Source organism: Zymoseptoria tritici, chromosome 7 (assembly GCF_000219625.1).
Source record: "Zymoseptoria tritici IPO323 chromosome 7, whole genome shotgun sequence".
NCBI classification, from domain to species: domain Eukaryota; kingdom Fungi; phylum Ascomycota; class Dothideomycetes; order Mycosphaerellales; family Mycosphaerellaceae; genus Zymoseptoria; species Zymoseptoria tritici.
The window spans coordinates 706215-777381 of NC_018212.1; the positions used below are offsets into that span (position 1 = coordinate 706215).

The 71167-nt window shown below is 49.5% G+C and overlaps 7 protein-coding genes across 7 annotated transcripts; 4 read left to right on the plus strand and 3 right to left on the minus strand.

Annotated features, from left to right (window-relative positions):
- Positions 1-7986: 7986 nt before the first annotated feature.
- On the minus strand, positions 7987-10300 carry MYCGRDRAFT_60715 (uncharacterized protein; the record flags this gene model as incomplete). Its single annotated transcript, XM_003851163.1, has 8 exons — positions 7987-8301; positions 8363-8465; positions 8525-8679; positions 8757-8832; positions 8888-9885; positions 9934-10068; positions 10126-10138; positions 10194-10300. 8 exons carry the CDS (start codon positions 10275-10277, stop codon positions 8018-8020), a joined length of 1848 nt encoding a protein of 615 aa, XP_003851211.1.
- Positions 10301-10577: 277 nt separating this feature from the next.
- MYCGRDRAFT_73868 (uncharacterized protein) lies at positions 10578-12927 on the minus strand (the record flags this gene model as incomplete). Its single annotated transcript, XM_003851162.1, has 1 exon — positions 10578-12927. The coding sequence occupies one exon, from the start codon at positions 12878-12880 to the stop codon at positions 10907-10909; it is 1974 nt and encodes a 657-aa protein (XP_003851210.1).
- Positions 12928-14337: 1410 nt separating this feature from the next.
- Positions 14338-16124, plus strand: MYCGRDRAFT_73873 (uncharacterized protein; the record flags this gene model as incomplete). The annotated part of the gene is made up of 3 exons (XM_003850607.1): positions 14338-14614; positions 14670-15197; positions 15249-16124. Coding segments are annotated over 3 exons (1607 nt in total), but the record flags the coding sequence as incomplete, so codon positions are not given.
- A 369-nt stretch (positions 16125-16493) lies between these two features.
- MYCGRDRAFT_110138 (clathrin heavy chain) lies at positions 16494-22474 on the plus strand (the record flags this gene model as incomplete). Its single annotated transcript, XM_003850608.1, has 6 exons — positions 16494-16553; positions 16636-20521; positions 20576-20635; positions 21067-21740; positions 21796-22120; positions 22377-22474. 6 exons carry the CDS (start codon positions 16494-16496, stop codon positions 22472-22474), a joined length of 5103 nt encoding a protein of 1700 aa, XP_003850656.1.
- Positions 22475-23081: 607 nt separating this feature from the next.
- On the plus strand, positions 23082-24543 carry MgBmh2 (Bmh2-like protein; the record flags this gene model as incomplete). The annotated part of the gene is made up of 8 exons (XM_003850609.1): positions 23082-23187; positions 23314-23321; positions 23380-23426; positions 23482-23501; positions 23558-23569; positions 23712-23986; positions 24039-24126; positions 24184-24543. 8 exons carry the CDS (start codon positions 23176-23178, stop codon positions 24541-24543), a joined length of 822 nt encoding a protein of 273 aa, XP_003850657.1.
- A 4021-nt stretch (positions 24544-28564) lies between these two features.
- On the plus strand, positions 28565-28978 carry MYCGRDRAFT_94380 (uncharacterized protein; the record flags this gene model as incomplete). Its single annotated transcript, XM_003850610.1, has 1 exon — positions 28565-28978. The coding sequence occupies one exon, from the start codon at positions 28565-28567 to the stop codon at positions 28976-28978; it is 414 nt and encodes a 137-aa protein (XP_003850658.1).
- Positions 28979-39741: 10763 nt separating this feature from the next.
- Positions 39742-44339, minus strand: MYCGRDRAFT_94382 (uncharacterized protein; the record flags this gene model as incomplete). The annotated part of the gene is made up of 8 exons (XM_003851161.1): positions 39742-39791; positions 40005-40196; positions 40368-41432; positions 41733-41834; positions 42150-42635; positions 43005-43529; positions 43806-43895; positions 44327-44339. 8 exons carry the CDS (start codon positions 44337-44339, stop codon positions 39742-39744), a joined length of 2523 nt encoding a protein of 840 aa, XP_003851209.1.
- Between the last annotated feature and the right edge of the window lie 26828 nt (positions 44340-71167).

A 71167-nucleotide genomic window follows, 5' to 3' on the forward strand; every position in this document is an offset into this window, starting at 1 on the left:
CACTACCGCTACGACAAGCACAATCTCTGCTAGAAATAGTAGAAGACAAGGAACTCCGGAAACACCTTACTACCTTTCTCTCGGATACAAAGATTGCTTCTAGGTCCTGGCACCTAGCAAGAGGCGAAGACGAGACCGTCTAGCCTACACTCCTTTTACTTTTCCTTATTTGTCTTTCTTTAAAGTCCTTCGATACTAGCTGGCTACTATCCTAGGCACGGGTCTTTCCCTAAGGTCAAGAGATACGAGAGAACAACGATTGTACATAGATAGACTGCTGTCGCGAGACAGCCGTCCTACATAGTCATAGACTCCTACAGGACGTAAATGGAACAAACAAACAAAACAAACAAACAAACAATACCTATTTACCTTAGGACGGGTAAATAGCTATATTATTAGGTTTAGTGTTAGCCTAATTAATCTGGCCTCGCTGTAAGGAAATCTCCTTAATAGGGTTTAGTATTAGCCTAAATAATCCGGCCTCGCTATTGCATTTTACGAGTAAATTAGGTGCTACTATCGGATGTTATACTAAACTTCTACTACTAGAGTTATTTACTCGCTTTCGCTCCTTTACCGGAGTTAGATTTACCTTTAACCGCTGTCTAATTAGGACTTAGTCCGCTAGTTTCGCTCCCTTATAGAGTAACTATAGCTGCTTCTATTAGTCTAGCATTTACCTATTGTTCTAGCCTATCTCCGCTTAAAAGACCTTATTCTACTTTACTTCTAGCATAGCCCTAGGGATTACGGCGTTGTCCGCCCTAACTCCTATTAGTTGTAACCTTTGCGATACTCGTAGTACTAGACCCTAGGAAATTGTTAACTAACGCTAGCCGTTAGTAAAAGGGGCATGTACATTACGCGCTAACTGTCCCCGGTTACGAGAAAGTAAACCTTCGGGTTTCTATAACCTGCCTCCGAAGGGCAGGGGAGTCTTTTGCTCTAGCGTAGAGCTAGACTTTATCGTTTTAGACTTTATCGTTTTAGACTTTATCGTTTTAGCGGACTTTATCGTTTTAGCGGACTTTATTATTTTAGACTTTAGATGCTAGACTTTAGATGCTAGACTTTATCCTTTTAGACGTCGTAGACGGTAGACTTCGTATACGGCGGAGGACTTAGTAGACATCGACTTAGTAGACATAGACTTAATAGAGAAGTAATACGACTCTACGAACAACACTATTAGACACTTAACCTACTATATTTAATTTAAACTTCTATCTGCTACACTTATTTATATTTCTTACTACTAATACGACACTTCGAGCACTTCGTAACCGTACGACGACCTCCCTCGAACTACTTACTAGCCTAGTAAGTATATACTATATAAGGACTAGTGCCGGCGCTATTACGTATCTCTCTTAATATATACTTCTTATAGCGCGGGTTGCGAGGCATACTATATTATAGCTACTCTTTAATACGCGCGACGTGCGATATCTTCCGCTGCTCTACTAGCTTTATAGCATCCTAGCTAATTCGATCTACCTACTTTGTCTACTATTTACTAGTCTCTTACGGTTCGTATAGCTCCGCCGTACGGTTACGCTATAAGGTTAGCGTTGCCGCTAGTGCTATCGTACGCTACGCGGCTAGTGTTCTCGGTAGAGCTAGTAGTGCCGAAGCTTTATCGTCTAATAGGAACGCCTAAGGATCGGTCGGAGGAGGTAGTAGTAGTAATAAGCTACGCGGTCGGTTAATGTAGCGTAGGCGCCGAGACGAAGTAGGAGTTTATAGTAGACCTATAGGAGTAGGAGAAGTCGGCGGCGCATTAAAGATCTAGCTAATGTTGTTAGGTAAAGCGGCGCTACTAAGAGCGCGCACTTTATCGGAGTCGGAGCTTTATCGGATTAGCTATGTTTATTAATCGCACATATAAGCTACTTATAGATCTACTACGATCTTATCTAGTAAGGCGTCGAGATCTAGCTCGGACATATTAGCGGCGGCGGTAATAATAAAGTTTTAAGCTATAAAGAGGGCGATTAAGGGCGTAGTGCTACTACTATTAACGAGAAAGAGAAGGTAGAAATTAAAGACATAGACATCTATAACGAGAAGCTTCGTATTGTCGACTATTAACCTTATTATTATACGACCGAGATGCTAGCCTCGTTATTTATACGCTAAATCGCTTAATTACTCTATCGCACCCTTACTTAATACTACCGGCGCATTAATTATCTAATAGATCGAGGGTCTCGAACTTATTAAACTTAGCGCTATTAATGTTTGCGAATCCCTCGTAATCGACATCGATTAAGTGCTACCGACCGTCTACACCGTCTAACGCATCTACGCTATTAACGACCGTGTCCGCGTAATTGCGAGTAATACGATCGTACTTAGCCTTGTTCGTAGCGTTAATTGCCGCGACCGTTAGCGCGATTATCGGACCTCTAATAGCATAGATGTCGTCGCTTAATCCCTTCTTACTACCTCTACCCTTACCGGACTACTTCTTCGTAAGGCTATTCTTCTATAGTATCTAAGCGTATATAAGGATCTCGAATGCTATACTCTTCTTCGTATAATACGTAGTCTGCTCGGTGCCTAGCCTATTCTCTATAATCTTCTAAGTAATACGGCTAGGCACACGGTTCTACGCCTTAATTATTATAGTAGCCTAGGCGTCGTAAGTAGAATTACCCTTACCGGCTATGTCCTCGGAGTATTCCTTATTAAAGAGCTCGATAAGCTCGTCTATTCTAAGACCTTTACTATACTAGCCGGATAGATTTATAACGCTTATAGCGAGCATACTCTCTTATAGCTCCTTATCGGCGATAGCGTCGGTAAGGAGATAGCGCATATAGATTATCTCCCTACTATAGTTAAGCTAGTTAGCACCGAGGAAAGCTAGCATTAATATATTAACTATACGACGAAGGTAGCTAACGTCTATATTACGAGTCGCCTTACGAAGGATTAAGACGTTCTAAATCTGCTGTAGTAGACGGTAGCTATTCGTAAACGCTACATCCTCGACAACGCTACCCTCTTCTTCTTCGTCCTTACTAGCCTACGCCTCTGTTATAAACGCTATCTACTCGATCTTATAGACGATGTCGAGGTACTTAGTAGGCGTAAGCTTTACAACCGTAGCCTAGATTATTTCCGTCTTACTTTTACCTTTATCGCTATCGAACCGGAGACCTTCTTCGTTAAACAATAGCTAGAGGAACATTAAATCGATACGAGCGGCGTACGAGCGCTTAATTAACTATAGGAGTTTCTAGAAGTGCGGCGAGTCCTTCGTAAGGCTAGACATACCTATGTTCCTTATGTTATCCTCTAGAGTGTTACTAGTAAGATGCTCCTTCTTCTTATTAGTACCCTAGTGCGTCTTAACGTAGGTAATCGAGGCGTTAAGACCGGTGTAGAAGACAGTAGTAATAGGTAAGATCTTGTCGTATCGATCCTAAGACCTCTTATACTCGACATTCTCGGCCTACGTACTAGCGAGGCGAATACGTATTATTTAATCGCCGACTATAATTATTAACCGGTCGAAGTCTAAGCGGTTAAACATCTCTTCCGTAAAGCCGGCATTCTTAATAAGGATGTCTCGTACGACTAGTTTTATGCCCTTAATCGACGACTTATCGTTCGGTAATATCGCCCCGGAGAGCACCTTAGTTAGCGGTATTAGATCCATTTTATCGATCGATAGCTATAGGTAGCGCTCCTTTAGTATACCGGCACTAAGGTCGACGCTAGCTTTACTAGCTTTACTAGCTTTACTAGCTTTACTAGTATTAACACCGCTCGGCTTCTACTCCTTCTACGCTTCGAAGTCGTACTCGGCTTTCTTAAAAACCTCTAACAACTCCTCGCTATAAACAAGGCCTAAGGCGTAATCGATAAAGTGCATTACTAGCGCCTTCTTATGCTTGTCTCGCATAATAGTACGAGTTACGAGAGTATAATTAAGTAGTACGCTAAGACGCAACATACTCGTCTTAAGCCCGGTCTCTAGTATACGAGGGCAGTGTACGTAGTAGTTAGAAGTTATAGTGTTCTGCTCGATGTCGGTGCTATACGTCTAAGTAGCTTTCTTATTCTACGGACGTACGAAGTTATTATAGTAGAAGAACGACTACAACGACTAGGCTAGCTTAACGAACTCTTTAGCCTAAACTTTAGCATTCTCCTTAACGACCTTTTATAGGGTGCGATATCCTTTAGACAACCCTATGCCGGCGAGGCTGTCTACGATACGACGCTTTATACCGGAGGTATATAGGAAGACACCGAATGTCTTCGCAAACTAATCTAACTCTATTAACGCCGTAGCGTAGGTAGTAATCGTAGTAATAGCGATTAAACGCTTGCGCTTCCGGCCCTATATATCGTACTTCGTATTGTCGGCTAGCTTGTCGTTAGAAATAAACTAGTTAGTAAACGTTACTCGAATAAACCTCGTCTATATCGGAGCTCGCTTCTCGATCTCCCTTACTATAGAGGCTAGCTCGACCTCCTTTATATAATACTTAGACTTATACTTCCTAAAGAGAGGAGTACTAACTAACCTACGTAGCTCCTTACGCATATTTCGTCTACTAACTAGACGCTCGTCCGGTAACTTGCGCTAAATAAACCGTATACGACAATAGTACGTCTTGTCCTTCTTGCCGGTACTACGAAGCTAGTAAGCAATAAACTGCCTTAGTATAGACTTAAGCTTCTTAATTGCGGCGATAATACGGTCGTACTTATATAGAGCCTCTACTACGTCGTCGTTGTCGCCTTTATTATCGCTGTCTACGCCGGCTTCCTCCTTATCTTCTTCTTCTTACTAACGGTCTATGTTCTCCTAGTCGTCCTCGATGTCGTCCTTATCGGAGTCTTCCTCTTCCTCTTCCTCTTCTTCTTCCTTATCGGTGTTTACTAGCTAGCGATTCTTCGCGCGTTCGGCGATGCGCTTGTCTCTAGTAGATATTGCCGGAGGTGTAGGAAGATCCTATATTAGCGTATCCTCGTTATTATTATTACTCCTTATTAGCTCGAACTATTTCCGGAGCTTCTCTTCTTTAGTCTCTTCTTTAGTCTCTTCTTCTAATTTATCTTCTAATTTATCTTTAACGGTAGGTGTAGGAGGGCCTCTAGTAGGGCCTCTAGTAGGGCCTCTAGTAGGGCCTCTAGTAGGGCCTCTACTTCTAGGCGGGCTTAATAGAGGTAGATCTAACAGATCTAATAGTAGTGTAGATAGCGCGTTTAGTATCTCTTCTTCGGCTATAATGTCTACGTAAGGTCGAAGGATGTCTACGGAAGGTCGAAGGATATCTACGGAAGGTCGGAGGAAGTCCGTAGAGTAGTAGGTAGTATAAGAGTTAGTGTTTAGTAAAGGCTTAGCGTACTTAGTAAAGGATTTAGGTAACTTGTAGGTTGTAAATTAACTATAACAGTTGCGCAGATAAGCCTTATATAAAGTCGACTCGTCTAGTACTTCTAATAGAGCTCGTATATCGAGCTAAAAATAGACCTTACCGTCGTCTAGGCTAGGGTAGTTATTTAAGACTAAAGGAGCGGGAAATCGATAGAAGTCCCTATATAAAGAATTCTTAGCAAGGTCCGGTTACCCCTAGTAACAAACTTGTACGTAAATTGGAGGTGTTGTTATTTGCCTTATTAAGCATACGGTTAGCCGTATATAGGGGGTAAAGCTAGCGTTTAAGGTAGTTAGTTTTAAGAAATTAATATCTTTACAACACAACGTCGCATTAAGAATCTAACTGCGCAGATGTGCTCGGAATTACCTGCGCTTTAGATCTATGTAATAATATCTATATATATACGTAATGTAGTAATGTTGGTTTTAAGGATTGCTAAAAGCGCCCCTTTAGCGAATCTTTTTATCAGACTGGTGGAAGAGCTTGAGGATCAGGCAGAAAATAAGGCATCAATATAACACGTGACGAAGAGCGATAACCACCGGGCTGTAACGGAGACAGGGCGTGTCCGAGATTTGCCATGCGACCCGAGGTGTCTCTGCCGGAGTTCCGTGAAGATTGGACGACAATCGTCCAATCCTCGAGCTCTTTCTGGCGAAATAGCTATCATCTGGAGGCCAGACGTCAAATACACGGTGGTGCTGGCCCGGACAGGAAGAAGCCCTCGTCTCGTACCGAAAATTAACAATACTACTTCTGGCGCCAATGGAAAGAATGCCCGGCGAGGCCGAGGCCGACAGAGTGCGCGGACAGCTCATGTAACCACGGCTATGCAATCACGACTGCGGCTCGATACCAATCGCTACCACTCGCTCGATATCAATGCAGCCGAACTCATTCGCTTCTGCTAGAGGGACGTAGAGACCGCCGATCGGCTACCAAATCGGCTACGAGGTACTGTTGCGTGGAGCATTGAGGCACGCGAACAATCGCCGCGCCGCTTGCTCGATGTCGCTACTGACAGTTTGATGGTCCTGTCAATATCAGGCCACGCTTGATATTTCTCAAGGAAGCCCAATGTGTGGCAGTTGTCCATAGAGGTCGCCCCTGATGCGTAGCTGCAGGGTCTGCCATGATTGCGTCAGAATGATCTACGTTCGAATGCCACGGCTCCGGCATCGCATTTTCGAAGCAGCAACATGGAACAATACCGCGTACTTGCGTTGAGTCAACGGCACCAACACTGAATCGTTCACAGAAGCGCCCAGGAGGAGGACTTCCTTCGAACGCGGCCTGCAGCCGGACTGAAGCACAATGCAACCCAGCAATCCTCTCGGCGCTTTCATCTTCTGGAGCTATATTATCGCCGCATTGGGACTCTCGATCAAGACGATTTACACCATCAGGAAGCTCCCTAACTCAGACTCTCCAAGACGCATCAGACATGAGAGACTGCACATATCGCTGGCTTTGCTGAGCTTCACCGTGTTGTCGTACAACATGCTCCACGTACTGTTCCGGTCATTCAACGAATGGTCGATCCCTGAGCCACCAGTACCGCTAAAGCTGTCCATAGCATTTCTGCAAAGAGTTGGACTTTGGTCGTGGACGAGCTCACTGTTCTTCGACTTCGGAACTGCGATCGTTGCATCGCCCAGTGAATACTTATACACGCAATCGGCTTTGCTGGTCACATTCTGGCTTTCAGTGGACCTGAGTGTTGAAGGTAGGCATTTTCATAGCCATTGGGCTTCTCACGTACTCTCTCCTTTTCTTTTGGCTGATACTCAACATACCAGGCCTGCGCCATCACATTCCAGATCTATGGTCTTTCTTCGCCCTCGCCCAGATACTTCCGATTTCATTCACCCAGAATCTGCTCTACCTTGCTCTGCTGCGTACACCAGCCGATCGAACTCCGCCAGACCAAGTGACTTTTCCCAGGAACAAAATACCAGCAGCATTGCTGGCGTACTTTGTCGCTCTACGGTGGGCACCCAGCAGCGGCAGCCAAATCCTGACGGTGGTAGTCGTGGCCAGAGCTCTGTTATTGGTACCATGGACCCTGGCCAAGACCTCGAGCACATCGGGAACCAATGCCTCGGCCCCGGCTCGTTGGTCAGCAAGAGATGTGGGCTGGCTACTGGGACTCATGGGTGCGGCGGCCACTGCCCTGCAGGTTTTCGAAGTGCGGCGAGCTGGGCTGTCTGTTGAAGGTTTGCTTTTATCGTTGACGAGCCATCCAGCTGTGACGACTCTCGGCGCGGACATGTTCATCAGCGTGGTCAGTTGGCTTTGTTGGCAGTGCGCGTCGGATGGATCTGATGTTCAGGCAGCCAGGACAGGCAAGCTCTGGTGATGGTGTCGAGAAGATACTGTATCCTCAACACCAGGTCGCTAGAGCGACTACACGATCAAGAGTGCCGCTGAGTCACCTGTATCATCAATGTACCGTCCCGCCTCATCACTTGTACGCCCTATGCTGTGTCCTGCTAAGGTACTTGCACTCTACACAAGGTCCCGGCCACGCTTCCTGCACACGATCCTGCTGCCTTACTTCTACCCGTACATCGCCTTGCCTCCTCCCGGTGAGATTCAGTGACATGCTGCCATTACATCTGATCAGCGCTACCCTGCGGTCCAGCTTCCCTCTCACGCCCCTTCGCGACCGAATTCGCCTCATCAACCTGCTTCAGCAACACCTTCTCATCTCCGCCATTCGCCGCCAGCCACTTCGGATCGATGTTGTTGATGTTCAAGTATGGACTGTTGTCGGCTTCGCCCGGGCCCTTGCGGTTCTCCACTGTGTAGCCGATACCCAAACAGGCCCACATGTTCTTGTCGAAGTATTCGATGTTGAAGTCTTCGTAGCGAGGGGTTTTGATGACTTGCTGGTCTGAAGAGAGGTTGGTATATTAGCAGCTGGTGGTGCCAGATGCAGGTTCGGCATGGCTTACAGTGCATAGATGAACCAGGCCAGACGGCATTGACACGTCCGGTCTCATTGTTCTTGTACCACGAGCGGCAGTCTTCCTTCCAGACTGTGTGCTTGATCCATTCCTGTAGGGTAGGTCAGTCTGCGGTACGTTTCCAAAGCTCAAGAGCACTGTTGAACTTACTTGGACATGGTCATTGAACTGATCAGTAACTTCTTGCTTAGGTACCCATGACCGGATGTTCTCGTTCTGCATCTTCTTGATGATATTGACGGCGTAGTCGGACACTGTGTGCAGTGGACCCATAACGCTACCATTCTCGACGGGCCAAGTTGGACCTGTTGGCAGCACGAAGTTGTCAGTGGCATGGTTCTTGATTAGGTTTGGCGAGACTGGATTCATGGTGAGCACTTACCGATGAACGTGATGAAGTTGGGGAAATCTGGGATCGCCAACCCCAAATAACTCTCTGGACAGATCTTCCATTTGTCCTATAGCAAGTTAGCAAATGCATTCGGTCTCGAGGGTATGGAAATAGTCCCGAACCTTGAGATCGATGCCGTTCTTGCCCACGATCGGGAATCGAGGCTTGTAGGAGACATCGAAGCCGGTAGCACATAGGATAGTGTCCACCTTTCGCTCCTCGCCATCTGCGCCTACCACTCCGTCCTCCGTGCAGCTTTCCACGGCCGTGAAGTGCACATCGACGTTCGGCTCTTGAATCGCAAGCATGTATGGATCACCTGGCGTGATGCGACGGCAGCCAATCCCGAACTTCGGTGTGAAGCCTTCAAGCAGCCTCTCATCTTTGATGAACTCGGCCATACGATTGCGGAAGAGCTCCTGTCCTTCCTTCTGTGCGTCTGTGCCGGAGTAGAACGTTCCCCAAAGGCCGTTGACTTGGTCTTCGATGTCCTTGGCATGGGCCACGAGCGCCTTGGGGTTATGGCGGAACTCGTCCCGCTCTTCTTGCGAGTACTCCTTGTTCTGGCCGAAGTTGTTGGCGATTTGCACGAACCAAACACCGGTCCTGACGAAGACGTCCAAGTGCTTCGTGTGCGGCTGCATCGTTGGCACAGTCTGAATTGAACTGGCTCCGGAGCCAATTACGGCCACTCGGTCGTCTTTCCATTGGTCCTTCTGGTATTCATGCTCCCATCTAGCAGTATGCAGGACTTTGCCCTTGAATTTGTCCTTCAGACCTGGAATCTCCGGCCATTTGAAGTTGTTGAGGATGCCCGTGCCGTGGAGAAGCAGGTCACAGTAGTCCTCGAACTCTCTGGGTTCCTGCCCGGGTCGTGTCTCCCGAAGCTTAACTGTCCACTGGCCCTTTTCATCGTTCCAGTAAGTCCCAATGACTTCCGTATTGAAGGTCATGTACTTTCGGAGATCGAACGTGTTGCAAACTCTGTCCAGGTACTTCCAGATGTCCGGCGAGTAAGAGAAGAAACGTGGCCAGTCGGGATTAAGAGCGAATTGGTAGGTGTATGCATGAGAGGGAATGTCACACGCACAACCAGGGTAGCGATTCTCCAGCCATGTGCCTGTATGGAGTCAGTGATTCTCGAGAGCTGATGTTGACCATTACATACCCCCGATGTCAGGGTTCTTCTCATAGATTACGTGTTCGACGTTTGCACATTGCTTCTGAATCTGGTAGGCCATCAAGATACCACTGACTCCACCACCAATCGTCAGGACCCGCAACTTGCGGTTGTTTGGGTCATCTGAGAAGGTGAGGTTAGGGCTGTGAATTGTGCGGTTCTAACAGTGGAGGCGCTGACTCCAGGTGATGTTCTTCACGTCCGTCAGTCATTGGACATGGCAATTTGGATTTTCGCAAGGAACATACTTGTTTGACCTCATACCCTCCGGCTCCAGGTTGGCTATAATCGAACTTCTCGCCTCCGGCGACGGCATTCAGATCAGGTGCCATGGTGATTGAGCGGAACTGGAAAGGGTTGCAGAATAGTAGCGATGAATACTAAGGAAAGGCAAAGACCGAACACAAGAAAGAAAGAGCTCATGTAGGTACCTATCGCTACATGTCCGCTCTTGAGTGGTAGCCTCGGGCTAGACCCACCCTCATGGTTGACAAAGTCGCTGTGCTACAAGTCTCCCGGATTTATGGAGATCTTGCTTCGGTGGAGCCCCTGCATGTGTCCGATAAGCGGTCACAGTTGGAGCATGGGGAGACGATGCGACCATTCGCAGCGGCGGGTGCACTTCTGACCGCATGTTGCATGTCAAGGAAGACGAATCGACCAGTCTGACTATGCTTGAAGCAGGTGGTCCGAAGCAAGGTGGTCGAGTGGAGCCATGTGACGCCCTTGAGGCGGAAGCGGGGTGATGTGGACGTGCACAGAATGATGCGGGGCAACATTGCCAGCAATCGATGCTCGACCTGCACACCAAGACCACTACTGCTAACCCAACACGTGAGAAACCCTGGTAGCAGCTGCTGTCGTACGTTGAATGCCAACGCAGAGTTTGCATCAGTTCGAGCCAGGGATCAGTGTCTTCACCGCATCGACCATCCCGCCAGACCGGTCCGATAGGCGTCCTTCATGTCTGCAGAGACAGCGATAGTTTTCGTCCCTGGAAAGAGTGGAGCAATGCCTGCAAGTGGAACAGCTGTGGATCTCCATCTCCTGCAAATGTTCTTCCGCAACCGACCCATTCAATGGCAGAATTGCGAGGAAGTTGATCAACCCCAATGACGACAAGAGCAGGCAGACTGCGGGTCTGTTCGAGCAAACTGGTGTGTTCCTCTGCGTCCTTCTTTTGCCATGGAGAATTGCCTCCGCCGTGCTTGAGATGCCAAATGTCGAAGTCCTCGCTTTCATCCGCAGACGCTTCTTTTGGCGCCGAAGGACGGTGGAAAGCATCCCACAGTTGTTGGGCTACCCGTGCCTTGCCCGTGGAATTTACCTCAACCAGAGCAGAGGTGGAAACGAAAGCAATGCCGAAAGTCCACTGCTTTACTCCCATCACAATACCGATTCTGTCGAGATGCTGCAGCGCCAGGACCGATTGCTGTACGAATTTCGCCTCATCGGACAGATTTGCCCCAACAGGGAGATCCATAGAAGCAGGAATGAGCGGAATCTGTCCAGCGATGAATACTGAAGCAGAAGGAAAATCATCGTTGGCGCCTATCGAGAATTTGATCGCCTGGGAATACGGGCCGATATTTGCAGGAGCCCAGTATGATCGAGATTGGACATGAAGTCCTTCTCGCGGTCCAGAAGCGCTAGTACTGCTGATGCTGAGTAGCGAAGATGAAGGCAAGACATCTGCGCATGCGATTGTGACTCTCGCGGGAGGGTTCGGGTGCTGGAAGTAGCTGCCGTACACGGTGTTCACGGCCGCAAAGTCAGCCATATCGCGGAGGACGATTATTGTGTAGGCGACTTCTCTCGGCCCATGACCCTGCTTTGTGAGAAGCTCCATCATCTGCTGCATGATGGATCTGGTCTGTTCGGCTGCAGTGTTGCCTATGCCGAGCAGATTAGAGATCACGACCGCGGAGCCATGCCGAGAAACTTGATAGTTGATGCTAGCAGATACGGTGCGGCTTGAAGTTGTAAGTGTGTGAGACACCGCCGGCGTACTGTCTTGCTGTTTCACCGATGTGTACTTCTGGAGTTCCTCAAATCGGGCGTCGAGCAGAGGTGGGATTCGCAGACTCGTCGCACGGACCGTAGCGCAGGAATCATCAAAGACAACAGATGGCTGAGCGATGTGCATAGAGAAGCTTCCTGCATCGCCCGGGACTTTCTCAAAGCCATCATCGGGAACGACAATTCGGCCCTTCCACAGGGACGCAGGGCCATACACAGCGAGAGTCTCATACTCACCTCCTTCGCCCAGAACAGCACCATCACCCGGCGAGCCAAATCTTTGAGCAGCCTTGGACAAGCGAGCAATGGTCTTTCGATCTGCGACGTTGGACCAAAGGAACTGATCGTCCAGGCCTCCAGATGCCACCTTAACAATACGCGAGTCCTGTCCCACGGCCGCCATGTCCTCCAAAAGTGATGTTGGAGAGTGTGGTGGTAGTGAGGGCCAGTGCCACAGATATGACAGCGGAGTCAGACCAATACGCAGCGCCACTGATTCGACTCGAGTACGCTGGTAGTCCGAAAGAATGGCACCAGAGCTCACTGCATTCACTTCCGGATGTGCGGCGATGACTCTCTTCAGTAGTGGAAGAAGCGATTCGGTCTCGTCCTCATCTTGAGCGCCAGATGTCGAGCTTGGTCCGTAGCTTTTCGCCTGATTGACAGCAGTGCCAGCGATCGGCTGACGGTATAGCGGAAGACCGATAGCTTGCTCGTACAGTGGAATCACAGCATGCCCAACAGTCTGATACATGTAGCTCTCCAGATCGTCGACAGGTCCGTCATCTTGTTCCGGCGGGTGAAGGTTAGCAAGGGCAACAATTTTGTGGCCGTTCGCTTGACAATGGAGGATCGAGAAGAACGAGTCTTTGCCGCCAGAAATCAAGGCGACAACATTGAGACCTGCCGTGGTCATCTTTTAGTGATCGGCTTATCAGCCAAGCCAGCGTCCGCGAACGAAAAGAGTGGTGTCATACATTGTAGACTGTTGTTGAGACGAGTAAGACGGAGTGCGAACGACGCGAGATTTGTTCTAGGGCGCGGCACGGGCCTTCCGCAGTCTTTCACATTTTCCATCGACGGCGACATTACACGGCGACATCACACGGCGACATCACACGAACAACACGCGATGCTTTCCGTCTCGCTGATAATAAAGTGCATCTAATGCTGTCGTCTCGAAGGATCTTACTCCTCACATTTGTGGTCCGCATTCAAGGAATGCGGCCAGCTCGACATGTGGGTGTCTGCTAAGCCTCCGCACAATGACCACAGCTTGGTCCTGACGCCATGCTCCACAAGGCGAATATAGACGAGAGCAAGATGGAATCAGACGCACGCTGGACATCCGGAAAAGATCGTGTTTGTACGGCTGTCAACACGCCGTCAGGGCCCATGAAGGGCTTCGAGTCGGAATTGGCTGAACAGCCGAGTATGCAATATGTTTGGTCTGTGGAGGGATAGACGCTGCGTTGCACCACGGGTAAGGTGAACGAGTAACATTGGGAAACGTAAAATCCCACCGCCGCACTGGACGTAAGTCCATACAGAAGAGAAGAAAAATGTCGCCGGCCTTCAGAAATTTGAAGAGGTCGTCAGCGGAACTTCGGTCCGTTCCGCTGATGATGGGCTCAGTATTACTCCTTACAGTATCACAGCTGCAGTCCGCTGCTCCAAGTCTCTTCTCAGTCGAACATGCTTTCTCTCCTCCCCGGCAACACATTGGAGAGGCGGTGAGAACTTGGAAATTCACACGACACTACGAGTACGAGGTGCGACTTTCCGGAGCCTCTCGCTTGCCATTGCAACGACCGTACCGTTGACAGCCCACATCGCCTTACCACAAGCATCACCTCGCCTGAGAAGAGACGCATCGGGTGAACTCGCAGCTCCTCGCGTGGTTGCGTGGATATAACCAAAGCGCGAGTCATTCGATCGATGCTGGCTTGTGCTTTGAGCCTTTGACTTCCCCTCTTCTCTAAACCGGAGTTTTGGCCCGTACATCTGCCGGGCCCATTGGCCTCGTGTCGGTGCAATTGACGATGCATTTCTATCCGGCCTACGTCGTTCACGATCGCAGCAGCGGGCACGGATAACACTTCCCTGTCGCCAAGCGTTCGTCGCTCGCAGCTTTCACTCCGTCTTGAAGTCGGCACATCTTCATCCGAAATGACTGCGAGCCGATTATTCACAGCGTAACGCAAGATGGCGTAGCTTTCGCATGAACGACAAATTGGATCGTGCGGTGATGCTGTGGAGAACTGGAGACGGATGGAGAGTGCGGGGAATACGACTTGGAGATGCATTCGCCTGGTCTATAAAGCACATTCCCAAGGTAAGTCGGCTTGCACGTTTTCATCTTCCATCGTTTCAAGATGGCCTTCTCAAGAGTGACCACGATCGGCGCGCTGTTCGGAACGCTGGCCTTTGCGCTTCCACAAGCCTCAGACCACTATGGATCACCAGATCCGATCTCGGTGCCCGAGTGTCCTCCTCCAAACGCGGGAGTGCCTCTCGAGAGTTTCATGTCGTACTCGATCGAGTTCAGTTCGTTCCCGGACTTTGCGGGTAACCTCACTTCACCGAACACTTTTTCAGATAACTTGCTCAGCAATATTGCGAAGTATGCGGGCTCCAAACCCCATATCAGGTAAGTTAACGGCCGTTGCCCAGCTCGAGATCGTTCGCTGATTCGGACAATACAGAGTCGGGGGCAACACCCAAGACTTTCCCTTCTTCGATGAGTCGCTTGAGGTGGCCTTCGTGGGCGTCTTCAATGAAACTTTATCCGCGGACTACCCTACGACATTGACGATCGGCCCTGCATACTTCGAATCTTATCTCACTTGGCCGCATACCAAGTATGTACACGGTTTCAACCTGGGCAAGAACAGTTCGAGCTTCAGGGCCAGTCTCCTCAAGTCCGTGCCCTATGCTTGCAAGGCCCTCGGTGATGGCAGGTTGCTTAACTGGGAGCTCGGCAACGAGCCCGACCTCTTCCGCGAGCAGTCTGTTCGAGCGAATACATGGGATGAGTCAGAGTACGTGCAAGAGTGGCTGTTTTGGACGAGAGCTATTCGGGCTGAGCTGGAGAAATCCTGCCCCGAGCTTGGCCATCCTGAGTGGTATGCTCCTTCATTCGCCGGAACAGGGAACAACAGCCTGGATCCAAGCACCGCCTGGGCGGCTGGCCTCGATGAGGATAAGAACATTCCCATCATCAGCTCCCACAAGTAAGTCGAATACCACGCTGCTGTATTCAGCCATGGCTGATCAAATCCCAGCTACATCAGTGGAGCAATGACCCCAGGCGTAACACTACAAGGCACACTCATGAACCACACCTCCAGCGTCGAGTCCATCGCCAAGCAACTCAACGCCTCAAGCCTACTGCACAATCTCGCTCCGGGTACTCCGTTCATCCTCGGCGAGCACAACTCGCTCTTCAGACAAGGCCGCCCGGGTCTCTCAAACACTTTCGGCGCAGCTCTTTGGGCCGTCGACTTCAACCTCCTTTGCGCAGCCAACAATATTCGCCGCGTGCACATGCACATGGGCACCAACTACCGCTATCAATCCTGGCAGCCAATTGACACCGACAAGGACTCCATCGGCACAAAAGCTCCTTATTATGGCAACGTTGCAGTCGCCGCATTTCTCGGTGATCTCACTTGCAGTGCCCCAAGCGTTGTCAACATTCCTCTGCCGACAGAGCTCGAGGCGGCGTACGCAGCGTACGAGGAAGGAGAGCTGCAGAGCATGATTGTCATCAATCTCAATGCTTACAACGCCACGGACTACAATGCAGAGTATATCACTGGTTTCCCGCGCCCTGTGCAGACGTACAGTTTCGATTTGGGCGTGTCTTCGGGGGGGAAGGAGATATCTCTGCAGCGCTTGATCGCAAACGGGAGCGATGCTATCTCAGGCATCACGTATGATGGGTACAGCTATAATTATGAGTTGGACGAGGGCAAGCCCGTGTTGCTCCAGAATGTGACGAGAGGAGAGACCGTTGCTGTGGATGGGAATGGGAAGGTGAGCGTCGAGGTGCCGTGGAGTAGTGCGGTGGTGATGAAGTTTTGAGTGAGCCAGCTGTGCAATAGGCCGGCAGATAGAGTATGTGCCCGTGGATATGCACGCCTATTAGGCTATCTCAGCATCGCTCGCAGATTGTGTACCGTGTAAAAGTCAATGCTTGTCGAAGCATGTGAAAATCCAATACGAGCTCCTGCCAAACACGTGATCGTCTCCGCGCCTTCTCCAGCGGCTCAGCCCGCCAATGTGACGAACGGGCCACGAAACAGCGAAAGCTGAACCACGCTCGAACAACTTCTCCTTTCGCGATCATACCCCACAACACCACATCCACGTCCTGACGACTTTCATCCGCTCCTTACTTCCTTGTAATAGGCCATTGAAATTCGACCGCGATATCGACCGGTCGCGCGGACGTCGCCCAGGCTTCCCAGCAGCGTTGCGCCCAAAGAAACAGTGGATGAGGTAGCTCCATCAGCTCAGCTCTCATCATGGCGCCGCTACCGATCAAGTTCACGGAGCTGCTGCAACTCACATCCGTGGGAGTTCTGGTGCGTATTGCGGTTCTGCCTGTCCTGGCACTGGCCCGTAACAGGCTTGCGTTCTTCAGAAGCTAACCACATAAACAAACAGCAACCTTCAATAGGCTTCAACTCGTGTACCCTCGAATCCGATCACTACGTTTGCATACGGCAGAAAGTCGACGACAATGCCCAGCCGGAAGTTCTCATCGTCAACCTCAAGAATGGAAACAGCGTCATGAAGCGGCCGATCAAGGCCGACAGCGCCATCATGCATTGGAGCAAGGAGATTATTGCCCTGAAGGCGGGTGGAAAGACACTGCAGATTTTTGATTTGGCACAAAAGAGCAAGATCAAGAGCACCACAATGTCCGAGGATGTGGTCTTCTGGAAGTGGTTCGACGACAGCTCTCTTGGCCTTGTCACGGAATCCAGTGTCTACCACTGGAACATCTTCGATCCATCCGAAGTCTCGCCTCGGAAGATGTTCGAACGCAATCAGAATCTGTCAGGATGTCAGATCATCAACTATCGCGTTGCGGACGACGAGAAGTGGATGGTCGTGGTTGGCATTTCGCAACAGCAGGGACGTGTCGTTGGTAGCATGCAGCTATACTCGAAAGAGCGTGGTATCAGTCAAGCCATTGAGGGTCATGCGGCTGCATTTGGAACATACAGAATGGAGGATGCGCCAGCGGACACCAAGCTCTTCACCTTCGCCAACCGTTCAGCGACTGGCGCGAAGCTACACATCGTTGAGGTTGATCACCAAGCGCCGAATCCAGTCTTCCAGAAGAAGGCTGTCGACATCTACTTCCCAGCAGAGGCAACGAACGATTTCCCGGTCGCCATGCAAGTCTCGTCGAAGTACAAGGTCATCTACTTGGTGACCAAGTACGGCTTCATCCACCTTTACGATCTCGAGACCGGCACGACCATCTTTATGAACCGCATTTCGAGCGATACGATTTTCACGACGGCCGGTGATGAGGATGGGACAGGAATTGTTGGCGTGAACCGCAAGGGTCAAGTTCTGGCTGTCAGCGTGGATGAGAGCACGATCATTCCATACTTGTTGCAAAACCCAGAGAATGCGGAGCTGGCCTACAAGTTGGCATCAAGAGCGGGACTTCCCGGCGCGGATCAACTATACCAGCAACGATTCGATCAGCTGTTGAACTCCGGCGACTACCAGCAAGCTGCAAAGACTGCTGCCAACTCTCCACAAGGGTTCCTCCGCACACCTGCAACCATTGAGAAGTTCAAGAATGTACCTCAGCAGCAAGGCCAGCTTTCGGTCATCCTGCAATACTTTGGCATGCTCCTCGATAAGGGCAAGCTGAACCAGCACGAGACTCTTGAGCTTGCTCGACCCGTGCTTTCCCAGAACCGCAAGCATCTGCTTGAGAAGTGGATGAAGGAGGGCAAGCTTGGATGCTCGGAGCAGCTTGGTGATCTCGTTCGCCTGCACGATGTCGCGCTCGCGCAACAGATCTATCAGGAGGCTGGCGCATCACAGAAGGTCATTGCTGCCATGGCAGAGTCAGGCAACTTCGAACAGATTTTGCCATACTCTCGCTCTGCTGGCTACACCCCTGACTTCAACGCCCTCCTTCAGCACATTGTGCGGGTCAACCCAGAGAAGGGTGCCGAATTCGCCACAGCTCTTGCTAAAGAGGACGCCAGCCTGATCGATGTTGATCGTACCGTGGACATCTTCCAAGCACAGGGTATGGTTCAGCAAGCAACGGCATTCCTTTTGGACGTCCTTTCGGCCAACAAGCCCGAGCAAGGCCACTTGCAGACACGACTACTAGAGATGAACTTGGTCAATGCGCCTCAAGTCGCGGACGCTATCCTCGGCAATGAGATGTTCTCACACTACGACAAGCCGCGCATTGCCCAGCTTTGTGAGAATGCAGGCCTTCTGACCCGAGCTCTGGAACACTACGAGGATCCCGCCAGCATCAAGAGATGTATTGTCCAATCCGACAAGATTCCGGAAGAGTTCCTCATCAACTACTTTGGTCGCTTGACCGTGGACCTCGCACTAGAGTGCCTCGACGAGATGCTCAAGGTCAATATCCGCCAGAACCTTCAAGCCGTCATTAACATCAGCAAAAAGTTCTCTGACCTCTTCGGACCGACTCGCATCATCGACTTGCTCGAGAAGTACCGCACAGCAGAGGGCTTGTACTTCTACCTGGGCGGCATTGTCAACTTGAGCGAAGACAACGAGGTCACCTTCAAGTACATCGAGGCTGCAACGACAATGGGGCAGCTTCAAGAAGTCGAGCGTATCTGTCGCGAGAGCAACCACTACGATCCTGAAAAGGTGAAGAATTTCTTGAAGGAGGCCAAGCTGACCGAGCAGTTGCCTCTGATCATCGTTTGCGATCGATTCAACTTCGTCCACGATCTTGTGCTATACCTGTACAAGAACCAACAGTTCAAGTCGATTGAGGTCTACGTTCAGCGAGTCAATCCAGCTCGTACACCCGGTGTCATTGGCGGTCTTTTGGACGTTGACTGTGATGAGAGCATCATCAAGAACCTGCTGCAATCCGTCTCGCCAGAATCGATACCCATCGACGAGCTTGTGTCTGAGGTGGAATCCCGCAATCGTTTGAAGCTTCTCCTCCCATTTTTGGAGCAGACTTTGGCGGCTGGCAACCAACAAGTCGCTGTCTACAATGCCCTGGCCAAGATCTACATCGACTCGAACAACGACCCGGAGAAGTTCCTCAAGGAGAACGACATGTATGACACGCTGATCGTTGGAAAGTACTGTGAGAAGCGTGATCCCAACCTCGCCTGCATCGCCTACACCAAAGGCCAGAACGATCTTGAACTCATCAGCATCACAAACGAGAACGCCATGTTCAGAGCGCAAGCACGATACCTCATCACTCGCGCTGACTCTGAGATCTGGTCTTACGTCCTGTCTGAGAACAACATCCACCGCAGATCACTCGTGGATCAGGTCATCTCCACCGCTGTGCCCGAGAGCCAGGATCCTGAGAAGGTGTCCATCGCGGTCAAGGCTTTCATTGATGCCGACATGCCCGTGGAACTGATTGAGCTGCTCGAGAAGATCATTTTGGAGCCATCGACCTTCAGCGACAACGCCAACTTGCAGAACTTGCTGATGCTCACTGCCGCCAAGTCTGATCGCGGTCGTGTTGCCAACTACATCCAGCAGCTTGACCAGTACAGCCCTGATGATATTGCCCAGCAATGTATCGAGGTCGGCATGTACGAGGAGGCATTCCTCATTCACAAGAAGGCCGAGAACCACACCGAGGCGGCCAACGTCTTGGTTGACCATGTAGTGTCTATTGACAGGGCTCAGGAATACGCAGAACAGGTCGACCTTCCGGAAGTCTGGAGTAAGGTGGCTAAGGCTCAGCTTGATGGACTACGAGTCACCGACTCTGTCGAATCGTACATCCGCGCACAAGACCCTGCCAACCATCTCGAGGTCATCGAGACTGCCACCCACGCAGGAAAGGATGACGACCTCATAAAGTACCTCCGCATGGCGCGCAAGACTCTTCGTGAACCAGCCGTCGACACCGCACTTGCTTTCGCCTACGCTCGCACGAACCAGCTTCCCGAGCTGGAGGACTTCCTCCGTGCCTCGAATGTCGCCAACATCGAGGAGTCGGGTGACAAGGCGTACGCTGAGGGTCTGCACGAGGCTGCGAAGATCTTCTTCTCGTCAATCAACAACTGGGCCAAGCTCGCCACGACTCTCGTGCACTTGGAGGACTACCAAGCCGCTGTCGACTGCGCCCGCAAGGCCAACAGCGTCAAGGTTTGGAAGCAGGTCAACCAGGCATGTGTGGACAAGAAGGAGTTCCGACTTGCACAAATTTGTGGTTTGAACCTCATCGTCCACGCCGAAGAATTGGATGATCTGGTCAAGCAGTACGAGCGAAATGGATACTTTGACGAACTCATCAGCCTGCTCGAAGCCGGCCTTGGTCTCGAGAGAGGTAAGTACACACCTTTTCAGTATGATATTACCAGATGCTGACCGACTGTTCTAGCGCACATGGGGGTCTTTACCTCTTTGGCTATCGTGCTCAGCAAGTATCACCCCGAACAAGGTAAGCAATCAAGTATGGAGGGCATGGATCCGTTCTCCTGCTCAAACTGCACATTCCAAGCTACTGAGACGCATTTCGTGACGTGCAGCTTGAGCGGCATCATGGAGATAGACACACCTCTATTCTTCCGCTCGAGCTGCACACACGAAGCTGCTGAGGTACAATGCGTGCTGTCCAATTTGAGTGGAGTCTCGGAGATAGACTGTCTCCGCTCTCCTGCTCGAACTGCACACCGGGGCACTGAGGTGCACTTCCTGCCGTGCAGCTTGAGCAGGACAATGGAGATAGATCTACCTCCTTTCTCCTGCTCGAAGTGCCCACACCAAGCCACTGAGGTGCATGTCATGCAGCGTAGTTTGAGCGGGATCACGGAGATAGAACCCCCTTCCTCATCCCCTACGTGTTTGACACATCTGCTGACATCCATTCAGTGATGGACCATTTACGGATCTTCTGGGGGCGCATCAACATTCCCAAGGTCATCAAGGCCGTCGAAGATGCGCACCTCTGGCGAGAGCTCGTGTTCCTGCATACCCACTACGACGAATTCGACAACGCTGCCCTGGCGATGATGGAGAGAGCTGCAGATGCCTGGGAGCACCAGACCTTCAAGGAGACGATCGTCAAAGTGGCTAACCTCGAAATCTACTATAAATCGTTGAACTTCTACCTCCAGGAACAGCCGTCGCTCATCACCGATCTTCTCCAGGCTCTCACTCCCCGGATCGATGTCAATCGCGTTGTCAAGATGTTCGAGAAATCAGACAATATTCCTCTCATCAAGCCTTTCCTGCTCAACGTCCAAGGCCAGAACAAGCGCGCAGTCAACGACGCTATCAACGACCTGCTCATTGAGGAGGAAGACCACAAGCAGCTCCGCGACAGCGTTCAGAACTTCGACAACTACGAGGCTGTCGCCCTTGCCCAGCGATTAGAGAAGCACGATCTTGTCTTCTTCCGACAGATCGCTGCCAACATCTACCGCAAGAACAAGCGATGGGACAAATCGATCCAGCTCTCGAAGCAGGACAAGCTTTACAAGGATGCCATCGAGACCGCCGCCATGTCGGGCAAGACCGAGGTCGTCGAGGAGCTCCTTCGCTACGTAAGTCCCGTCATATCATTCCGTCCCGTGTATCTTTCACTAACATCATTCACAGTTCGTCGATATCGGCAGCAAAGAATGCTACACATCCATGCTTTACGCCTGCTACGACCTCATCCCACTCCACACCGTCATGGAGATCTCATGGCGGCACAATCTCACCGACTTCACTATGCCGTTCATGATCAACTTCATGTCGCAGCAAGCCGCCACCATCAGCGAGCTCAAGCGCGACAACGACGAGCGCAAAGCTCGCGAGGCGTCGGAGAAGAAGGAAGAGGACACGGGTCCTATTCTCGGACAGTCGAGATTGATGTTGACACAGGGTCCGATTGGACAGCAGCCTAATGGTGTGATGGCGCAGCCGACGGGAATGTATGGTGGGTTCAGATGAGCGGAGATTCGAGAGAGAGAGGATTTCAAGGTGAAGTCTTGGTTGCTCTGAGGAGCAGCTGCGAGGCTGAAAGTTCTAGTGCGATGCCATTATCTCTGCATATGTTCCAGGGTAATGGTAGCATGTGGGAGAGCTTCTGCTTGCGGGATGCGGGCAGTGGCTAGCGCTGTTGTACACTAGAGTGCAGTTCTGAACTTCTGCGAGTCTGGTGTGTGTCTATGTATGTGATGTGCTGAGGGCAGCATGTGTGTTGCAGTATCAAGATTTCGGATCGACTTTGCAAGTACTGGTCCACTCAATGTTCATGTCGCTCGCCGCGGCTGGCGTGAACTCTCCTTGAACTATTCTCATTCGGACCACGACACTTTAGGAATACGCTTGATCGGTCTACGGGATAGTGTACCGCTACATGACCTTTGTGACACAGTATACAGTTGCAGTACGCTGTCCTTGGCCTAGTCCTTGAGAAGACTCTGGCATCTGCCACTGAAAGTCTCTGTTGGTAGTACTGGTACATCGAGTCATTGACCAACTCGTCGTCCTCACACGACAGCTTTCCTCCTGTCCACAGAACGACACTTTCCCTCACGTGCCTGTCAGCATCCCGTCGTGGTCATATGCTGGCCACGTCATGCCTGCCAGGTGGTGTATTGATAGCTGCAAAGACCTGGCCGGAAGTCACATTCGCTGCTGACAACAATGAACGTGATTACCTGCCCGAAAGTCGCGATGCCATTGGAACGGTGCAAGGAACCAAAGTACTCAACAATTGCACGTAATTCACAACACTGTTCGCCATTGCGTGCGCGCGATTCAAGTTGTTGCCCGTGGCTGAACTCATCGCGGAAGTGTGGCGCTGCTCTCTGTTTGTGCCACATGCTCTTGGCGACGACCTCCCGTCTTCCATCATCTCGAAACGCAACACCTCTCTCACCTTACATCAACAACATCCTCCACCACCACCGCGACTATCCACCCCGCTCCCCTATCCGATCCATCAACAACACACGACCAAACGACACACCCTGACCAACCCGCAAAATGGCTACTGAGGTACGTCGCTGCCCCTACCCCTCTCTCAGGTGATTGCGCGTGGCTGCGCATGCCTCATCCTCAACGAAACCACCTCGCGCCATCACCTTCTCACAGCCTCAATTCGCTAACTTCTAATGCCCACAGCGCGAGAGGTACGACCTCCGAGAGCTTCGCGTCCGCACGCGCGCGCCCTCACTGACACCCGAGCAGCAAGACTTTCCTCGCACGACTGTGTGAGCAGGCTGAGCGCTACGATGGTACGTCATGCTCCACTGTTTGAGTCGTGGAGCGATTTGCTGACCTGTTTTGCAGAGATGGTTAGCTACATGAAGGTATGGAGTCGAAGACTGTGAAGGCGAGAGAACGTGCAGCTGACAAGTCGAAATAGGAAGTCGCAAAGGTACGATATGACCACCGATAAGGTCCCTTTCACTCCCACCATTCCAAATGACCTCCAAAACGAACCTACATCCTCCCGCTCCGACTGCCATCGCAATTGCCGTCGACTGTTATCGCGATCCGACCACTGACACACACAACAGATTGGCGGTGAACTCACTGTCGACGAGCGCAACCTCCTCTCCGTGGCCTACAAGAACGTGGTCGGCACACGCCGTGCCTCGTGGCGCATCATTTCCAGCATCGAGCAGAAGGAGGAGGCCAAGGGCTCGGACAAGCACGTCGGCATCATCCGTGACTACCGTCAGAAGATCGAGACCGAGTTGGAGAAGGTCTGCCAAGATGTGCTCGATGTGCTCGACGAGAGCCTCATTCCCAAGGCCGAGACTGGCGAGAGCAAGGTCTTCTACCATAAGATGTGCGTGCATACAATCGGTTGGCGAAAGAATGACACGCTGACAATGTCAAAGGAAGGGTGACTACCACCGCTACCTTGCTGAGTTCGCCTCCGGTGAGAAGCGCAAGACGTCTGCCACTGCTGCTCACGACGCCTACAAGGTATGTACTGATCTGACACAACTGCATACGTCCCACAAATGCTCACCATCACTTCAGAACGCCACCGATGTCGCCCAGACCGAGCTCACCCCAACCCACCCGATCCGCCTCGGTCTCGCCCTCAACTTCTCCGTGTTCTACTACGAGATCCTCAACTCTCCCGACCGCGCATGCCATCTCGCCAAGCAGGCTTTCGACGACGCCATCGCCGAGCTCGACAGCCTCTCGGAAGAGTCCTACCGCGACAGCACCCTCATCATGCAGCTTCTCCGCGACAACCTCACCCTCTGGACCTCTTCTGACGGCGCCGAGCCCGATGCTGCTGCCGGCGAGACCAAGGCCGAGGAGAAGGCTCCCGAGGCCGCTGCCGAGGCGCCCGCTGCGGCTGCCACCGAGGAGTCCAAGCCCGCCGCCTAAACGCGTGCACGTCTTTATGAAGTCATCAGCGAGCGCGCCCTTATCGGGTGCTGGCGTGTGCGTTCAAGTGTGTTTTGTGTGTTTTCAGATGGGAGCGCGGCCTGACGATGAGAATCTTTCTCTCCCTCCTCTCACCAATTTCTGTATTGTCATTGGGAATCGTGGGAGTCGAGGGCAAACAAAGCAAGCAAAAAAAGGGAAAATGAATACCAACACTTTTTCTTGATCCGTACGAACGTTTTTCGAGGAAGGATGTCTCTCATATCAGTCTCGTCGTCTTCTCCATTCCGCATGCAGCGTTGCGACCAAGATCATGGTACCTTGCATTTTCGGCCCCATACCCAAAGATTGCGAGTCTAGCCATATGTGTATGGTATTTCGTGCACCACGACAGTCTTTACAGGAGATGAAATGCAGCGAATGATCCGACTTCTTCCAGCGCCGACTTTGTACCATGTGGCGGCGTTCGCGTACACTGTGCGCACATGTCCGTTTACATGCGTGCCTATATGGCTGTACTAGTACGTCTGAATAAGTTGCCAGGTACGCTGACATGCACGCCTATACAGCGGTACTGGTATGTCCAAATAATCGGACAGAAGCGGTGCCATGCTGGCTTATGTAGGAGTACAGACACGCTGGCATGTCGGGTGGAATAGCTGTACAAGTCTGTTGGCATGCCAGCTTATTTAAGTGTTCAAGTACGCTGCCATACACGCCTCTATGGCTCTACCCGTACGCTCAAACTGCCGCACAACTACGTTGGCTTGCCAGCTTGTTTACCCGTACAACTACGCTGGCATATCGAAGTGAATAGCCTTACAAGGACGCTGGCATACACGCCTCTATGATCGTACCGGTACGTGTGCAGCTATCATGACATGCCAGCTTATCTACGCGTACAGGCCGGTTGTCTGATCAACTCCATAGCCGTATTAGCACGCCTCCGTAACCATACACGTACCATGGCATGTTAGCGTGTTCAGCGAGGAAGATGTTCACGGCCAGTATCACATCGCGACATACATCATCTCGACACTCACATGCAGACTCCAGAACAACCACACTAAGCAGGAAGCGTAAGCTTCACTTCCCGCAACCACGTTGTGAATGTTCACCTTCCCACGTCCCGTCTATCGCTCTCTGTGGAATCGACTGCCGACCGACCTCGCCGAAAACTGAGATCGAATATGGAGGCCATGAGCTCCTAGCCCTACTCGCTGGTCCTTGACGGAGGTGAGGTTGACCGGCGGAAGTGAGACATGCTTACCTACCACGCGGGTTGGAGTTTGTGGTCTGGAACGTGAGGCCGGGGTTTGACTTCTGGTCGAGATGGAGGATGTGGTATGGGTTGGGCTGTATCGAGTGATGAGTCGTATGCCTGAAGGAACTCGTCGGCCAGATCTGGGGGCTGAAGGACTTGGGTCTGGCTAGGTCTCCGCTTGGGCATACCCTTTGAGCATGATGCGGACTGCCTGCTGGCGTTAGCACGATGTATTGTGGATGCGCTCAAGATGCTAGGCTACATGCATACCGTGCGGAGCTGTTTTCAAGCTCGATCAGCCCTCGGAGTGCGCTGGTTCGCTGGACAGAGATCTTGCTTGCTTCTGCCTCCTTTGAGCTTCAGACACCTGCTCCAGGAGATCGAGGTATCTTGTGAAGAGCGGAAGAGGTGACTCAGCAGTGGAGCGGTCACCCTCGCTGATTTGAGCCACAGTGTGACGAGCTGGCTGGGCCAACGGCGGGAACGGTGTACAGTTGAGCGCAACGTTCGTTCATCGGCAGGGCTGATACATTAAACGGTCGATGGTTGCCCTGGACACCGGACGGCCTGGTCTTGTATTTGCATTCCGAGATGCATGAAAGAGGCATATGCAATGCCAGCAGCTGATCAAGCCAAATGGACTGTACGAGCCACATGGTAACGACTGCGAATCGGGCAGGACGTGGTCATGGTCGCCTGAACTTCCTGTGCGTGAAGATTTCTCACAAGACCACGAGTATGGACTTTGTCAATGAACGAAGCAACGACTGTCCAAATCGTTCCAATTCACAAACCAGTCTCACCACAACGACGGAGCGTCGCCTCACAGCCCTCTCTGTTTTCTCTCCTGCCGTGCCGCACGGCTCACCCAGGCAACAATTGGTGGATATCGGCGTCTAGAAGCGTTCTGGCTATTGACGGCTGTATATGCCAAGTCGTGATACGGGAGGAAAGGTGGAGGAAGTCTCAGCCCGCGGAAAGAAGTGTGAAGGTCAACCTCGTGTAAGAAAGCGCATTTCCAGCTGCGGCCCGCCCGGGCCGCTTTTAGCCGGGACTTGAAATGATTCAACTTCCAACGTCGCCTTTCAAAGTCTGTCAAGTCCCCCTCGACATCAGCGACCAACTCCTGCTTTATACCAGAGCGTTCGAACCTGCGTATCAACAGCATGATCCAACATCGAGCGATTGTCTCCTATTCACCATATGCAAAGCGATGCTCGAGGGAGCTCCGCTCGGCGGACAAACACTTCACCCGCCCGGATCGATGTTGCGCTAGTGTCACACCGTCCAGTTTGTTTACTTCGTAGGGCATGGCCGGATCAACACAGCGACGCACCCGACCTCTTTTAGGGCCCCGGTGGCCCCCAAAACTTGAGATCCGCCACAAAGCCCCAGATGCGAGCCACGGAGGGTGAGGCGGGACGATGTCTCAAGAAATCTTCCCGCAACACGAGGGTGTAAAGACATGGCGTCGGTACTCTCGTTTCAGACTTCGGCATCTTCTCGACACCGACGAACGCCGCGCTGTCGATGGACAGGGCAGCAGTCCTTGATGAGTTGAGCAAGATTGGAGTCCTTGATCTCAATGCCGTCAACGATGGCGAGCCACGTTGAATGGCGCACGTGACATGGCTGCTTGAGCTTGGCTGTCCAAGCCAGCGCTGTCGTGATCAAACGTCTCGAAATGTGGTCGTTGCCGTTACTGTAGGGATCAACGGCGATCATAACAGTTAATCCATGCCACGAGTTCGAGAAATCAGAATGTTCAGCGATGACTATCACCAAGCTAACGACGATGTAGTGACATAGACATATTCGGCTGGACCTCGGGACGATGGTGTATAACAGCCGAGAGAACTTATGCTCAACGATCGTCGATTGAAGCTGCCTGGCATACAGCCGCCAGAACGACATCCCACGTGGACGGCATGTGTGAGCTTTCCCATTCAAGGTGGTGTACAGGCAACAGTAGTGGTAGAGGCAACAGTAGTGGTAGTAAGCATGCTCCAGGCTGCTCCTTCATACCTCGGAGGTACTGTCCAGCTGCCGAATTTGGCTCAGACGGGACAATACTTCTTACGCGAAAACCTGGTCCACAAACAGCCACTTCCATGCAAGGTACCCCAACGGGCCGTAACAACCACTCTGGCAGCCGCCCCGGCCCCAAAGTATCCACTCTCATCATCAGGGCTTTCGCTGGCGGTCGCACCTTACCCCGGAAACCGAATGATATTGATGTATGCACTCTGAACATCAGCGCAACATTACAACGAAGAAGCCATGCCCACATCAGACCTGATCAAAGATGTGGCATGGCCTCGGTCCTTCTCCAGCCACCGATCGAACAGCAGATTGGGGGCTGATACACTGCCACAGTTCGCTGTACCGTGCCGTCCTGAGATCCTCTACGATGTGTCTCAGAGCTTCAACCGTTGGTACGTCCGAGATCCCATCGCCCAGACCGGAGTCTGATGGGAGATGCTGTCCCAAATTTAGTTGCGGTATATAGCACATCCAGACCTCGTTCGCGGGTGCTCTGCAGTATTGTGAACATCAAACTCGACATTTGCGCGCATCAGTGCGCTTCACCTCGAATATGAGGGTCTTTGAGGTGACCGCTGTTGTGCTCGCGATCCTCGGCAGCGTGGATGCTACTGTCAACAACCACCATGCGGCGAATCGACCTCTGACCTGCGGACTGAAGGGAAACGACAACAACAGAAATGTTCTCACTCAGTGTGGATCCAGTCTCCAGCAATGCGCGGCCAAATGCGCGAACGATCCGAGATGCAGGTCCTACGGTGTTGGACAAGGGTCTTGCAGGACGTATTCAGCGCCAGTCGAGAGCTGTGCTCGGGCTCGCTCAGCTGGGGCATGGAAGTTCTTCGACAAGGGTTGCGGATTGCCCAAGGCGAAGCATACGACGACAAGACGGGTTACGAAGACGAAGAAGCCGGTTGTGACGGTGACCAAGACCAAGAAGCCGACCAAACACCACACCACTGCAAAGAGACCTGTACCCACGAAAAAGTCTACGACGGTGGGGAAGCCTTCGACGACGAAGAAATCCACGACGACGAAGAAATCCACGACGACGAAGAAGTCTACGACGACAAAGAAGCCCGGGACGGCAGTCGATCCCGCAACAGCGAAGATAACAACGACTACTAAACGTTTGACAACTTCGAAATTGCCCATTAGCACGAAGAAATCGGCGACTACACCGAGAGTATCAAGCACCAAAGGACGGACTACCACCACCACTCGATCGAGTGTCAATAACGATCGTCCGTTCACCAGCTCTAATACCCGGTCTATTTCGCGAACGACTAGCCAGAATCCTGGCCTCAACGTTAACCCAGTCTCGAGCTCTCGCCCTGCATCTTCTCGTTCATCATCAGCATCTTCTCGCGCATCTCCTGTTTCGTCTTCCTCCGTATCTTCACGCGCATCTCGAACTTCGTCTTCTTCTGCATTTACTTCCCGTTCTACTACAATTCGTACTACCCCGACCACTGCTTCCTCTCGTACTTACACAGGCGCATCGATCCCCATGGCTACTACAACTTCTAGCGGAAATGACGGGGATGGCGATAGCGGGGATGGTGGCGAGGACGACGATCCTGATATCTCGGTGAACCCTCCCGTGACTGATGCTCCATCTGCTACAACTACTTTGCCTTCAGACGATGGGCAAAATGACAACGGTGATCCTATCATCAGTATCGACGACCCCGAAGCCTCGCCGGATGCGTCGGAGGAACCACCTTATCATGAACCTACCGTGCCCGCAGATGCAATTTCGGCAATCTCGACCACTGTCTCAGTCGAGCCCAGCAGTGGCTCGTCAGCTCCATCCATGCCTGCCTCTGCAACAACCCACGCACCGGCCACGTGCCGCTCGAACGTACCATTCGGCATTGTGGCCCCAAGTTCTAACCAGGCCTTGCATATCGCTCCTGACAATTCCGCGAGCGACTCCGTGACTCTGGGCTCCGGAGATGGAGCATCCAATTTTGTCCTCGACGAAAGATGCCATCTCGTCAGCACGAGTGGAGACCCAATGATTGCGGCCTTCTCTGCAGACGGCGAGTATGATGGATTTGTGTCAATGGACGGGAATTTCGGCGAGGAAGACGCCTGTGTCTACGATATTGATGCGGAAGACGTGATCAGCTGTGTGTGCGATGCGATTCCGGTCGATTTCGCTACGGTCGGACAAGGAGCACTTGTTTTGATTCCGAGAGGACAGCCGGGTCGTGCTACTATTGTTGAGCTGCATGCTGGCCAGGTGACGAGCTCCACGAGCATGATTGCTACTGCTTCTACCACTGTCAGTTCCAGCGGCGGAGCAGGATCTTCGACTGGAAGGATGACTGCTGGTCTGAGCGCGGTAATTACGACAACATCAAACGCGCACTCCACGAGCGCAAGCACTTCCCTCGTGGACGACTCCTCGTCGAGCGTGTCCGGATCCTCGAGTGGTCAGGCTTCTATCTCGTCCTCGTCCAAGGAGGCAATGAGCCCGGAGGCCACCTCAATCCAGACCTCGTCCCGAGAAACTTCATCCTCTACCACCGATCTCGGATCTCTCGAGTTTCAATCCTCAGCTCCTGCTTTGACACCGAGTGGTACGACGTCCTCTAGCACTTACAACTTGGTCTCCACCTTGAGCACCATTCTCTCTCAGACGGCCAGTACCCTGGCTGCGTCCAGTGGACCCATATCTAGTGGCAGCTCGTCCATCGGCGACACTCCTGTCAGCACAGAGCGAGGTGCCTCTGAAGATTCGTACTCCACTCTCGACACCATCTCCTCTGACGCTGCATCTTTGTCCGCTGGATCTGGCCCGTCGGATACTGAAACTTCGCTCGCCGCTCAAGCCAGCTCTTCCGCACCAAACGAGGCGTCACTGGAGTCTCCGATATCTACCGCGACAACGCCGAATATTGGTTCGACGAACCTTATTACAGGAACCACAACTCCTCGCGACATTGGCGAGACAAGCCCTGTGTCCCAGAGTGAGCCAAGCCCTCCAGCTACGAAATCTGCGATCGGCGGCGTATCTATCCCGGATAACGACACTACGGACAGCGGCGAGGGCACCCAAGATTTCCGGTGCGAGGCGGACGTAAAGCGGTCCATGGCCACCGATGGCTTCAAGGTCAGATGCAATAAGGAAGTCGTCAGTGAGGACGGAAATCTGATTGACTCCCTTGACGCAGTCACAGTATTTGACTGCATTCGGATATGCAAAGAGCAGTTGACTTGTGTTGCCTTCAACCACGATGATCTGAGTGAGAAGTGCGAGATTTTCAGCGCAGTCTATCACGTCGTTTCTGCTCCTGGAATCGCCAAGGGACAACGATTGCCGCTTTCCAGCACCTCATCCACGGCTTTTGTTTCGAGCACAGAGAACAGTGCCCAATCTACGGCGGCGAGTTTCCCTGTCGCGGTGACATCGAACGCAACTGGCGAATCAGCTTCCTCGACCGAATCCTCCGATGAGCCCTTCAGCGCCATTTCTACTGGCGTTTTTTCGACCGTACCCGAGAGTGCCGACCCTGCTCCTTCTCAGAATACGGATGACGCTTTGACCAGCACCATGGCTTCAGCTCAAAGTTCCGATGCAGGATCATCTCAGCCCAGCGAATCCACCAGCGCTCGAGATGTAAGCATTACGTCTTCGGCATCGAACGGCGTCGCATCACTCGGCGACAGCAGCACTCATTCCAGAGCGCCGACCACCGAAAGCAATGAAGAGGTGACTTCGAGCCTGATGAACGCATCTCCTGAGCAATCGGAAGCCAGCACTTTAGTCGCCAGCGGCATCGCAAGTCAAAGCTCTGCGCAGAGCACGGCGCAGGGAACAGATAGCTCGACGACGCCTGAGCAGATTCCTGGAGCTACTGCCGCGATCACCAGTGCTCCTGCCTTGTCGACGCCGTCCGCACCTTCCGAAGAGCCAAGTAGCTCGAGTACAACTCTGGACGCTGGGTTTTCCACGACAAGCTCGGGTGCGGTATATACCACGATTACCTCATTTGGACTCCAGTTCAGCGACCTCTTCACGTCGACAATCGTGCCCTATATCGCTGGACCACTTACCACGGAAGGAACCATTGTGGTGAATTCGCCTCCTCAGTTTATCACAAAGACTGTGTACGATCCTACAGCCACTCGGCAGACTTCTACGGACTACACGATCGGTCCGGTCGCCACGGTCATCATTGTTGATCACGCTATCTACACCACCATAACCTCGTACGACACTCGATTCGAAGCGCCTTCAACCTCAACAATAGCGTCTTTCAACGCAGGTCCTCCACTTACAATCGGCACTATTGGTGTCGATTCTCCTCCACACTTCGAGACCTTTACCTCCTACGGAGACTTCGCTACGGTGACCGTCACTACAATCTACAAGAACGGGGCGGCAATCGCGACCGTGATTTCGCAGCTGCCCGCTACGGCCACATCAACAACGTCCCCAGGCTCCACAGCGGACTCAGCTGCGGGTTCTATGACCCCTTCAAGCGACTTCATTGATACTATGCAGTCCATACCAACAACCATCGATGCCTCATTGAGCACTGAGCAGGTCTCTAGGAGTACGGCTGCGCAGGACCAAGAGATTACCTCCGTGTTGAATACCGCAGCGAGCGGAAGCTCTACCTCCATGCTCAACGACACGCCTTCGGCTCAGAGTACAACCAGTCTGGAGTCCGAAGCTACAGGAACCGCGGCCGTCACTGGAGCTCCGAACGAGACAGAATCGCCAGAGATAGATCCGACCCCCACCTTGACATCCGTAGCAAATAGCGATGGCCTGACCTCTTCCTCAGCGTCCGGAAGCAGCACTTCCACTGCAGCTGTGTCTAGCTCTACCATGTCCAGTACCGACGAAGATCCCGAGATCGATCCTGGGACTGTCATAGACGACACAATCTTTTCCGGATGTCTGACCGGAGATACGGCATCCGCTCAGATTGGCGGCTTCAACGTTGTGTGCGGGCAGAAGGTTACGAGCGGCAATATGATCCGCAGTGGCCCCGCAACAAGTATGGACGACTGCATTAATATGTGTGCAGGTCAGCCGACTTGCATCGCATTCAACTTTTCGGCAGAAGAGAACACTTGCGAGACATTTGATGCGGTCACTGGTCCGCTTGAACTTGCTGATACAGTTGCGGTTGGGCAACGGCCGCCGGTCTCTACAACCTCCCAGAACACCATCACGACTACCACGGAGTCGAGCTCTGGAGCGGCTACGGCTCTTCTCACCACCGAAGCAAGTTTGACCCAAGCAGACGAGTCTACAAGCCCGGTCTCTATTGAGTCTCTCTCGTCGTTTATCGTACCCCAGCAGACTTCGAGCAGCACGGATCCAATTCCTGAGGAGGCTACTTCTCCGAGTAGCGAAGCGGCGCTAGAAAGCACCGATATGAGTTCCACTTCTCTCACAACGAGCAACGAGGCTGGTGCAACCAGCGCGGCGTCGATTACCGTGGGAGCCACATCTCAGGATGGGAATGCTCCCACGACAATCAGCCAGATCATCGATAACATGACGACTACTCAAACCGGCGAGGCCGCCGTATCGAGCTTTCAAAGTGACGAGGCCACTCTGACTACTCCTGCGGACATCAATAGCACCTCTACATTTTCGACGAGCGAAGAGGGTCACAGCATGGCATCGCTCGATTCTCAGGCCGACGCCAGCACTTCTACTGACCAGAATCCCGTTCCGTCTACCTCGACTGCTAAACAGCTGGAATCCAGTAATGCTGTCGCCCAGGAGAGCGGGATCAACAGCACCATGATCCTAATCATCGATACCACGACCCCGCTCGAGATAATTGAGAACACTTCCACAACGATTGAGAAGGTCGATACCAACACACCCTCGTCTACGGCGTCCACCATCGCCCAGGACGCTGGAATAAGCATATCAAGCACATCGGTTGCCTTATCAAACCCAGCGAATGTTGGTGGGTTCGAATCTGCATCCACATCAATTACTCAGGATACTGAAACCCTCACTACATCGGCGCAGTCCGTGGATTCAGGCCCCTCGCCCACCGATTTTGCAGAGCAGACAACACTTTCTGCTGCTGGAGACTTGAATTCATCTGGACCCACACAAATCTCCCTGCCGGCAACGTCGTTGTCCATTGGAACAGGAACAGGTATTTCTGCGGACTCTCTACCTGTAACAACGCCCGAGGTATCGACAGTTGCGCCAGTTCAGAGTAGCTCTTCATCTGCCGAACCCCAAATACCAAGCCTGACCACACCATTCTTGTCGACGGAGGTAGTGGCTAGCGAAGCCGACAATGCCACTCCATCGATTGGGACTCCTTCCGCTTCCGCAAACGGACTTCCGTTCACCGAACCTACACCCGGACTGGTAAGCAGCGATACGCCAGTCAGCACTTTCATTACCAACTCAGGTCAGCCCACGAGCTTCTCAAACGGAGATGCCGCTCAATCTGCCACCAGTGATGATGAGTCTTCCACCGGCGTGACAGTTTCACTGTCGAGTCCTAGTGAGTTGCTATCAAGCACTATCCCTGAGATAGAGTCAACCCTGGTGGCTGGGCTAGAGCCCCAGGTCGCGACTACAGCAGTGGAGCTGTCTCCGGCTGAGTCCGAGACCTCTGCAGCCTCCATCACCTCCATTGAGGGCTTCCCGTTCATTGAAACGACTGTGAACGCTAGTCCGTCATCGTCGGGCGACGAGTCTATTCCTCGGCCTAGCACCTCGGATATGTCGAGCGAAGATGCCGACGCTATGCCAGCGCAAACCGCCTCTCCGACCATCGCAAGCCCTGATCCTATCTCAAGCGAGGATCTGCCCTCCACTGCTGCCGGACCCGCTGAAGATACCGAGACCGTGTTGAGCACTGACACAGTTGAGATTCCTGGCGGCCTCACCAGCTTCACTTTGAGCCCTACAACTGTCGAAGATGTCATGCCGAGCGTTGATTCAACTTCTGGCCCCAAAATTATCGACATCGGTAGCCCCTCATCAAACGGAGATGGTCCGAGTACGATCGGAGACATCCTCAGCACGTCGACCAGCGAGGACAGCGCTCAACTCACATCGCAAGACTCCGCCTCTCCGCCCACCGACATGAGCTCAACAGCTTCCAGCTACATCAGTACTACTACGCTCGACATGGGGTCAGATATCAGCCCTGTCAGCAGTTCGAGTATTGCTTCGGACGACGGAGATGTAGGTGACGACGAAAATGGGACCACATTCATCGACGACGAGCTCAGCACTGCGCTCTCTACCGTATCCAGCATTGCATCTGAAATCTCGACTGAAATTGCTGGCTTGACGACGACAACAATCCATGAACTTTCATCACCAACGCCCGTGATTGGAAATGATGTTTCTTCCGCGCTCTCGACCGTATCAAACATTGCATCAGACATCGCAAGTCAACCGGCTGGCTTCACGACGACGACAAGCGATGAGGTTTTGGTACCCACGTCCATTGCCGAAAATGAGGTTTCTTCCGCATTTTCTACCGCATCTGTCGACACGAGCAAGGCGGACGACCTCGAAAGCTCGGCTTCATCAACTAGAGCGGGCTTCTTTTCCGCAGTCTCTGCTGTTCCTAGCACAGACGCCACGAACGTCCTACAGACTTCGACTCCCGCAATCGAGGATATCCCGTCGATCTCGTCCATTGATATTGACGCTGGAAGTTCGTCAACAATGTCTGGCGGCCCTACAATATCTGCCCCATTCAGTATCGACGCAAGCACACCGAGCAATCCGGAGCCTTCCACCCCTTCCATCAATCTCATGTCATCGACCACCTCCATAGAAGCGGGCGTCTCATTCTCTGCCGAATCTAGCACCGTTGTCAGCACACCGAGCGACCTTGAGCCTTCCCCTACATCGATTGACTCGTTCCCATCGAATATCTCCATCGAAGCGGGCATCTCACTCTCTGATCCGTCCAGCACCGATGTCAGCACACCAGGCCAGCTCGAGACTTTGACTGCAACAATTGTGAACATCCCTTCAAATGGCGTCAGCATTCCCAGCGTACCGGGCGAGTCGGACACCACGACTACAACACTCTCTATTGTGGACCCGACATCTGTCCTGGAGAACCTGCCACCGACCTCCAATGTTCTTGGGCCAACGTCAGTCTTCGAGAGCATTTCGAGCGGCACTGACGTCTTGAACTCTGAATCGAGATCTGTTTCTCAGAGCTCCTCCAGGACTGCTGATATTCCCGGACCGACATCAGTCTTGGAGAGCGTGCCACCCAGCGGCGATGTCGTTCAATTTTCCTCGGCCCCACCGATCGAAACTGATACTTCTTCTTCCGCACTTTCTGTAGGCGAGCTCTTCTCAACAAGCACATCGGATCTGTCCATTGGTGCCAGTAGCAGCGAGTCTCCAGCACCGACCATCCCGGTCGCTATCCGAGATTCAGTGTCGATCGACCAACAGATAACGTCTGAAACCGTCAGACTCTCTTCAACCAGCACTTTTGCCTCAGAGACCGAGACAAGCAGCCTCGTCGTGACACGCGCCTCGCTGAATCAAGCCACCGACAGTATTACATCGGTGTCCGCACCAGACCTCCAGAGCACCAGTCTCAGTCCATCGCTGTCGCTTCCAGAGATACCGACCACCTTGCCATCGCGATCCGTGACCACGGGCGATGTTGGCTTGCCCACAAGCATCACAACACCGGAGATTCCCTTTATCTCCTCAACGAGTGACTTTCTCCAAAGTAGCGCTACAAGCGAGGCGGAGCCCACCACCACGACTGATACAGAAATGCCCGCGGGTTCGACAACGGTCTCCGTTCAAGATGGTGTACCCGCACCAACATCACTCGAATCGCAGCTGACTTCCGCGATCGACAATCTGCCTCAAATAAGCACTTTCAGTGCATCATCCAGCGAGACAGTTGCCAGCATGTCGTCTACCCCAGAGATAGTCTTACAGAATTCGACAGCAGCGCCTTTTGTCTCTGCATCAATTCCTGAGGTACTGCCGGAAAATGTGCTTCCAAACACCAACATGGACTCGCCATCGACCACCCCCACAACCGAGGTTTTCGGCGAGAATCGTTCCAGCACGGCGCCTACTATCTCTGCATCTCTCCCAGAGGTACTGTCCGGAAACGTGCTTTCGACCACTACGATGGACGTATCGACCACTACCGCAACCGAGCTTTCGAGTGAGGTCAACTCCAGCACTGCTCCCGAAGCGGAGTCGGGAATCGCCTCAACGGTTTCCTCGATTCTGGAAACTGGCATACAAATCACCACCGCTCCTGCCGGCCCAACGAGCGTCCAAGAGTCCGCTGCCTCTTCTCTGGGCTCTGTAATCTCGTCGGTCAGCAGTGGCATCGCTCCCACCACGGCCTTCACGACTAGCGAGGAAATATCCACTATTCAGAGCGGAACCGAGTCCAAGATTGACGGAACCACCTCTTCGACTGTAGCTATTCCAGGCTTGACAACGGCGAGCTCTTCCCTTGGCACGGAATTCCGTTCCAGCGAGGATACGACTGTTATTCAAGTCAACACTGCTGGGAACTCCACGGCCACTTTCTCTGCTCCAGCTGACCTCGAGTCGACTGTTTCTTCCCTAGTCAGCCAGGCCCCGGCGGTTTCTCTCGAAATCATGACTGCCTCGACTCCATATGTCCCAGAGATATCTGTCGACCGATCCTCGACAGCCTCGTCCTTGACTGTAGCTATTGCGGGCTTGACCTCTACGAGCTTTGCTTCTGTGACGGACGCTAGCGAATCGACTGCTTCACCATCTAGTGAGGACACATCTGCAGCGAAGAGCAGTACATCTGCAGACTCTCTCCCGGCTCAAGCTGGTCTTGAATCGACTGTCATTCCATTGATCAGCCAAGTCTCCTCCGTCTCTCTTGAGATACCGACCGGTTCGGTATCGAATGTGCCAGAAAGTACCGACGGCCCAGCATCCACTGCCTCCTCCCCGACTATAGCCACTCCGGACTTGACGTCCACGAGCTCTGCCTCTCCCACGGACACCATCGAAATGACTGCATCTCCTTCTAATGAGGATACATCGGCAGCCCAGAGCAGTACTTCCCCGGATTCACTCACCGCTCAGGTCGGCCTTGAATCAACCGTGGCTTCCTCATTCAGCCAATTCTCCTCGGTCTCTCTTGATAGTCTATCTGGACCAGAGATCATCAGCAGTCTACCATCGACTGCCACCTCCTTCAACGTTCCAGGTTTGACGTCAACACTCTTTGAGACCTCCTCTCTGAACGATCCATCGTCTACGTCGGCCAGCAGCGGAGAGATCTTTGAGTCCACTGCAACCGTGATATCAGGGTCTTTCCAAGTTCCTCTACGCCTGATCAATCGTCCACCATCACCACCAGCAATGGAGGAATCGTGGACCCTACCGCAACTATCAATCCGGGTCTCTCTTTGTCCACTCCCCAATATCAATTCAATACGAGCTCTACAGTTGATCAGACTTCTGACCTAAGCAGCAACTCTGCGTTCATCACGACAACGATGAGTGTTCAGTCTTCGCCCAGCATCGAGCCGACCGTCCCTATCGTTCTCCCTATCGATCTCACATCTTCAAGCTTCGAGCCTTTGATCGAGGGAACGACAAGTTCGCGATCCACGTCAAACATTCAAGGGCCTTCTTCGGCAAGCAACAGCTCTACCGTTACGACAAGCAGCTCTACTTTCGGTACCACCGGCATCAGCACTTCCGTCTCGACAGATATTGAGCCGACCCTCCCGATTGTTCTTCCGGATAGCTCCAGCACTGCAATCATCGTTCCTTCACCTGTGAGTACAACTACTGCCGCCATCGCGGGCTCAAGCGCGACCTCTTCGCTCGTCCAGGCAATAGACACAGCCGCATTAAGCTCTTCAGCCTCATCTGCTCAGAACTCTGCCGGCGACCGGAGCACTTCTCGTACGAGTAACAACAGTGGAGAAAGTACCCCGACTACCGATTTCACGAGCGCGACCAGTAGCTTTAGAGCCGCCACACCGGTGATCGGGACCCCGTCCTCGACAAATATCGAGCCAACTCTGCCAAATCCTCTCCCCGTCGATTCCACGACTGCATTTGTCAACCCTTTGTCCTCTGGTACAACTGTCATCGCGATTCCTGGCTCAAGCACTGGAGAAAGCTCGCCAACGAGCAGCAGCTTCAGCATTGCGATAAGCAGCTCAACCACGACCTCGACGGCAAGCTCGTCCATTCCTGGTACCTCCTCCATTCCTGGTGCCTCGACAACTCCAATTGAGATTATTCCATCTCCAGCGACCACCGTCACTTTGGGCAGTAGCCCCTCGCCTTCTTGCATTGCCGAGAATGAGGTCTGTGATCCGAAGCTTCTGGACCAAGTGATCCCTCTTGCATGCTGCTCAGGATTTCAGTGTAGACTGGGGCATGTTTCGGCGGCCATAGGTTCAGAATCTGCGGAGCTTGACGCCTCAGTCCTCAAGTGCCGACCTAGTGCGCCCCTGGTCGATGGCTCATTGTCGATTGGCAGTCAAACGGCGTTCAATTCTTCCGTCACGACAGCTGTCAGTAGCCTGTTAGCTGAAGCTAGCAGCTTTGCGACTGCCACCTCGATCGTGCCGTCGACAACGTCGAGTGTTGACACTACCGCCCCGTCGACTGCGAGCACTCCGACTTCGCTCTCTCAATCTGCCTCTAGTGCGACCACGCAAATCTTGACCACGCCAGTCTTGACCACGCCAGTCTTGACCACGCCGGCCTTGACAACACCAGTGTTCTCAGTTCCAGGTGCCCAAGGTTCGTCCTCTTCTCAGAGTACATCCTCCACTCCAAGTTCATCCTTTATGCAAGAATCGTCCCCGGTCCAGAGTCCATCTTCCACTCAGATTTCATCCTCTGTCCAGAGCTCCTCGGCTCAGTCCACCGTTATCAGCCAGGTTTTCTTGACCACGACGGTGTCTTCTTCTGCGATAAGCATTAGCACTGCTACGTCGTCAACGTATGCCACGCAGTCTTGCGCTCCGCTCAATCGGGCTTGTTCTTTGGATACCATAGATCCGCTGTTCCCACTTGGCTGTTGCGATGGGCTCCAATGCAGAATCGCGAGCGCCTCCATTTCCGCAGATGCCGGTTCTCAAGACATCGGGGCGTCAGTTCTCAAGTGCCGACCAAGCGCACCTTTGGCCAGTGCATCAGTGTCACTTGGTATTACGACGACTATATCACAATCGAGTGCGTTGGCTTTGGGCTCTTCCGTCAGCACATCCACCAGTAGCCTTGAAAGCGCTGGCAGCTCCACGGTCACTTCGCCGCTTGCTTCGACGACCATGTCTTCGCTTAGCTCGATATCCTCCTCTTCATCAGCCGGCACTACGATCTCCTCACTTGGTAGCACTACCGCATTCTCTATCTCGGAATCAACCACGACAGCAGCATTTCCGCCAACCGCAGAAAGCAGCAGTACAGTTTATTCCGCTGCTACCGCCACTCCTTCTTGCGTCGCTCCGAATGCACGCTGCATTGAGCCCATCACAAACATACTGTTCCAGCCTGGCTGCTGTCCTGGATACGAGTGCCGCATCGCAAGCATTTCCTTGGATGTGGGATTCTCCTCTGATGCTGAGGCGTCAATACTCAAGTGTCGCCCAAGCGGAAGCTCAATCGAGGCATCATCGTCAATTGGAGTCCAGATAAACTCAAGCTCGTTGACGGTGACAGCCTTGAGCTCTTCTGCGCCAGTTGTCGGCAGCTCTTCCGCGCCAGTTGTGAGTAGCTCTTCCGCGCCAATTACCAGCAGTTCTTCGGCATCAGGTGTCGGTAGCTCTTCCATTACCAGCACCTCAACTTCGGCAAGCCTCGCTTCCGCTTTGAACTCATCTACTGGCACCACCACGAGCTTATCAAGTGCCACGACGACTCGATCTTCTATTACTACCGGCCTTCTGTCGAGTCTGGTTGATGGCATTGCCAATGGTGATGGTTTCACATTCTTGAACGATGAAACCAGCGGTACCGGCACAAGCTCGAGAACATCCGCTCTGTTGTCCACGATGAGCGCCTCCAGCATTTCGACTACTTCTTTATCGCGGACAAGCACAACTTCTCCCGTCGGTCCATCGACAACTCTTTCCGCCACGTCTTTGACTTCGTCGTCTATCCTCTCATCGTTAACGTCAAATCCGGTCATTGCAAGTTCATCTTCGGCGTCGGCTTCCTCCCCGTCCACGGCAATCAAGTCAAGCTCGTCTCCGGCGGCTATATCAAGCTTGTCAGCTCCCAGCTCTATTTTGGCTAGCTCGAACTCTTCTCTTTCGAGCGCTGTGTCCTCAGCAGTAACGTCGTCTGCAAGTCCGAGCGCTGCATCCAACCCGTTGCCGTCCACTGGCACAACAATACAGAGCGCTGACACCACGATACCGAGCGTCTCCCCGTCCGCTGGCACAACGATACACAGCGTCTCGTCTTCCACCGGCACAACACCACAAAGTGTCTCGCCCTCCAGTGGGACAACAGTACAGGATGCCTCGACCTCCAGTGGGACAACCATAACTTCGGCGTCTCCCGTGGGATTCTTTAGCTCTTCCACTTTGGCGACCTCTTCCCTATCTACGTCTTCGACATCAGCGACCCTGTCAGCTTCACCGGCGGCAATTTTGACCGGCTTCCCTTCGAGCTTGCCCGAGGTGGCCTCGTCCGCGCTTTCAACTACGTTAACTACAACTGTCTCCTCCGCCGCTGCCACTACTAGTAACTGTATCGCCGAAAATGGACTGTGCGATCCAAAACTTTTGGACCCTCTGCTCCATCTCAATTGCTGCACAGGCTATTAATGCAGAATTGCAAGCGCTACTATCGCCGCTGATGCAGGCTCCCTGGACATCGGAACTTCCATTCTCAAGTGCAGACCAAACGCGCCTGCGATTGAAATATCGGCGGGAACACAGGCGATGACGTCCCAGACTGTGCCCGTCTCGCAGTCTACGATCACCCCAGGGAGTGCCTCGACAACTGTATCAACGAGTTCAGCACCTGTCAGCATCGTGTCCACCTCGTCGTCCCTACTCGTCACCACATTGTCTCCTCTGGCTTCAAGCTCATCGTCGGCGGCAACGACGTCCCAGACTCCTCCCGTGAGCAGTCAAGCGTCCACAAGTCTGACAATAATGGGTCCGGCAGCGCTCAGTACGACTAGCTCCATCTCGAGCATCTCCTTATCGAGTTCATCAGCCAGCCTCAGCACCAGCCTAGCACCAGTGAGCTTGTCCTCAAGCTCATCTGCAATGTCCACAAGCCTTAGCACCAGCCTGGTGCTATTGAGCTTACCTGCATCGTCCGCAAGCTTTACCACCAGCCTGGCCCCATTGAGCTTGTCCTCAAGCAGCACGACAAGCTCTATTTTGAGCACTTCCTCGCCGAGCCCGTCCGCAAGCCTCAATACCAGCTTATCAACACCGTCCTCGTCCCTAACCGCTACCACATCTTTCGCTCCAGTAGCAAGCTCGCCTCTAAGCACAACGTTAAGCTTAGCGCAGAGCCAGCCCTCAACCAGTTCAAATTCCGTGTCAAGCTCGTCGGTCGCGTCCGGAGGAGCAAGCTCGTCCCTCGCCTCGGCAAGCTCTTCATCTTTGGCCCCATCAACTACCCTCAACACCAGCCTGGCCTCGTTGCGCTCCTCCTCCTCATCAGATGCCTCCCCCTCATCAGGCCCCTCCTCCACATCAGGTGCTTCAGCCATAAGCTCTTCCATATTGAGCGTTGCGTCGCAGGCCCCCTCATCCTCGAGTCTTTCGTCCGGCGGCACTCTAGCATCTACTCAAAGTCCATCGTTGAACGCAGGGACTTCGACAACGGTTTCCAGCGCCTCCTCGGCCGCGGCCACCTGCAAAAATGTAGACCAAAACTGCAATGAGATCTCGACACTTCTTAACCCAGTCTTGGGTAATGGTGGTTGCTGTACGGGACTCGAGTGCCGCCTTATCGCTCTCTCAGGCTCTTTGGCAAGCGGCTCTCTCGCTGTCGGTGGGCAGGTTCTTCGGTGTCAATCTTCTGGAGCAAGCGTCTCGGCTTCCGTGGGCATCGGAGTTCAGGCTACTTCGTCGACGATCAGCCAAGCTTCCACAAGCCAGGCGTCGACCTCGCCGGCGGTATCTTCCTCCATGGGCCCGGCAGCCTCCTCACCCACCCTCTTCTCCTCCTCCTCCTCCTCCTCCGCGACGACCTCCACGACCTCATTGTCAACCTCTTCATCGGTCTTCTCGTCTCTCATGGCTTCGTCGTCTACACCGAGCGCATCGTCTTCGGCGAGCGTATCGTCTTCAGCGAGTGTATCTTCTTCAGCCAGCGTATCGTCTCCAGCGAACGTACCGTCTTCATCGCTCTCTTTGTCGCTCATGGCTTCGTCATCTTCAGCGAGTGCGTCGGCTCCAGCGGCCATCTCGCCTTCAACAAGCTTCTCGTCCGTCGTAGCCCAGCAGACGACGAGCTCTTCCTCCGGAGCAGTCACGACATCCGTGTCTTCTCTATCCACCAGCACGACAGCTACCACGACAGTGATATCTACGACCGTTGCAACGACTACACTTGGCGCTGTCGCCTCGAATGCTGCTAGTCCAAGCTCTGCCTCAGGCTCCAGCCAGAACGCAGCGTCCAATTCTACAGGAACGTCCACTGCTCCGCCTGCCCCAAGCTCCAGTTCGGTTGCGTCTACATCGACAACATCCTCTCAAACGCCAACTGTGTCTTCTGGTACCCCGTCGACAAGCTCTTCGACTTCGACTCTGGCCTCATCATCGACATATTCGACTGTCTCTTCCTCAGCAATGTCTGCGGCATCATTATCGTCACCTTCGACAATTTCTTCGGGTACTTCCTTGGTCTCATCTTCGACTCAAAGCACGGCTCTTCTTTCAAGCTCGTCGCCAAATGTCTTATCGTCCACGAGTTCGTCAACAGTCCGCACGAGCACATCAACCTCCATACAATCGAGCAGCAGTTCAGTCGTCCAGCCGAGCAGCAGTCCGGCAGTATCATTTACCAGTACCACGGCCACGCTATCGACCAGCGCCGCAGCTACGCAGTCGAGTAGCAGTACAGCTGCGCCCTCGACTAGCAGTCTAGCCGTCCCACCCAGCAGCAGTCCAGCCGTTCAATCGAGCAGCAGTCCAGCCGCCCAATCGATCAGCAGTTCTGCGGCATCGTCCAGTCCGGCAGTATCCAATTCTTCAGCCAAGCCAAGCTCCAGCTCCATCCCTCCCACATCGACAACGGCCAGCCAGTCGACCACTATCACGACCATACAGACGACAACTACTACCAAAGCGGCCACGACGACAACGACATCCTCCTCGAAGACGACTTCTGTATGTGCAACCCAAGGTGCCGCGCAGACGGCCTGCGCAGTTCCGGAGTACAACTATTCTACTTCCGGCGGCAAAGTCTACGCAATCTGCAAGAGCTCCGACTATCAGGGCTACTCCCCTGCTCCGTATCCCGGTCCATACACCCCGGAGTCATGTGCCGAGCTCTGTTCCCAGACCGCTGGCTGTCAAAAATCTGTATGGAGGATTTCCAATGGGGAATGTCACCTGAAGACAGCGCCCAATCCCGTCACCTGGGCCTGTGACGATGCGTTCTGGAGCGCTCGCTTGATATCCTCGCCGCCTGTCACAACAACGACTACGACGTCCGCGGCTCCTGCAGCTGCATCCACAAGCAAAGCTTCAACGACGTCCGCGACCAAAGCTGCTACAACGACAACGACAACGGCGGCAGCTGCTACCACTGCTGCATCTTCGTGTGGAAAGGCCGGCGATCGCTGTTTGTTAAGCTCTGACTGCTGCACCGGCCTCGGCCTCACTTGCAAATTATTGAGCGGTTCGGGTGGTCTGCTCACGTGTCAACAGGGCAGTGGTCTATTCAGAAAACGAGACTTGGACGCAGACCCACCTGAGCTTGTCAAATGTGATCGTCAAGCAGCTACAGGAGCCCTGAACGTGGGCGGCTGCGAGAATTGCTACTGCGATCCCGAAGAGGGCACGTTCAATGCCTACTGTACTGGACAGTCTGGAAGTCGACAAGAGTGTGCGAGCAGCAGCGAGTGTCCCGTTGGAGAATTCTGCTCGCAATATCCTGGGTTCACGACAGGTCAATGTGTGGCGTCGCTGCGAGGATCCGGAACGGCGTGCAAGTCGAATTCAGTGCTCTTCATGGTGTGGTTACCGGTAGAGGTAGGGTGCTCACCACCACCACCAACAGACGAGAAATCGCTCACCAACTCCACTAGTGGTTAAATACCAGATTACGTAAGAATTTGGGGGCCAAAAGGAGACGTTTTGGGAACGACCCGAATATCGCTTTCCGGTATTTAGTAGACAAAGAGACCCGCGGATATCTTCGAGATTTAGCTGTTTTGCGAAGCCTCCGGAAGGCGTTTATATAAGTTTCGACATCGACCTCGCCGTCGCGATCCTATTAGCCCGGAGCTCGCTCTTCTTAGTTACCGGTATATATATAAATCCTTACTACTACTACTAACAGACGAGAAATCGCTTACTAAACCAACTAGTAACTATACTAACTAATACTAGTAACTAAATCTACTAGACTATAAAGAGCACTAGTCGAATTACGTAGCTAAGAAGAAGCGTAGTTAGTTATATAGGAAGAAGAAGAGTAGTAGAGCGGTAAAGTAATAAGAGACGAATCTCCTCTTTAATTAAATAGTAAAGTTACTATATAATTTACTATACGAATGTGCCTTCCCTAGAGGAAGTAACGAACGGATTAATTATATCTTTATAGATACATTTCCTTAGTCGTACATTTCCTTAGTTCTTAGATAATTAGATAAACGTAGCTAGAACTACGGCAATCTATATATACCTCTTGTTTGTTTGTTTGTTTGTTTGTTTGTTCTATTTACGTCCTATAGGAGTCTATAACTATGTAGGACGGCTGTCTCGCGACAGTAGTCTATCTATGTACAATCGTTATTCTCTCGTATCTCTTAACCTTAGGGAAAGACCCGTGCCTAGGATAGTAGCGAGCTAGTATCGAAGGACTTTAAAGAAAGACAAATAAGGAAAAGTAAAAGGAGTGTAGGCTAGACGGTCTCGTCTTCGCCTCTTGCTAGGTGCTAGGACCTAGAAGCAATCTTTATATCCAAGAGAAAGGTAGTAAGGTATTTCTAGAGTTCCTTATCTTCTACTATTTCTAATAGAGATTGTGCTTGTCGTAGCGGTAGTAGCCTAAATACATCGTAGATAGGGCAGCTATATACGAGGTGTTCTACTATTTCTCGTCGTCCGTAAGGGTAGTCTAGCGTCGTTACGTGTCTAAAGCGATAGAGATAGGACTTTAGGTATCCGTATCCTAATAGGATAGTATAGAAGGCACTAGTTAAAGCGCGTCTTCCTCCTATTCTATGTTTTCCTAGCGAGCTCTATAGAAATCGACTAAGGTAGCTATTTGTATTCCTAGGTACCTTATTAATCTCCTGTTGTCTTACTATTTTATATCGGGTTTTCCAGACGCTAAAGAGATCGTCTTTTGCGTAGTTAGCCCTCTCGTGTTCTACGAAATGCTTATATTATCGAAGTCGATAATAGAGTAGTTGTATCTATATTCTCTATCGTTTTTACGGAAGTATCTCTCTCGAGTCCTCGTATCGGACTTCTCGCGTATCCGAAGGCGCGCTTTAGATAGCGAGTCTTATAGGGTAGTTTTCGGGTAGCTTTGCTACGCATAGAGAGTATAAAATTAACTATCTCTCTAGGCGTAGATCCGGGGGGAAGAGATTTAACTCTACTTCGGACAGGACGTTTAGGGCAGTACGGAAAACGCCTAGGATCTTTCTATAAGCCTTACTTTATAGAGATACTAGAGGTTTTATGCTCTTTTTCGACCGCTACTAAACCGGGGCCCCGTAGTCTGCTATTATAGTAACGTAGGCTAGGTAGATCTTTCTTAACGATATAGAAGATAGACTGCGTTCGGTATTTGCTAGTCTTTCTAATCGATAGAATGCCGCTTATGCTTATGCCGATCTTATTATAATATGCTCCTTAAAGGTAAGACCGGCGTCTAGCTAAATCCTAAGCTACCTTATCGCTTTCTTTGCCGGGCGAATAATATCGCCGTTTAGAAGAATTACCGGGCAATTAGACCCTTTCCCTTTCGAGAAGTGTACTAGGTCTGTCTTTGCTAGGTCGAAAGCAATCGAGTTCTTCTTTCCTAGGTCTATTAGCCTTCTTGCCTTACGTTCTAGTACCTTAGAGTTCTTCTTAAGGGACGTAGATAAGGTAGATAGTCTAATGTCGTCGATGTAGGAACTAGGAGTAACTCCTTATAGCAAGAAGAATATGTCGCGCGTATAGATAAGAAAGAGGATAAGAGACATCGAGCTACCTTGCAGAACGCCGATCTCTACGTCCTAGAATTCTTATATCTATCCGTCGAATGCTATTCGTAGGCGTCTATTACTTATAAACGACTAAACCTAACGTATAAGGCTATACGGAAGCCTTAACTAGATTATTATTCTTAATAGTCGGTTCTTTGTAACGTAGTCGTATACTCCTCTTACGTCGAGGAAGATAACCGAAGTCTTCTTTTTCTTTCTTCGATTCTCCTCGATTTCGTTCGTTAAGAGAAGCACCGTATTAATAGCCGATTTCTTCTTTCGCCCTCCTAACTGCAAGTCGTGTAGAAGGGGCTTCGTCTCTACGATAATCCCTAGGCGTTTTGCGAGTATTCTCTCGCTAATCTTACTAAGACAGTTTAAGAGAGAGATAACTTAGTAGGCCTTAGGGACCGAATAGTCTAGTTTTCCCGGCTTTGCTAGAACTACGCCTGTCGCAACTTTCTAGCATCGGGGGTAGTATCCTTCGTCGAGTAGCCTACTATATATACGTAGAAAGGTAATAGGAATAGCGCTGTACGCTTTACTAATAATAGCTTACGTAATACTATCTAGGCCCGGCGTTTTTCCTTTTACTATCTTTATACTATAGGCGGCAGCGAGTTCCTCTTCGGTTAGCGTAGTCTAGCCCTAATCCCTAGCTATATACGCTTCCTAACGGCTAGGTAGAGGTTCCTCGGTAGGAGGGCGCGGAAATAAGGCTTCGGAGAAGGCCTTACATTTCCCCTCGAAAGAATCTTCGTTATTTATCGTAGGTATCTATCTTCGGCTGCTATTCCTAGTATAGGATATAGCTTTAAAGATAGATTTCGAGTCTTCTTTTTTAAGGAAAGTGTTCTAGTAGTTCTTCTTAGCTGTTTTAATAGCTTAGAAGTACTCGTTTCTCGCTTTCGTATACGCCTCTTTCTCGTCTAGCGTCGGCGTACGTCCGTAGGTAAAGGTCTGTCTATATGTTCTAGACATTGTACGGCGTAGCGTGCGTAGCTCTCTATTCTACTAAGGTTTTGCGTAGGCGTATACTACTTTCTCTAGGATTGCTCCCTGCATCGATTCGGTAATATACGAAGTAAAGGAGTCTGCGATGTTATCGAGGGAGTTCGTATAGTTAATAGACGTCGCCTTGCTTATTAGGAGATCTGTAAATAGTTCCTAATCCGCGGAAGCTATATCTAGAACTACTTTCTTCTGTTAGGCTCGATCTTGCGCGCTAATAAGGTCTATAGATATAGCCTTATAGTCTAAGCCTGTCGGAATCGTTCTCTAGTCGATTTCTTTTATAGATAAGGATCCTCTTGTAAACGTAAGGTCTAGGACTAACTCTGCGTCTAGGTGCGGCCTATAGAAGGTCCCGACACCTATCGTATTACATAGAGTAAAGCCCTAGTCTTCTATCTACTCTATAAATTCGCGGGTACTAGTAGTATCCTTTCCCCTTAGATCCTAGGACGGGTGTCTAAGGTTAAAGTCTCCTACTAGTAGAGTGTTTAGAAGGAACGTGTTACGTAGAGAGTAGAGGCTTCTCTCTATTGTTCGTCGGTTTTGCGGGTTCTCGGTATCCTAAAGGTCCTTCTCGTTATAGAGATTAACTATCTAGATCTTATTGCCCTTCTTGTCTAAAATAATAAAGGAAAGTATGTCGCTATTGTCTAATAAAATAGGAGAGATATTAACGTTAAGTCTTATGCTAATATATAGCATTGTTCTTAGCCGGATCGTCGAATCCGTAGTCGTTAGGAATAGCTAGTTATAATCCCGGTATGCGATAGATCTTGTCTCTTTGTAGCCTGTTATCGGGTCTTTTATAGTCTACGGTTCCTAGACTAGTAGAAGGTCGGCTTTCTGCTTAACCGCGACGTCTAAGGTAGACTCTGTAGCCTCGATAGATTAGTTAAGATTAACGTAGAAAATCCGTAGAGAGTGTTCTAATATATAGAACGTTCTAGGGGCCTCCCTTTCTATTATATACGATCCTTCGCCTTCTCGACTCTTAGGCTGTCCGCGCCTACGTATAGACAGTTTTAAATAGCCCTTTTTGCCTCCTCCTCGGTAGCAAAACCTACTAGAACTGTCGCCCTAGTAAGAGTCCTTCTTCTTTCTTCGTTTGTTAGCCAAATCGGGGTGCCTGCGAGTTTAAGACCTCTATTAAAGGTCTTAATTTCTCGTTAAATGTCCTATAGGCCCGTTAGCGTATTAAAGTTCGCAGTCGAGACGCCGTAGACTACGACCTTATGCTAGAGAGAGTCCTCTATTACCTGTGCCTCGCCTACGATATCGGTAACCTTAGTAAGGCTATCGATCGTTCGTTAGCAGGCTTTCTCTATTACAAAGTTTAGGACAATATTACCCTAAACTAATTTCTTTATCGTAAGGACAGCTAGCTCTTAGTCTTCGCCTTTAAGAGCGTTGTTAATTTTGTCTCGGGTTGCAATCTAGTCGAGTTCCTTCTCTTTATCCTTTAGTATAAGGATAAGAGGTATCGGTTCTGCTTATTCTTTCGGCTTGCTAGCCCTCCGGGAGACGGTCGTCTACTATTGTTGTTATTGTTATTATTGTTGTGTTGTCTTTATTATCGAGGAGGTAGAGGTAGAGGTAGCGGATCCGCTATCTCCCTTAATAACGTCTGCAAAAGTAGGCTTCTTTGCCTATACTGCTAGTTTCTTTGTTGTCGTTTCTAGGTTCGAGACTTACTTTGCGAGGATTTAGGACGTTATCTTAAAGTCTATATACTCGGTAAAGTGCCGAAAGACTTCGAGAAGGTCGAGAACCTAGGTTTGTTCTTCTAGAATCCCGCCTAGATCCCCTACCGCTTCGACTAGTAGCTGTCGGGCTTATAGGATCTTCTCGTTCGCGGGCATATAAGAGAGTGTTTGTTTCTTTCCGAGAGAAGGGCTACAAGTCGGGGAGCTACTAAATTCGAAGGGGTTTTGCCTTTTCCTAGGTAGGAAAGGAATACCGGTTCTTTTTAGTAGTTCCTTCGGCAACGGCAGGGTTTTAAGAGACTTAAACGTAACTTCCTCGTCCCCTCTAGCCGTAGCTTTTAGAGTCTAAGGGGCTATACTTGCGTCTATTATTTCCGTCTCGGTAGATATTGTCTTGTTATTGTTGTTTGTTGTTTAAAAAGAGGCTTAGCAGTCTTACGCCGAGAGGGCTACTTGTTCGTCTCTATTTCTAATCGCGTTCGGGTCCTAGCCTACTTACGACACTAGGGCACTCTTCTCCCTACTATACAAAGTAGGAGTATAGGAGAAGGTATACTTTAAAGAGGAGAGAAGAGATATATAAATATACCTCTACTTCTAGGAAGTACTTTAGCCTATAGTAACGTACGTCTTTATAGCAGGCTTTATTGTTTGTTTGTTTGTTTGTTTGTTCCATTTACGTCCTTTCGGAGTCTAAGACTATGTAGGACGGCTTTGCCATAAAGGCAAAGCAGTAGATCTAGTTATAATCAGATTTTTCGGTATTCTTTAACCTTAGGGGAGACCCCGTGCCTAAGGCAATGCTAAAGGACTTTAAACAAATGCGAGACAAAGGAAATCAAACGAGTGTCGTTGTCTGCAGCTGGGGCTGCAGAATTTTTGCGCCAAGCTTTTGTAGAATTTTCAGCAGATCCTTCCGCTTCGCATACACGCTACGAATTCGAAAGAGATGCAGCGCAAGGCGCCTAAAGCAGCTGTCTAGACTCGCTATCTTCTCTTGTCCTTAATATGCCTTTGTGGTATCGTAGTAGTAGTTCTATCTACGACAACGCAGGTTAATCGTAGAGTTGTGGATTCCACCGAGTTCCAGCTCTTTAAAGTGCATGTATGCTTCCTTTCGAGGGCGACGACGTCTCTAGGGACATGCGATTTCGATTCGGATTTCGAGGAGGTGCGCGTATAGGGCAGAGTAGACTACTTCTTTTTCTTCTTCTCGTTCGTAGCGTAGAGGGCTATTCGTTCGAATCGTGCTGTTGTTCTGTTGTAGCTCGTGTTTCGAGGCGGATTTCGAGAAGGATTTCGGGCGGATTCGAGAGGTTTTCGAGGAGGTTTCTTCCAGACTGTCTTAGTTTCCCTTCTAAGGAAGGTACTTACGACGGCCACCGCGTGAAGGTGCAGTCTGTTCGGCCGTCTATAGCAGGCTTTAGAGGCGTTCTGCGGGTAGCCGTAGCAGGTTCGGGACAACCTTTGTCTCTAAGGAAAGGTAGGCCTATACTCTATATAGAGTATCTAGCTATATAGCTAGTACTACTACTCTAATCCCTAGAGGTGCAAATTCGTCCTTACTAAACTACACTACTCCTTTAGCTTCCTCTCTCGGCGGCGTAGGACAACAGGTAACTCTAATATAGAGAGAACTAAGTATATATATATGTTTGTATATCCTAGGAACACTGCTCTTATTTAGCCTTTAGCTCTTTCAAAATTCGACTAAATTAGGCGTTTAATAGCTAGAATAAAAGCTCTCGTCGAGGGCTTTTAAACGGGCTACACGGCGTCCGAATCGGCGGCGTATTAGTTGTGTTGTAGTGTATTAAAGTGTTGTAGTACAGGTTGTAAACCTTCCTTGTGCAATGCCCTAAACAGGGAATATTTCGAGTATAGGGGAGGTAAGGTCGGAATAAGGTTTCGGAGGTAGGGGCCAAATCCCGGAGTTTAGGGTCCAAATTTGCACCCTAAAGGGGGCAACAAGGTAAATCTTTAAACTCCAGTAGCGGCGTAGGTTTTAAGGGCAGCGGGGTAAATGCGGGTTCGTTAGAACGGCCTTGATAAGGGCTTTCGAATAGTGCGTGTTTGGTAATGATCGGGTCAATATTGGGTGTGCAATGGAAGTGCGGATGTCGATGTTATATATATACCTCTTGTTCGTCCTTACCTTTCCTTATTCTTATTATAACTCGGCATAGCGCTCTAGTAACAATCCTAAACTTTTTACTCTACCGTAGTCCGACATAGCTTTTGTCTACTAGCTATTACTAGTCGTGCGAACACGAGTGTAATGCCGACCTATTTAACCTAAGCTAGTACTCGGCGCTACTAAAGTTACTAATTATTGCTCTTACTTCCTTTATCTCGATCTCTCTTCTACCGACATTACTATTTTCTTTATAATACCTTAGCGAGCGCGACTATAGTAAATATTATTATTAAGCTAGCGTTAATTAAAAAGCGGAAAAAAGAATAATGCTAATTATAAGGGCGAAGGCCCTTAAGTATATAACTAACTAAAACGAGCGAGTTATATAATAATAACGAGCCCTTAAGTAAAACGGTACCTAAGGCTTTAAGGGTTTAAGTAAACCTAAGGTCGGTTTTTAGTGTTTTTAAATATTCTCCCCTTTAGTAAATGTATACCCTTAAGCGTTCGTAATAATCTTTAAGCGAAGGCTTAGGCATATATTAATTACTTAAGTAGTATACGTAATTTCTAGAAGGTCCGTAATTGTCCGGAAGGTAAGGTTTAAGTAAACATCTAGCTAATTCTAGTAGGTAAATAATCTAATTTACGTAGTATTATAAGCCTTAAGCTAGTAACTACTAGTACGTAGTCGAATTTACTAGTAGGTCGCCCTTCTAAGGATACAAAAGCGACTAAATTCTTCTTTTTAAACCCTCTCTTCTTTATTAACTTCTATAATCCTTTCCTTCCCTTCTTCCTTAGACCTTTATATAGTCTATAATTACTATACCCTATACTAATATATAACACCTTAAGTAATAGTCGCTATAGTAAAGGGCGATAAAGATAAGCGTAAGAAAGATAATAAGAGTAAGGATAATAAGGTCGATAAATAGCTCCGTCGGTCTCCTCGAAAGCTAGCTCCTAAGTTCCCTCCTAAGAAAGCCGTTTAAGACGCTATTACGACGGTTAAGCGTAGCTACTTAGATATACGGATATTAACTTAAGCTTTCGGCTCGGTCTTAAGTAAAAAGAATTAATCTACGTGCGTTACGGCTACTTAAGAGCTACTAGATAAGTTCGCCTTAAGGAAACTATTTATTACCCGAGGTACGAAGGGCTAGTTCTATTAAAGACTATAGCCGTCTTCTTCTACCGGCAGGGATCTAATAAAGGTCTCTTTTTATTAGTTTTCCTAACAAAAAGAGGGGTCTACGTTACGAAAATTTAAAACGTAGGTTCTCGGGATTTGCGAGGCGTAAGTAAGGCGCGCGAGGCGTAAGTAAGGCGGCGAGGCGCGATTAAGTTACCGCTAAGTTACGAACGAGTTAGCTAAGTCTAGTAAGTCGCCTTCGAGGCGACAACCCTTAAATATATATAGCGAGTTACTACTAAGTCTCGGTCGAGTCTAACGGTTATATATATAGTTCCTCGTCTAGTAAGACTATACCTATAGCTAACTACTAGCGTCTATAACCTCTATAGCGTTAAATAACATACCTTTAACGAACTCGGTAGTCTCGTAGTAGTAGATCCGCTACTCGACTAAGGTATTTAAACGCGCTATATAATTAGAATACCTTTAATATAGTAATACGATAACGGATACTAACTATCGCGATTAAGCTACTTATTTAATACGTTATACGTAGTATATAACTAAGATTTACTAGCCCTTACTACTAAAGGTAGACTTATATCGCTATACTCCGACTATCGTCTCTAAATACTATCGGCGCCTACCCTAATAATCTACCTACTAATAACGTCTAGTAGACGTAGCTACGATAGTCCCTCCGCAAGATCTTCGTCGTCTTCCTCGTCGTTGTTCTTACTATCTTCCTTATCGTCGTCCTTACCGTCGCTCGACTTATCCTCCGAAGCGTCTAAACTAAACTTAGAACTCGACTTAGAGTCGGAGCCGTTATCTCCGCCGTCGCCGCTACCTCTATTATCGTCGCCGCCGCCGCCGTCGCTACTAGCTCCGGTCGCCTTATCGTCGTCCGAGCTATTACTATTATCCTCGGTCTCCTCGCTAGCGTCCGCTTATCCGGCTCTACCTTCGTTATTATCCTCGTTCGTAGGATCTTCGCTAGCCTCGGACGTATTACTATTCGCGGGCGCCTAGTAGCCGTCTAGTACGGTCGGCAATTCGACGCTAGCTAATACGTAATTAGTATATACTCGTTTAATACTAGATAAATACCTACTAGTAGTTATACCTATAATACCTATAATAAACTACTCGAGCGGAAGAGGATTCTATATAGAGTATAGGGTATAGCGTCTCGAGGAGGTAGCGCGCGTCTCGGTAATACTAGTAATATTAGTAATATAGGTAATGTTAGTAATATTAGTAATATAGGTAATGTCGGTAATGTTAGTAATATAGGTAATGTCGGCGATGTTCGTAACTCTAGTAGTATTAGTAATGTTTAATATTAAGTCGAGACAACGATACGTACTATAAGGGGGGAACTTCTAAAGGTTCCGATCTCCCGCGGATAGTAGCAGTACGGACGTACGAGGTAGCATAGGGGGCAAAAAGGGCGGTAAACTGTACAATTAGAGTAAAAGGTAGGGGGGCAAAAGAGGTAGTATTGAGTGCTCTGTACTGTTAGGCCTCGTGTGCGTGTCGAAGGTCCTTCCGGAGGTCCTAGTAGTCGGTGTCCTGTTCCTCCGTAGGTGTCTTAATGATCCTCCGACCTACATACGAAGCTGAAGCTAGATACAGACTATACGTAACAGTGCGATATTCCCTACTACAGTACGCTAGCGTAAATTTCGTAGTAGATTAGTCGGTATTAGCTAAGTATCTCGTTTATAAAAGTTCCCGAGTTTTTATACTACAATTATCGCGTAATAGCTGTTTAATTTAGCGTTAACTCGAGCTTAACTTAGCGATAAGCCCTAAGATCGAGAAATGCGAATCTACGCTTAAAAACATATATAATCTTTATCGATATCTTTAGCATCTCGTTCCGTTTCGGTATTCTATCGGTATTATATAGGCTAGTAGCGAAAGAAGGGAGTTAAAAGTCTAGGACTATATGTCTTCTAACGTCGTCCGCGGTATATATACTTATAGAGTTTATAGCCTATACCGGAGTTATATAGTCGAAGTCTCTAGCCTCGTCCCCGTAACTATTAAACTCGTGCCCTATGTACGGTTCGTATATAACGGACGTTAGCTAGTATTAACTTAATACTAACTCCGCGCGCCCTCGTACTCCCTTACTTCGTACGCGTCTTATTCTTCTTAGTAGTCTCCCCTTCGTCGCTTTCGTCGGACGGCGTAGACCTCTACCTTATACCTTCTTAGCGTTAGCCCTCCCCTCTTTAATCTTCTTCTCCTTTAAACGTTACGCGTCCGCTACTATATCCGCCTCCTATATTATGTCCTAGAGGAAGTTATATAACTCGAAATCTATCGTATTATTAATATACTATTCTCCTTCCGGTGCGCGCTCGTTAATAGGTATCGTATATATGCTATAGTATACCGCCGGTAGTAAGTAGAATCGTCGCCCTTATAGGATGCCCTTCTACGCTCCCTTTCTCCGCGGCTTAATAGTAGGCATCCTATATACGCGATCCGGTTTGCCCCCCTTATCCTTAGGGTTATAGAGCTCTACGAACGCCGCCCTATATACCGGAGGCTTCTATATCTTACGCTTCTCCTTACTATAGATTATCTCTAACTTTACGTCCTCTACTAGTACTAGTATATATACGTCGTCTCGGATAGATATAATATAGCGTAGCCGCGCCGGTAATCGTCCCTAGAAGGTAATCCTATCGTAGGATCCGTCGGCCCTCGCGCGGTACTTATATACCTATAGGAAGTCGTACCTAGTGTTACCCGCGATGTTCTACTAGTTAGGCATATAACGGATATAGTCTTCGCCTAGCTTTTTAGTATCGTCGCCGTCCTTGCCCGTTCGCTTCTAGTACCTTAAGCCTCCGTAGAACTATATTATTAGGTCGTCTACCTATTTATCGTCCGGCTCGAGTACGTTAGGCTTATCGGCATTCTTCCCTTATCCCCTTTGCTCTCTTACGAATACTACTAACGCTCGCCGAAAGTCTCGCTATATATCCGGCTCGAAATAACTTAAAACTACCCTAGCCTTTATCTATGTTTTATTGCCGTGCTCCCGTAAGAAACGCGCGGAACTCTATCCGAACAAAACCTCTAGCGGACGAGGTCTAACCGGCTCTATTATATAGACCGACTACTTACTTATCTCTATCGCCGTCGCCTTTCGTATATTATAGCCGAGGTTAAACTATACTTATATATTAAAGATACGCTCGTAGGCGTTTATTACCTAGTCCTCCTATCTAGCCTTCCTATTCGTCGTCCTAAAAGGGTTCTTTATAAACTCGACGTACTTATACTTGCCGTAGTCGGATGCGAGCTCTAAAGCGTTACCGAACCTTTTAATTATCTCGATGTAGTAAATTATAGAATAAAACTTTAGAAAATTAAACGTGCCGTCTTCTCTATCCTACTTTTGCTTCTTAGTCTCCCTATACTTATAGAAGCTCTCTTTGTACTAGTTTATACGGAACAAGGCTAGCTAGAGGTAACGAAGCGTATTATCGTCGTAGCTTATATAACTAGCGAGTAGAATAAAGTCTACTATAGCGCGTATAAAGCGGAGGGCATCTAACGCGCCTACCTCCTCTAGTAAGGGCGCGAACACCGGCAATACGTACCGTAGTAGACTCTTCTATTCTTTACTGTGAGGGGGGAACTTCCAAAGGTTCCGATCTCCCGCGGATAGTAGCAGTGCGGACGTATAGAGTAGCATAGGGGGCAAAAAGGGCGGTAAACTGTACAATTAGAGTGAAAGGTAGGGGGGCAAAAGAGGTAGTATTAAGTGCTCTGTACTGTTAGGCCTCGTGTGCGTGTCGAAGGTCCTTCCGGAGGTGCTAGTAGTCGATATCCTGTTCCTCCTAGGTAGGTGTCTTTTTTATCCTCCGACCTACATACGAAGCTAAAGCTAGATATAGACTACACGTGATAGTGCGATATTCCCTACTACATCTGTCCCCCTCCTGTAGTGTCTAACCTAGACACTGTAAGAACCTAAACTATACTATTATGCACGCTTAAAGCGTAAAAACCCTCTAGATCTAGCACTATCGTCGTCCTTTTTAACTTGTTGCTAACGTAGACTGTCCCTATCCTCGGGTTTTATACCTACTACGTATGTCTATCGCATGCATTATAGCTAAAACAAAAGAAACAAAATAAAAGAAATAACAAAAAGAAAAAAAGAACCTTAAAACAAGCGCTAGTGCAGAAAACAGCCGCTCCTTATGTCCTGTTCGCACTAAATGTTTCCTAGACCTAATGCGGATTTAGGTCTAGCAAAGGCTGTAAACCTATCGCTAAGTACTATCCTCCTACTATATGTCGCGTCTAGGTACGCGCTTGCTATCCTTGCCGATAAGTAAGTCGGGGACTTCCTAGGGTACTGCGACGTCTACATCTCCCTGCCTAAGCAGCTTACGTTCCCTGTCGTCTACATCGTTAGGTGCGACTTTAGCTAGTAGAGGCTAGTGCTTCTAGAAGTCGGTCGGATGCTTGTCCTTAGCGTTATAGTACGATCGGTTACCGAACGTATTCCTCTCCGCGTACTTAATGTCCTTATAGTTTACCTTTACTCGAGCTATAGTCGTATTTCGCTACTTCTTAATCTATACCCTTAGATCGACAATATTAAGGCGTATAAGCCTCTCTAATTCGATAACGACTCTAGGGCTCTCCTACTTCTCGTAAGTAATAAGTATAGTAGCGATGTAGTTATTAGGTATTAAAGATATAGCCGTAGGGAAGGCGTAAGGAATCTTGCCGTACTTATTAATAAGCCCGGAGGGTATCTTATCGGGGGCGGTTAGGTCTATATAAGCTTTACGCAGCATCTCCTAGTTACTAGCTTCGGCATATTCGAGAGAACTATCTATATATATAGCTACGAACTAGGGAAGAATCGTTCGACGTTCGGTCTCTACCTTAGTATCGACACTATATAGTAGATATAGAACCGTAATGCGAACATTAAATGCCTTATAAGGAACGTGTTCCTACTTAAGCTTATAGCGATCTAGGAAGTGTTACGGTAGTACCGTATTATCGATCTTCTATACTGCTCCGTCTATGTAGTTGTTAGCCTTTATCTACTAGTACTATTCCTAAAAGATCTCCTTCTTGTGCATCCTCTTAACGAGCACCGTACAGTCCTTCTTGCCCTCGTCTATTAAGGAGACCGTACCTTAAATCTAGTTAATACCGCGATTCTCCTCGACTATGCGGCTAACCGTAAGGTCGATATGCTTAAAGGTAGTATTGTCGCCCTTCTTAGTGCTTTTAGCGTAGTATAGGTACGACACTAGCCGGTGCTTATAGTTACCTCGTAGAAGAACATATAGCAGCTAGTATAAAATGTCCTAGCGGATAAGCTGCTAGATCTAAGAGTAGCATATTGTACGAAGCCATCCGTAGTTAGGCTAGCTATTAATTTCGCGCTAATGCTATAAGTATATGTCTATTTCCTTATTAATAATCTTGTAAAGGGCCTTATCCTGTCCGATCTACGCGAAGAGGGGAATGTTAAGCGTGCTATTTCTCTTAAACTCGTTCTCCTAACCGGCCGTTAAGTACATCGCTTAGCGAGCCTTGTTAAAGAAGCCGTTAAAGTTAAGCTAGCCGAGTTCTCTACGTAGGACGTTATTATCGAAGCGGTATAGCCTAAGGAAGTCCGATAGTCGAGGCGGACAAGCATCCTTAAACTATATCTTGTACGTCTCGGAACCTGTCTTTAGCTGGCTAAGCTTATACGTATCGTACTTAAGGGTAGTAAGTCTAAAGAGCGTGTTGTTCTTTGCTATTATATTCCCGGTCTTTACCTTAATTCCGAAGTACCGAAGTAGGTCCCTCGCATAATTGTAGTATAGGAACGTACACTTATCCTTTAGCTTCGTACTGTCCGGATATAGTAGCTGTAGGCATCGAAATAGCTAGTTCGGGGTAGTAAGACGTTGCGAAAGCGGAAGCCTCCTTAGGCTATTAATCGTAGCGATAATTTAAGGTAAGGCGTCCTTATAATTACAGGTTGTGTTCGTAGGTTCTATAATAGGCATGCCGAGAGCGATCTGTGTTTTAGTTACTGCCTAACTTACCGAGCGAGCCCTTCCCGTAGTGCGAACAATAGGAGACGCGTAGATACTCCCTCCGAGACTAGGGCTAGAAATAGATCTGCCGGAGTATAGTATTTAGGGGCGGCCGGAGCTACTCTCGGAAGGGGTACCGCGTATAGGAAGACTGCTAAGATTAGCTAGCTTTTCCTTAGTTTTAGACCGCGTGCTTATAGCGGGAGGTGCTTCGATCTGCTTCTAAGTGTTAGATCTAGACGCAATTTCCTTCTCCTTTCCCTTAGGCTTGTAGGGCACTATCTACCTACGACTATCTATGTGCCGGTTGTACGTGTTGCGCACGATGTTAATCTGCTCCTGTGTAGGGCGATCGATTCCTCCTAGCTTAGCGACTGTAACGAAGTCCTTAGTAGTGTACTTAGTTCCTCTCGGATCTAAATAATCCTGTCCTACGCCCTAACTGTACCGACGAATATATTCTCGTAAAACAAGTATAGCTACTATCGTACCCTTATCGGACTACGTCTTATACTTCGAAGGCAGCTTTCGAATCTCTTTTGCTATGTTCTCGGATTTGTATACGTATTGCCTTAGTTCCGGGTTTGCATCTATTACGTCCTGTCCCTATTCTTTTATAAGGGCGTCGTAAATGCCCTTCTTGCGGTTACGGGTCCTCCTACTATCCGTAGCTGCTGCTACTAGCCTCGGATAAGCAGCTGCAATACTGTCCTGTCTAATAATCTTCTCGGTTCCTAAGGTAATAGGGACCCGGTTTATCCGCACGAAATCCTATATACCTGCTACAAACTCTGCTGCTTTTTCTAATCTAAATTCTAAGGTATTAACGATGTCTAACACTACTCGCTCGCGGTCCGCGTCTAGCATGCTCTTAAGGAGACTCTCGAGTTTTCCTAGCTCTCTAGTATTCTACGTAGTCGAGAAGGCTACACGCATTTCTTTATTATTTGTTAAGGGTGCGCTCCGGAGGCGAGCTAGGATGTTGTCTATGTCGGTAGTAGTATGCGCAGTTACGCTTGTTGTTAAGGTGTGTTGTATGCGCTCGGTACGCTCGTATCGTTTCGAAGTTGTTTTTGCGCTAACGCGCTCGGTTAGTATGTGTGTTGTATGCGCTCGGCGCGCTTAGTGTTGTTTTGCGCTAATACGCTCGGTTAGTAAGTATGTCGAGGGGGGGCTCGTAGAGGATGTTTAATTAGGTCGAAGGTCTGCGAGGACGCAGATAAGGTTCGTCTAGGAGGAAAAGGAGTCGTTAGGGGAGGTGCAAGGAGATAGGAAAGAAAGAAGATATAGTAGATATTATAAGGAAGTCGGAGGTGTAGAGAAGATTAAGGCTGTTAAGTAGGGCGAGTAGGTAGAAAGCGGGTCCCTTACTTGTTCGTAAATTGTGTGCGTACTTGTGCTCGTAATTGTTAGGAAAGGCCTGTAATTATTGTGTCGGTAATTGTTATGTCGGTAATTGTTAGTTCGTAAATTATATACGTACTTATACTCGTAATTGTTAGAAGAGCTCGTAATTATTAGGAAAGGCCTGTAATTGTTGTGTCGGTAATTGTTGCGTACGCAGGTGCTCGTATTAGCAGTCTCGTAATTGTAGCAGAATGTGCATAATTGTCCAGAAAAAGGCAGCTTAGCCCCTAAATGTCCGAAAGGGCGACTAAGCTTCGTAAATTGTAACTCCCTCCCCTTTAGGGTAGAGAACGTATATTTAGTACGCTCTAAACAATAGTAGATTAGTCGTAGCTAGCAGAGACACCTAGGCAATGTCCTATCCTTCGCAAATGTTTACTAGACCCCTTTTTCTAAATAGTCTAGCAAACAACTAGACCTATCCGGCAGTACTAGCCTTTAAAAGATGTCTTGTGCTCGTTTGGCTATGTCGGCAGGCAGGCGTCGAGGACGGAGATAAGGTCGTGCCGGGGGAGTCTTGTTGTAGCGAAAAGAGCTCTCTTTAACATAAAGAAATGTATGTGTCTCTTTAGGTAATAATAATGTTTGCCCGAGAGAGCAAGCGGAGCCTTTGCTAGACTACCGGTCTAGAAAATAACTATAGTAAGCCGAGAGCATACGTCGCTATATTTGCTAGACCCTTAGTCTAGGAAACATTTTAATGCGAATTATAGCCGCACTTAGATTCTTAGGTACTATAATTGTTCTTCCGGGGACAGCGAGGATTCCCTTACCCCCTATACGATGTTCGGAGGTCCGGGAGCCGGTTCTCTGTACTATTTAGTAGCAGGGTCGTCGCCCTAAGCTAATGCCGGCTCTTTATCCTTACTCTTAATACTTGCGAGCTATTTAGGGTTTAAGTCGCCGCGTATTAGCTCTTCGAGCTTATTAATATGCTCGAGGTAGTCTGTAGGGACTACCCGAAGTATGTCCCTAGACTATATGCCTTAGAGCTCTGCCTCGTCTAGCTCTACAATCTTATAGGTACCGGTGTCTAGGCTTATACTTATTACTCGGTAGGGCCCCTTCTATTAAAAGGACAGCTTCTCGTAGGTAGACTTTTGCTCGCCTCTTTTTAATAGTACGAGCTGCCCCTTCTTAAGCGGCTTGTTGTCGATATTATAGTTTATATCCTAGTACTCCTTTTAGGCATCTCGTAGCCGGCACTATAGGGCGGTAACTTCTCTAATATCCTTCTAAGAGCAGAAGATCTGCCTTACTCGAGCGGCTAGTAAGTCTTCGGTCGTACGAACCGTCTTCTAGCTAATCGTTTTCCAAGTGTCGTACCGCAGCTTAATAGGTAGGACGACATTAAATATATAGAAAAGACTTGCCGGCGTATATCCCGTAGACCTACGAATAGTAGTGCGGTCTGCCTATAGTGCTACGTAGAAAAAGGATCTCCAGCCCTTTAGCTTGCCCTACGTATACTTTAAGAGGACGTCTAGGATATTAGGATGTCTACGCTCGACTAGACCGTTCGCTTTAGGGTAGTAGGCGGACATACAACTAAGGTTTGTATCTATTTAAGCTAGCAGTTTAGGCACATCGCCGTAGTTCTTAGGCCCTCTATTAAAGAAGATCCGGTTATAGGCTCTAGTGCGTAAGAAGACGTCCTTAAAAAGAAACTTCGCGACCTGCTTTAAGCTTATACCTTAATTCTGCCCCTTGTTTACGATCCTTCCTTCTGGCTATCTAGATAGAGACTCCCTAGCTATAATAATGCTTCCGGAGCTATCGATATAAACGACGTCTATATACTACGACTCGCTAATATAGCTATTATATCTTAGGTGCAGTTCTAATATACTCGCTAGTCCGGACGACTAAAGAAGACACTCGGGGCACTTTCCGACGAAATCTCGGACCTGCTTATACAGTCCCTGCTAGTAATACCGACAAGCGATCTTTATATAGGTCCCTTTACGCCCTCTATAGCCGGAGGTAGGGTCCCTATAGAGGGTACAGATAATCGACTTCTGCTTAGACTCCTTGTCGATAACTCTATATAGCGGCTTATTAATTCTTTTCTAATACTATAAGCAGCGCTCCCTAACTAGGTAGCGAGATGCCCGTTTCTTAAAGGTATGCTAGCTGTTCCTGTTTACTCCTACCGGTCGTCGAAGGGTTAGGAGGTAGTATATTACATCGCGGTAGAAGTCCGAGAGGAAGCCGTTAATACTGCTCCGAACAAGTTCCTCTTTTAGAGTAGGGGTAATCTCTTCGGCCTCGATACGATTCGCGTATACTACATATAGCGTACTGTTAATTATTTCTTCGTAGTCCTGCTTATGCTCCTTATCGATATTATCGGACTAAGTACGCGGTCGTCGAGATAGCGCATCTACAGCACTATATAGTCGGCCGGGAATATGCTTAACATCGAAATTAAACAGTCGTATCTATAAAAGCTACCTTGTTATTACTACGTTAGGCAAGTCGGTCGGTAGTCGGTTTAACTAATAGACTAGAGTATTCGTATCTAGCTTAAGTAGGAAGTAAACACCGTAGAGATAGTGCTTTAGTTTCTTTAATACCTTTAAAACACTAAGACACTTAAGTTTCCTAGCGTCGAACTTTCGCTCGTTCGGCTTCTAGATGCCGCTTTTATACCGAGATAGGTGTCTTATCTTATAGTTGTCGACATCTCGTTATATAAGGACTGCTCCGAACCTATCCCCGGATATATTAATAGCAAGGATAATCTGTCCTCCCGAAACGTAGTCTATAGTCTTAAGAGCCGGTGTAGTAACGAGAGCCTTCTTTAATTTCTCTATCGATACGTTATGCTCGGCGGTCTAATACTAGCATACATTAGGCTTTAGTAGATTGTACAGCGGAGCTAATACCTGTGCATACTTCTTAATCTAGATGCAGAAGTACACGACTACGCCTAGGAATACTCGAACCTCCTTAGGGTTGTCTAGAGCAGGCTACTTAGTAATCTTAACGACTCGTGCTTTATTAGGGTAACGGCTATGCACATTACAAACGTACCCGACAATTAGCACCCCTATCGAGAACTATCGCGACTTAAGAGCTAATATAGTAAGTCCGGCTCTCTTAATGTCGGCAAGGACTACGTTAAGGTTCGTAATATGTTTAGCAACCTAACGTCGGATGCCGGGCTCGGTTTCCTCGTTATCGTACGTAGTGCGTAGACCTTTAACTCTAATATCGTCTAGAAAGGGGCGAGCTCGGTGATTTATGTGCTCCTAAAGGATAGTAGTTATAATCCTTTGGAACTAAGCGACCGAATTCGTTCCGCCTATAGGAATCCCTATATGCCTAAACAGCCCGAGCAGTGTATAAAAGGAGGTAAGGTCCCGACAGTGCTCGGCTAGGGGTATTTAGTCGTATCTAGAGAAGAGGTCTATAAGCGAGGTAGTAGTGTACCCTACGAAGTCTGCGGAAAAGGAGTCTACGTCCGGTAGTATGTTAGCATCCCTTAGCGTAACATAGTTTACTTCTATAGCTAAGTTAATAAGTCGGTACTTCTTCTCCTCCTTCTTTTCCTAGACACGCTCCCCTTCCGGCATAGGGTCCTTAGCTTTTAGTAGCTTTAGGTTGTCTAGCTTCTTTTGTATAATAAACTAGGGGTTCCGGTATGCACTATAGGATAGCTCGATTACTCTATTACGGGCTCGCTTACTAACTATCTATATTACTACCTTCTCGAGGGCTACGGGGATAGGGAAGTTCTTGCACTACTAGGCCTTATGCAGAATCGTGCGGATCTCTACTAGTAGGGAAATATCCTCGTTAAGGCAACCGACATATAAGAAATCCTAAGTAAGAGACTTCTCTCGTCGAAAGAGATAGGCATAAAAAAGCTTAAGTTCTTTCGGCTTTAGTTCGATTGTAGTCTTAAAGCTGTTTATGCGTTTAGGAGTAAGTCTCGAACCCTTCTCGATGTCGGAAAACTTAGGGATAAGGTACTTATTATCCTAGGGGTGCGTGCTTAGTATAAGTTTAGCCTTATTTTTAAGATATCTCTACCGCTAGTTAAAAGTACTACTAGGGGGCTTGCTACTAGTGTCGTAAATACTACTATTAATAGGTCTAATCTTGTCTGCCTTACGTTTATATATAGTATATATATTCGGAGCGGATCCTACCTCCTATTCCGCTTTACGCTAGAAGTAATCTAACTAGAGAATATCCGCTTACTTAATAAGTAGCGACGCTACTCGAGCTTATAAGGTAGTTTCCTAGACTATATCCGAGGGATTAATAGTATATTTTGTTAAGGTAATAGTCCGGAACTCCTCCTAAGCCCTTACTTTATCCTAGGTGCTAAGGAAATGTTTACTAGACCTAAGGTCTAGGAAAGGTTTTAGTTCGACTTCGACTAGTAGTCTCGTTCCGGACGACTATAAGTAATCCTCCGGATAGTTAAATAATGCTACCGCGTTACCGGGGTGTCGGTAGCCTACTCGTTTCCCGACTCCTCGGGCTTAGTCGTGTAAAATGCCTCGGTCGGACCGTACCTATCTCCGTATCCCTTAACTCTAGTAAAGGTAATCGTTGTTCTATCCGGTGTCGCGATTGTACACTCGAGGGACCCGTCGTCGCAGTTTACAGATCTAAGCCGCACCTGTCTAGTCTATAGTCGGCCGAGAAGGAAAGGTGTAGTCCGTGCAACAAGAAACGACAAGTAAGTAAGAACTCCTATAACCTTAATTAGTACCTGCTCTACAATACCTAGGAAATCCGCACAGCTACTAACCGTATTTATCTGTATTAGCCGGCAGGTGCGTATGCTAACACCCGCTCGCTTTACCGTAGACTAGCTTATAATGTTCCCTTTAGATCCCTCGTTAATTATAGTACGACGCTCCCTATGTCGTTTTAGACTAATAATGCATTCTACAACGGGCGAGGGTATAATAATATAGTCTCGGTCGTTAAAGGACAACCTCGCGTCCTTAGGGTCTTCGTATAGGTCCTGTATTAGTCTTAGGGGTATTGTAATATATAGCTCCTTAACTATAGGACCGAGGAAAGTAGGGTTATTGTCTTCTATCTCTTCTACGAACCTATTGCGTATATAAAATCTAGAGGGCAGGATGTGCTTAGCGGTAGTACTGCTAAGTTTAAACTCGACTCGCACCTTGTAAGAACGAAGCGGCTCGTCTATATCGTACTAGTATGCTGTAGTAGCAGCAATATTGTCCTCCTTAACGATAATCGACAGCCCGGCTTCCTTAGTAGCTATTGCGAAGTCTTCTTAGTTCCTAGCATAGCGCTTAAGAAGTCCCCTAGCTACTATAGGCGAGGTAGCGAGAAGCTCCCTAATAGGGATATTAGACGGCTACGCTAGTATCCTGTCGAGTAGCACTTTTTCTATGTTAAGCCGCTCTCGAAGGTAAATGTCCCTTCTCTACGCACCCTTTCTAGTCGCAGTAGGCTTCTAGTTCTTCTTTTTCTTTAGTAGCGGGGGGTTAACGAAGCCCTAAGAAGGAGGGGTAGGATCTAGATCTATGCTTCTAGTAGGGTCCTAGGTCTGGCTATCGTTTGCGGACTGCGGCTAGTCGCCGGTGTTAAATATACTATTACTAGTAAGAGTGCCCTGCGTCGACTGCGAGCCTTCTTCGACTACCTTTATGTACTCTTCTGTGTTAGGGATCTTACGGGCATCGACCTTAATAGATACTATCTTCTTTAGCTTTATAACACGACTAGTATTATTGCTCGGCTTAGCGGCTAGCTCCTTTCCCTTATTCGTGCTCGTTAGCCTAGTCGTAGTGTTCGTAGACAGAGAGTTAGTACAGATCTAATTTACATAGGGGGCATAAGGGTCTCGCTTATTAATGTATACTAGATCCTTAGGAACCGTACTTCTAGCGACGATGTTGCACTAGTTTCTATTTATGTTCGTCGCTAGTGCGGGTCCTACAGGGGGACCTAAGCCTTAGCCTAGGTAACTAGGTTAAGCTAGTAACGAGGGTACAGATTTCGAGGTTAGTAGAATAGGGCTAGGAATAAGTGCCGGGTTAAGAGGTGTACTCGGTATATATATCCGAGGAGCAAAGGCAGCTGCAGGTAGTTTATAAGCTAGCTAGTACTTCTTAGCATCCTCGATATTCGCATCGGCAGGCTAGGTAATAGCTCTTCCCTATACTTTCTCGATAGCGGGAGCTATTATCCGGAGCTTAGGCTAATCTAGCTAGTTCCTGAACTGCACCTTTCGTCTATTAACATCCCCTTCTCGTCCGATATACTACTTCTTTTTACTGTCGCGGTATGTCTAGCCCGCACTTAGGAGGTAGTTTATGTACTTGCATTCGTAAACACTATAACCGGGTTTAAAGCAATAAAAGCATATATACTTAGAGGCTTCCTAGTAGAAGGGGTTCGAGCTGCTAGACGACTAATAGGGTACTAGTCTAGGTCTAGCGACATTATACGAGTAGTACTCGGGAGAATTAGGGGTGTTATCGGTATATAGCGTAGCTATATAAGACTTCGGAAAGTCTCTAGATAGATTAATAGCTATACGTGCACTTCTCTTAGCTCTCGCACGCTTAATCTTAGCAATAGTTATCTTAGAAAGCTTTTTAGATAGGTCCTCTATGTCCGGTAGCTTCTCTTTTAGTACGCGTAACGACTAGACTCTATCGTTCGATATATCTAGCTTCGGATACCTCTTCTTAGTCTAGTTAACAAGCTAGCTAGTAACCTAGCTCTTGCCCTTGCCGTACAACTCCTAGTAAGCTATGCGGCTTATAACGTACTTAAGTGTCGCATCGTATAATAGAGGAAGCTAAGTATAGGAGGCTAGGTTCGAGACGTCTACTTCGAGCTTGTTTATAATTTCCTGCCCTACCTCGGAGGGCAAGCCTTTAAGGAAGAGGTAGTATCGAGCGACTTCGTTGCACTATTTAAGAGGGATCCTTTTCGAGACTGCTTTAAACGTTATAACGTACTAACGCAGGTTATCCTTCTGTCCGGAGACATCCTAGACTCTTTCCTTTACGTATAGTTCTTCGAGGAAAGGGAGGCTGTACTTATACACCTAGCTATTATAGTACTAATAGTAGGAAAGACCCTCTTCCTTAAAAGCTTCGTAGTTTTCGCCGTCGAAGCCTAAAAGACTTTTAAGCTAAGCTCGAACATCTAGCACCGAGTATCGAGTAGCAAGTCGGATCCTTTCCCTATTAGGAGTCCGTAATCCTTTAAAGTACGAATCGAAGAAGTCGGCTATTGTCACGGCCCACCTCCGAGTCCCCGCGGGGATGGAGCCTGAGGCCACAACTTCTATATACCTTCGAGTCCTTACGACTTCTTCTATAGCTTCGTATATGAACTTGTCTTTTCACCGAATCATTGGAATCACGCCTTCCTTTCATCAAGCCGTGACATATTCATATACCCCCAACATGTTACAACGTTTCTCATTAATAGGCTAGCTGCGCAGGTCTCCTGCGCGGATCGACAACGCAGCTGCAGAGCAATATCGCGATATTGCTGTGAAGCGCCTTAGTGGACTACTGAGGGCTATACTATACGTACTTCCGAGTTGATCTCAGCACCCTTTAGGACGACCACATTCCCTGACTGGATACCGACACTGACACCGAGCGCCGCGGCGCACACGACACCGACACCGACACCGAAGCGCTGCGGCGCTGCCTCGAATCGTATAATGCGTCTCGATTCGACTACGATAGATTAAAGGCTGAAGCACCTTAGATCACCCTCGACAAGCACACGGACATGCTCTCGACCCTGACGAACTCCACCCCTACGGAGTCGAATATCGCACTTGCCGCCAGCGCCAACGCATACATTCCTGTACTACCTTAGCACGAGAACTGACATTCCTTAGTACATGTAGTGCAACTACATAGCGCGAGCGCTGCGCGAGCTTACGGCGCAATCTACCCTGGCACGAGAATGCGAGAATTCACGAAGCGCCCTTGCCGCGGAGAAAGAGCTATATACAAGAAACCCCTCTGGACTCCCCTCCACGCACTTAAACCAGCCTTATATGCCCTACGCTCCTGAATTCACCTGTCGAATTTGTCGCTTCCGATCCTTCCTTCTCGCAGACGTTCGCCAAAACCTTCTAGCCTCTTAATTCCCTGACATCTACCGACAGCTTCTACGCTGCTAGTGCACTTACTCTTTAAACCCCCTGTTCTACGCTCATCCATACGATCGCGCCCCTTCTCTCGAATCACTATCGCTAACGATATTACCTCTTTAAACTCCCTCCGCACTATCTAAGATGGCTTACGCGAACAACCGCCCGTCCGATAGCGAGTACGAGGAGTAACGCGAGCAGTAGTCACTATAGAAACGCCGCCCTGCTCGCCTTCGCCGCTCCACTCTCCCTAAGGACTTCGAAAAAGATGTGGATATATTCGACGAAGAGACGCAAACTTAACAAGATAACTTGGACAACATTGAGTTAACACCGAAGCAGCGCTTTAACAAGCGTTAGGCTGAGCTTAATAAGCGTTAAAAAGCTGGTGCCCTAGAGCAAAAAGAAGACGTCTTTGACCTTAGCGCCTTCTTTTAGAGTAAGGACATCTTCAAAAACGCTAGCAATAGCGTAGACAGCATTAGCATTGAACTTCCGGATAAGAACGGCAATATTAAGACAACCGTCGTCACCCTTAGCACTATAGCCAACATGGATGTTAAGCGATTTAAGACTCTCGTAGCTCGCAACCCTATCCTCGTATACTAGCTAGTGTCGAGTATCTAGAATGCGCTTACTATCGCCTATTGGACTGGTAATATCGCTTACGACAGCTACGCTCTCCTTAAGGAACGCCTCGAGCTTCAAGTTACCGAATACGAGCGGTCACTCGCTCGCATCCGTAAGCTCGAAGATGCTGTCAACAGCGATGAGCGCACCCAGACTCGCAGGGCTATTAAGTACAAGAACCAGGCCGATAAACTCTATAAGACGGTTAAAAACCTAGAGGAGGATCTCCGCCGTTCTGAACAGGAAGTTGACACCTACCTCCTTCAAGCCGAAGAGAGCCAAGCTACTTAGGCGACCCTCGAGCAACAGCTTTACCGAGCAAAAGGAAAAGGCCCTATTACCTTCTCTACCTCTGCTAGCAGAGGTCGCAAGTTATCAAGGTCTCGCTCTATCGAACGTAGAGCTAACCTCCTAGGCCCTAGTAACCGCGGTAACATAGCTCCACCGCCGAAACTACTAATGCGTCGACCAGGCCAGCCCGCGGGCTTCCCTAATAACAGCTCCGATAAGTCGGACGCTAACGACCGCCGAGAGCGCGACCGCCGCTCTAGGTTACTAATCCCTAATCGACACTCCACTCGCGGTGACACACCGGCTACCCATAAAACCGCCGCCAGCCAGCTTACTAACTACGATAATGAGCTTCGAGTCGCTTACAAGTCCGAGAGGAGCGTTCCATTACCCGACATCTTTACTAACCGTAAGGATGATGAAAGCCCTTCCTACCCTCGCTAGCTCCGTGCGATGGAGACCAAGCTGAACGCTACTAGGTTTCGCACAGTTCCTAACTCCCTAGCCTTCGTTCACGGACGCACTAGTAGTGTCGTGTAGGAAATGCTAGAGCCGCGAGTTCCCTCTACGCTCGACAACATAGTCGAGACCCCGACCTCGCTCCACTTCCTGTCGCTTAAGGACATGTTTACCTAGATGCACGAGACATATGCCGAGGTTAACCGCATCGGCAAAGCCCAATCCGAGATAATACACCTAAAGTAGAAGGACGGTAAGAAGTTCGCGGACTTCTATCGCAAATACGTCCTACTCCGTGCGTATATCCCCTGGCAACTAACTACCGAGCTCTACGAGTTGAGGAAACGACTAAACAAGCGCTTCCGCAATAGCCTTCTCGGTCAAGTGTTCGCAAGTCCCGCCGCTCTTGTCAAGTAGTGCGAGATCTACGATATCGACATGGAAGATTACGACCACGACTACCCTCGAGCTAGATTCACCGATAACAATAAGGACCGCGGCTCGAAGCGTAGAGGTACATTAAAGGCATCGACACCGTTAGCTACCTTAGTCTCTACTACGGTTACGGTGAAACCTAACCTCAACCTTCTACGGCTTACTGACGCCGACCGAGAGAGGCTTAAGGCTGAGAATCGATGCTTCCGCTGCAGGGAAGTTGGACACCGACCTTAGGACAAAGCTTGCAAACTCCGACCACAAGCTAACTCCGCACACATTGAGGAGCTCAGCTCTAATAAAGATCAGGGAAACGAGAAGTCCGCCGCTTTAGCCAGGAAGTAGGCGGACTCGATACTATTAGCGTTCACTAGCTGACGGCCTCCGCGGCGTCGTTGCACGATTCGCTTTATCACGAAGAAACACTAGATCCGATCATCGAACCGCACGTTGTGTTGCTTACGCACCTCTCTCGCCATAAGGCGAAGGCACATCTGGATCCTGGAGCTAACG